Here is a 69,792-nt window from a genome sequence, read left to right as displayed (position 1 = left end):
TGGACCCCATTGGCATCGCCATGCGCAACAGCAACAACGTGTCGGATCCTGAAAGGCCACTGAACTTCGTCTCTAACCTTGTGAAGGAGGCTCCGAACAACAAACCGTTGATGTTCGCCGCCGAAGCATCGGCTCGACACCATTTGTTTGGAATGGCGGAGTGCACCATGGACATCACCAGCGCCGACTGCGCCAAGTGCTTGAACACAATCTTTGAGGGCATCAAGAGCTGTTGCAGTGGCTACCAAGGATGGCGATTCCTAAGTCCCAGCTGCAGCATTCGGTATGAGGCCATCTCCTTTCTCCGAAACCAAAACTCCACATCCTCCGATCTCGTCCTGAGCAAATGCTCTGACGACGAGCTCCCATCAGGCGATGGCAGTTTGCAACAAGACCTCGATCATCTACTTTCTTCTCTACCAAGCCAAGCTCGTGCCAGTGGCTTCTACAACACCAGTGTCGGCGTCGACCCGGACCGGCTTTACGGGCTCGCGCTCTGTAGAGCTGATCTTGCTCCGGGAAGCAAAGCCTGCCTTAATTGTCTCAACGACGCCGCCGCCGATGCGGTCGACGAGTGCCACGACAAGACTCAAGCCATCGTCTGGCACGAGAAGTGCCTCTTGAGGTACTCCAATAGAAACTTCTTTGGTGCAGTCAGCAATGACATGAGGGTTCTATGCAACCGGGTGGAGATATCAGAGGCAAACGATGCAGCTGTGATTCAAATGATGACGAGTCTCTTCGCGAAGGCCCCAGAAAGCCTGAGAATGTTTGCAGCCGGTAAGGTCACACTGGGGAACGACACTGGCTATGGACTGGTGCAGTGCACGAGAGATCTTGGCAGCGAGGGTTGCCAGGATTGTCTGAGAGAAGCGATGGGAACCGCGACGGACGCGTGCAAGCAGAGGAAAGGTTGGCGGTCTTTGTCAGGGAGTTGCACGGTGAGGTATGAGAGCTATGCGTTCTTCAACACCAGCATATTGGCGGCAGATGCTCCGGCTCCGGCGCCGGCTGGGAAAGGGCATGTGAATTCGTTTCCTCCGGTCAAGAGTTGGGGGAGTGCTTGTGGGCCAAATTTTATGACCGTAGCACTGCTTTGTCTATTGGCGATCAATTCTATGGATGGACTTGCGAAGTGGTAGGGAGGTCTATCCAATTTAGTGCAGAGAAAGATAAGATCTCTACTTTTCGTACTGCGTTTTAAATTTGAGATGTAACTATGTTTCCCTTCTTCTTTTTTTTTTTTTGCTGAAAAACTATGTTTCCCTTTGGCCTTGTGTGCATTGTCTATTGTTCTTCCATGAAAACATTGGGTCCTTAAATTACGGAACCATCCTAATCGAATCTGTAAATGGGTCAGAAGCAAGACCGAACTGATAGCCTAATTTGCTAAAAAAGAAAAGAAGTGATGATGGCCCACCTAAAATGGGCTCGGATCTAACTCTTACTCAAGTAACTCAACCTAGTTGTGCAACATCCATCACAATTGCAGGCCGAATACAGGCCCAATCTCATATGCCAAAGTCTAGATACAGAATGAAATTCACTCAAATGCACATGGTCGTATGGAATTATAAACTCGAGATCAAAGCAAAAACCATGATACGTCTCGCAATGTAACTCCTGATTCATGTGGCCGAGCTTTCAATGTAGCACAAACTCCATAGCTTCTGTACTTATGTGCAATCGCTCTCCTTTTTCTTGAAACGGAATGCAAAAAGAGATGTTGGGTTGGGTAATTGCATGGGCATGCCACCGGTTATCTCCAGAATGAACGAGAAAAGTTGATGAATTCAAGAAACTACAAAATGCTACCTAAACTACAAAAAATTAAAGAAAAATTAAAAAGTAAATCAAAATGTTAAGGATGAAATTAAACCGACAGATTTATTTAGACGACGGAAAAAGGTCCCCTAGTTTGTTTTACAATTTCATATTTATACATCTATCACTACCACATTCTTTTCACCGTCTGAAGATATCTAGTTCCCTTTTTTTGCCACGTATCCTAGTTGATTATCGCCACCATCTCATTTTCCTCTTTGTTGATTATTAGCATTAATTTCACATTTTTAACCTCCCTCCCATTCTTGTTGCATTATTCGGTAACCATCCTAAGGGCGTCGGATGCTCATACTCAATTTTTGGTATAATGATATAAGAACTACTTTTAGATCTTCTAGGTGACTTGGTCTATATCTCTTATAACTCGAACTTTGACAACTCCATTCAGCTTGTAGTATTACCTAGAATCTCTCAGGCTGATGCATCTCACTTGAGACTTTTGGCCTCTCCTTACTGGCATAACTCAACCTTATCTAGGTTACTTTAGAAACCAGCCCCTCTTTTTATATCCGAGACTAATCAACCTACTTATAATAATATCAATTATCAACAGACCTTGGTGTGCTCTGTGCCGCCTTACAATATCTTCCTAAGTTCCACTTCTTCAGTCTAGATGTAGCCTAAACAATATCAGGCCCAACTTTGCCCAACTTGGTAATACCTCGATTTGACTCTCATGTGTCTAGGCTAGCTGGATCAAGCAGACCAATGTCACATCTATTTTAAAATTTACTACGTACCAATTGTTACGTTCCAAAATATACAACACCATTATAATACCCTTTACCATCAAGACACTATAGCAAAAATGAGATTTTCCGACACTATGAGAAAGCGTCGGAAATTTTGGTTCAGTGCCAAACTTTGCCGACACTTCTAAAAAGCGTCGGAAAAGATTTAGAATCGACAACGCTTTTTAAACGTCGTCGAAAGACTGGACCTACGACGACGCTTATAGGCTGAAATTTATTCAAATATCAGCCCCCTTTCGATCGTTGCCCTAGCTCTTATAAGCGTCTTCTCTTCTCTTCTCTCCTCCTTTCTTCGGCGTCGATATCAATCCACCGCCTCCTCCGATTGTTGGATCTGAGCCACCAATTCAAGCCAAAGTGTCTCGCCTCCAACCTCGCTTCCGAAGAAGAAGAAGGAAGAGAAAGGAAGTATTTGATGGCAGGTTTGGAAGCCCAGAAGAACTCCCCAAAGAACACCCAAATCCTCAGCAAGACCTCCGTCCTCCGAAATACTTCTCTCTCCTCCATTCCATCTCCAATCCCCCCTCCTCCCAACTCCTTCCCCACAAACCCTTTTCTGGAGTTCTTCTACCTCTGCCGCAGAAGACTCCAAGAAGGGAAGGACATCTATATGTACAGGTGAGCACATCTTCCCACTTAGCCCCCGCGTGGGTATTTTGGAAGTACAAAGTACAAACTCCTCTCTCTCTCTAGAAGTTCTATTTTCTTTATTTTTATTGTAGGGTGATAGGGCATTCTGCAACGTGGAGTGCCGCCGCAGCGGGAGGACAGTAGGAGGAGGGACAATTGCTCCCTCGCCGCCGCGGGGTCGGAGCACCGGCGTCGCGCCACCGGGGGCGGGCGGTGGCCGGGGGCTTCGCGTATTGAGGCGAGCGGACACTTGTTTATTTATTTTTCTTTCTATTTTCAAATCCTATTTTCCTCATGCTGGTGTTTAGATCTCCTCCCCTCTCCTTGTTTATTTATTTTTCTTTCTATTTTGGTAAACTTGACTCCAGGTGAGAGGAGGAAAAGGAGGAGGGAAGATGGTGAGGGGGAAGATGGAGATGAAGCTGATGGAGAACCAAACGAGCAGGCAGGTGACGTTCTTGAAGTGGAGGAATGAGCTTCTAAAGAAGGTGTTCGAGCTCTCGGTCTTTTGCGACGCCGAGATCACCGTCATCGTCTTCTATCTCCGGGGAAGGCTCTACGAGTTCTCCAGCATCAGGTTCGGCATCACCTCCCCCTTCTTTTCTTTCTTTTCGATTTCCCACTTCTCTACTCTTCTTCCGAGTTTGAAATCTCGGCCGCAGCGACCATGTGGATCCAAGTCTGGGGAATTCGAGTTCTGGCCTACACGTGGTCCCCAGGTCTACCCAATGAAGAAAATAATTTTTTTAAAAGAATTGAAGGCATTAGCGACGCTTTTAAGCATCGCTACAAACCGACTTTTTACAAAGCTTTTCCAAAGCGTCAGAAAAAATTTTTTCCACTCAAATATTGCCGAGTAGCGTCGGACGGACCTTTTCGATGCTTATAAGCGTCGGCAAAGGATGTAAAAAATGTTGGAAAAAATTACTTCTCCTGTGGTGAGAGAATGTAGACATATTTTTCTCTTTGTACTGTGACTCCTATAACTTTGTCTTGTCAGTCGGCAGTCGCCCACATTTTTGAACCGGGGGAGCCTCTCTAGCGGCATTTTCTTGACGCCCCACACAGTGCGATGCTGCAGTTAGTTCTTTTGTTGCTGCTGAAGCATCACCCATTTCTTAGGCTTGTCGGCCAAGTCCTGTTTAGGAAAGACCCACTCATACTGCATCAAAAATTTTTAACTGTCACTGCTCCATTTTCGCTCGACAATGATGTCGTAACGAATGCTAAGGTCATGCTTCAGAAAATGATCAAAGTATTTCAGAAATAGTTTGACGGTAATGGACCCTCAACTTTAATTTCTCTGGTGTTTTGTGTCGGTTTCAGGTTTTGGCTAATAATAGTAGAGCAGCAGCAGCAGCATTATTCGTTCCTCCTGACTCATGGATCATCTAAAATTTCATGAACTCTGTGCAACGATCGACAGGGCTGCAAAGAGCAAAACCTAGTCCACACGACAAACATCAAAAAAGACGAGGAGAAGAGCTGGGGTGGTGTCCACAGTTTAGGTCATGCCGTGTAGGGCACGATTCATGATGGATTTCTTTCTAAAGTCGCATGAGATCCTATCAAACCATCAAAACTATCACCACGTTCCTCAGCAAAATTTCAAAGTCTCGTATCACACGCAGCCCCCACGGCAGCGCTTAAAGTTTTTGAGTCTAGACACACAGTCAACAGCGCCTGTTTCTTCTGGACAATTTGGGTATCTTTGTGAACAAATGAACAATTACTTGCATGGCATTTCCGGGCGACACCGAATCATTCGTACTTGACCAACGCCAAAAGCTGTTACCGGCCCCGGAAGTCTAGCCTTTGGATGGACTCTTCCTACTTCGTGAGAGTTTCCTATGAGGTTGCTGCTGTGCTTCCCGATAGAATCATGTGAGAATGGAAATCATTATCTTCTCTACTTTTCTTTATTTAAGTCCCAACGCAACACGTTAGTGTGGAGGAAGAGTTGGATTTCCCTCCCTTCTTTTTGTTGGTAAAGTTGGGTGAATTAAATAATATGACTATAGATATACCCTTCAGAACCAGAAAATAAAAATTGAAAAATTTAGATGGAAGATGTATCCAAGAATATGAAAGAGTAGTTCTAGTATGATTGGCCATATAGTTTTTTATTCAGTCTGCAGCTCTATTAGCTTTTCTACATATATGTGAACCGAAGAACGGCACATCCCGCCAACAATTATATAAAAATGGACAGACTTCGGAAGGTATTTCTATCTGTTTTTTTTTACATATTATTAATAATTTTATTCCCAACAAAAAAGAAACATCCTTAAAAGCATGGTCAGGATCTAGTAGAGCACTCGGGACATAAAAGCATGGTCCAAGCGTGGTATAGGCTGCGGCTGGCCGATATACGACCGTTAGAAACTTGGTTAGAGCTTGGAGTGGCCCAAGACTGCTTGGGCCAAGCCCAACTTCAGTCCCAACATCAGAAAATAATGATTTCAGTGCCATCTGCTTGTGAACAATAATTATCTTTCTTAATGTTGTTTGGTGCACTTTCAAGCACTAAATTGCTATATATGGATGCATAAAATTCCGTATTTTGACAAACAACATTTATCATAGTAAATTAGGCATTTGATTCGGGCCAGAATTTTTTAGCCTTAACATCTTGTAAACTCAGCCTGTCTAAAACGTGGGTTGGCTTAGGATGTGGGGACTTGACCAGACCAATACAAATCTTTCGCATATTTGAATCTGACTGGGCCGGAGATTTCAGGTGACTTCAATTCATAGCTGAGTCGGGCACAAAATTGAATGCGAGCGTTATCTATCTCATTAGTCCATCAATTATTATTATTTTTTAATATCAAATTGGATCAAGAATTAATAATCCAAATCCAAACCTTATTATATCTGAATAAATTGCTTGTGTAGTCATATGATAAACATAATATGCAAGAAAATGACAATCTAACAACATGCAGACAATATAATGAACACTCACAATATTTGATTAACAAGCACAAATAATAATGATTCACAACACGAAAATAAAAGTTAATATTAAATGCAAATTCCTTTCTCATTTCAAGAAGCATTGTGAGGGTTGATTTGGGTTCAAATCAAATATCTTGCGATCCTCGTCCTGCTCATATTCAAAATGTAGCCAAATTTAAATAACTATAATACTAATTGGACTGTATTAGTTCTAGGCCGACCAATCTTAGATTGGAAGCGGGTCAATGTAATCTACTTGCAGCCATACATCTAACGTGTTGACGTGGATTTCCATACACCACATCTATGGATCCATTGAATCCGATCAAATGCTAATTCAACCGGCGAAATGCTGGAGGGCATCTCCCTTTTCAGCTTATTTCATTATTTAAGTTCTTGTGGATAGGAACAAAAATTACAGAACTAATGAGCATCCATGAGCTCATAAGGCCTCGCTAGCCATCAACTTCGATCAGGTCAAGGCAAATATGAGACCAATTAATTAGCTTTTGGCATGACAACCTAGTTCGGGTAAGCCACACCTTTCCTACAATTCAAATCCAGGCAACAGTTCTAGTGGGATCAATATGATACAGAAAATGTCGCTTTTGGGGGGCTCAAAACCAGGGCAGCTCATGGTTTTTTTTTAACAAGTTGACAGAAACCGGGTGCAGCCAAGGGAGCAAGTTGGCAGCCCAAGTGGATACCCATCCGAAAGAAATTATTCACCGGCGGCCAGCGTTCTTCGCAAGTGGACGACACCATGAATGGTACCGAGCATTTTGCCGCCCGGCAACGTAACGTCGACACGTCCGTGTTCGGGCAAGGAGAAGCTGACCCATTCTTGCGGGAGAATCTTGAATTGCTTGAAAGAATACATGCAAACAGCCCGTGTATGGGATTCCAAACCCACGAATTTTGATGCACGGATGAATTAATTGGAATCCGTGAATGGATATGTTGGTGTATTTTTGTGTCCTACTTGCTAGCCTTGGTGGAAATTAATGGACACGGAGACCTCAGATAAGTATGAAGGGACAGAGAAAATATCCATTAGGTATCCATCATTAGTCAGCCAACTTTGCACTCAAACTAATTATATTTGTTGATTCCCGTTGGAAGTGATGCGTGAGACTTTCTTCTTTGGGATAACTGGACTTTCAACATTAGGGGATTTTTAGATGTTCCGTTATCCTATCCATATTACGTGTTGCCGCTTCTCCAGACACAACTTTAATTTATTCATAAGAGAAGGGGTTACACAATTATCTCTTTTGAAGTGGTCAACTTTTGTATGGTCCATCAGTAGCTTTAGCTGCCGGTTTGATTCTTGCTGAAGTAGATTTTCCCATGTCCTCTATCCGGCATTGTTGAGTATGTTTTAAATTTATATGTTGTAGAAGATAAAATTCATATCGATTCTAGAAGGTTGATTTGGATGTCAGTTCAAGTCCACATCTACTTAGGACACCAGTTATATATTGGCCTAACTTGATTATTATATGCATACCAGTTTGAGTCTAAATCGATTTACTCTATTACATATATTCCTTATAAACTCAAGGCAAAAGGGTATTTGAGTGTTCTAGAAATTTAGTGCGTTGAGAGTTAGAGTTTGTAAAATAATCTTGTACTCTGTAATTTTTAATTATTTTATATAGCGAAGCTTTTATATTGTCTCTATATGTGGATATAGGTCAATAGACCGAATTATATAAATATTGTGTGCACTTGTTCTTCTTTTATTCTTTTTTTTCTCTTTTTGTTTCGTTATTCTTTCTGCCTGTCCTAACAATCAAAAAGATTCATACAATTAAGTTTTTATTTAATTGCAGCCATATCAGTGTCAAAGTTGCGCTCATCTAGATTCCAAAATGTTACATAATGACTTCCAACGTTCCCACTGCTATGAATCTTATTTTACAAGGTCATGCTGATATTCTCTTGTAATGTGAACCAGCAAGTGGCGACCCTAATCTCCTAGTTATCCCACTTAATTAGAATGGAGTCAGATGGTTATTTCATTGGTTTTGGTGAATTGTCACGGCATTATTAACATATACAACTATGCAAATTAAACCGCTGTTAAAGACATCCCCTCCCCCCTTCCCCCCCAAATAAAAATAGAGATCTCTAAGAATCATGCTCTCTCGATTATTTAAAATATATCTTCTAGTTGTATCCTTTTGTTCACTTTGAATTTTCGCATGGTGATTTTAGTTGATCTCTCTTGTGGCATTTTACAAGAGGCCAATCATGTTTTCATGAAGTGCTAGCTAGATGCAATAATTATGGTTTTGATTAAGAGAGATGCTATAAGGCTGGATTGTCAGCATGCTCCATGCCAATTCGGTAGGTGCGGTTCATCAGCATTTACATTATAGAATATAATCTTTTGGTGCCATGGTGCATGTCGTTGAAGCACCTTACACGCAAATATACGGTAGTTTTTTCAGACCGAGAAAGGTTTTACACGATGGTAAACTCAGACACTTGAAAGTAATCATTAAGACCTGATCTGCTGCTTCTTGTTCGTCTTTTTCGCTTTCTTTCTTGCTGTTTTTGTATTTTTGGCTGGAATCGTGAACGAATGACGCGATCAAAACACAAATGCACAGAAAAACAACTATTACCATCAGTACTGCAAGTACTGCAGCGTCAGTAATAATGGCTTCGATAGTACCACCTGTAACAAATAGTTCCTCCTTTTATTACCTCCAGTTCTCACTCTCTTAAAATTCTTAGACTTCCTTTTATGGAGCGTCCTGTGCAACATACGGCGTTATCTATTTTGGATCTGTCTACTTTACGAGTCACAGATCATGTCACGTCCAGCGAATCTAATGCTTTACGAGTCGATTTTCTGGCCGAGTGTACCAAAAATGTCGCTTTTCCCAAAGACCTTTATGGTGGGCCGTAGTGTCCGATCCAAAAATGCTGACGTTGGATTCCTTTGATGCGCTGCTGGGTTCAGACGTGCCTATATATATATATATATATATATATATATATATATATATATATATATATATATTATATATATATTGTGTGTGTATATACGTACGTATATACACGTAATAGGGCTTGTTTAGTTCGCGGGAAGCATTTTTCCTCGTATGAATTTGATTCTTGAGAAGCTGATTCTTAGAAAGAGAATATCTGAAAAAGTACTTTTGGCATGTTTGGTTGACCATAAAAAAAATAACAGATTTTCATAGTATTTATGTTTGGTTGATCATTCACTTTCCTAAAAAAATTATTTGTAATTTCTATTATATCCTTAATAAAAATTAGATTTTTCATGCTTTTTTAATGCTGAAGGATCTTTTGGGAAAAAAATAAAAATGAAATGATTTAATTTCCGATTCATGAAAAAGTGACTTTTTCATGTTTCTAATGAAAAAGATTTTTTCATAAAATGTGAGAATCGTATTTTTATGAGAATACAACTTTTTTATCTCTTTTTTTTGAAAACTTCAATTAAATAAAAGGCATCCCATTATTTTCTCGTTGACCATATTTTACGGGCCATGGTAATAGACCAACTCATCACGTCGGTCATTCCTTCGTTGCCCCCGAGCTACGGTCATTCCTTCGTTGCCCCCGAGCTATGACTCGCTGTTTGTACGGACAAAAAGGCAGGGAAAATGAACGACATAGATGATAAAAATATGTGAGATTGAGCAAGATCGTAGTAATGCCCGAGGACCACAAATGTCCTGCAGGCTTAACTTATGTGCAGTAGACGTTAGGGGGAGAGGGGAGAGGAGAAGAAGCACAAGAAACAAAAGTGAGGGAGATTTTTTTTTTTTATAAGTGCATACATGCAACTTTGGTCGGATAGAGTAGCAATGAATTCACCGACCTCCTAGTACGATCGTCCATTAATAAGATGCAGACTTAACTTGTGCAAGGTCTGAAAGGGAAGAGAGAATAGGTACGAGAAGTACAAGAATTAAAAATAACGAAAAAAAGAACCAAATTCCTATCTCAGTTTTCAAAAGAAATAAAATCCACCAATAATGTGCCGGAATTTGAATGTTTTTCCTAAAGTCAGGTTATAATGACAATTTTATCATATGATTTGAAGTTAGTTTATGTTTTAGTTACTGCCATGCAAAATTATTTTCTTTTTTTACCAAAAAAAACCATTCATTTATCAGCTGCACCAATTTATGCTAACTTGTTTCAACTTTTCCATGGAATTTGTAGATGGGATGAATATGTCAGAAAAGGCAATAAAAAAAAAAGGGGCCAAAGCATTGCTACTGGCTTCCTCTTTCATGTTCTCAGTAATTTAATTTGGATTTTTTAACCATTTGATGTAATCAATATCTAAATTTCTTTTTTTTAAAAAAAATGTGGCTAGTTCTTTAAATTTTTAATAGACGGATTCTATACTGATATAAGAACAAAGAAATGACTTTGATTTAATCCTAAACAATCAGAATTTAACGAACATTTAGGGTGGCTGCTGTCTGGCTGACAACATTAGCTTAGAATTGATTGACAAAAAAAAGAGAGGAGAATGGAAAAGGTAAAGAAGCTTTCACTCATCATTGGACTTCGGAGGAAGGGCCGCATCATGTCGGCTCTGTATTTCACCACTTGCTACGGCCAATTACTTTAGCCTATTTTAGAAGTGATCACAGTCTGCCTCGGCCAACTTGTAATTAAATATTAACTGAGTACCGCCTTCCAGTTTGTCATTGTGATCTTGGTTATTGAATTATAATATCTGGAAGACTAACATTGCTTTGAAGCGCAAGTGTTGTTTAAAATGTGAGCTATGAGACGTAACCAATGCCCATAGGCCAATGATGTTGCATGACGTCTCAACCAAAATGGACGAGGAAGCAAACTAAACATGCAGTTCGTTACCTTAAAATTCTACATGAAAATGCTTTCCCAAAATATTCCTACGCGACAAGCAACCACGTTCAAAGATAGATATACGTTATGTTTCTATATATAACTAGGGATTCTCGAGATCTACGTTGAAATATATATTAAAAATCTCTTGCAAGATTACTTGTTGGAGAGCCTTCAAGCCTATCTATAGTGTCCTCATTTTCAAACGCCCATTGCACTCTAGATTGAAAATTAACATGGTCTCAATAGATTTGAAAAACATATAGTCCTGAAGACTTCTGACCGGCCAGCTAGTAAGCAGCTTTGGCCATGCATACTACGTACCTTCAAGGTATGGCTCACGGACCTAGCCCAACTACCTATATTAATTCCTTGTTAGTTTGTTATTAAAATAAAGCGTAGAGGGAAAAATGAACACTACGTTGCAACCTCAAAGCCTGGCCTTCTTCCATTTCGTCCCTGGCTCTCAATTTCCCTTGTGCTTTAATTTAATAACCGTTCCTACCAATTGAGAATAGATAAATATTATTTGTTGAGTATCACTGCCATTCGACGTATTACCATCAAAGATGGATTCCTCGTCGCTGGCTCACCAGGTGACTGAACTCATGTTAAATTATGTTTGATGCCCTAATGTGTGCTTCAAGCCTGCAACATGGCTATAGCTCACTATTTTGCACAGAAAATTTGCCGGAAAGTTGCCCAACTCTAAGTTCATTTAAATACGTGCTTCCAACACATTCTTGCATGGAATACAGCATTAATTACTCAGTTGCGGATCATTGATATGCCCGATGTCTCGCGATCATATAATCTCCCTCTTCAACAAGTATGATGTGACCCAGGATCCTGAATCCCCTGAGATGCACGATCTGAACTGCACAATGCTGTATAGCACCCTATCAGAAGGGGGATGACTATCAATAATAACGCACCGTGTATGATATGTAAGACTATTTTGTTTGATAGTGATGATGACCGACCATCAGGTGCTGCATTGCACTCCGCGGTGCAAACCATGCATAGTGGAAGATCCATGCTCTCGTGATGTTTATATTCTTTAGTATATTCTCTTGAAAAAGTATTTTACCTAGAAACTGCTATATTTTTATTTTATAAAAATATTATAAAAATTAATCAACTAAAAAAATTCAGAAGATTGAAAAGAGCTTGTTTGGATCGAGGTGCATGATATACACTGCCTTAAGAACGTGATTCGCCCTCTACATACAGGTTTGCAGTAATCTCTTTTCAAGATACAACAACCCGGCTCAGCTCGATCCTTCTCTAACGAGCACGATCGACGAGAGACTTGACCCGATCGACTCCTTTAGTTGCCTAGATAAAAAGAAAAATTTTAAAGAGGTTTGGAAGAAGAGAAAAAAAAACCAGAGAAGAATTATCTGTTTCATTTTAGAAAGCAAAGAAATAGTAATGTGGAACGAGTTATCCAAAATACTAGATCCAAAGCCTATTTATAGACTTTGTCCGATGACCGATATGATGTCGCATTTCTAAAGATACGATGTTTCAGAAATATCGCATCTTTTCGGAAACTAGAACCAGCATTTTTTTTCAAAAGAGTCGCAGCTCTTCTAAAATGGATAAGAGTTTTAAAATGTTTAAACATCTAAAATATAGGAGGTAAAGCTAGTGTATATATTTTCTTAAAATTAAATATTTTTTTAAGTTAGAACTCCAACAATTCTCCACAAAAAGATTTAAATTTAGAAAAATTATATAGAAAAAAAATCTGGGCAACTTATATTGTGCAATGGGTGAGGTGTTTCGTGGACTTGAACCTCACTTAGTATTAATAGTATCTATCTGGAAGAACCATAGTGGATTAGACTTTGAATTAGGTCTTGACTCATATTTCTACTTATCACACATACAGTACGGATCAATTGAAACTTTATGCGTTTAGTGCTATTTAAAGGCCTTGCGCTTAGTATCTTAATTTTTTATGAGAATTTTATTAGAGTTAGCCCAAACTTTTAGTCGTAGTCTATACGACAATGCTCACATAGATAAGTCCTCCAAGGATATTCATGACCTAATACCCTACAGATTTTCTATCTTAGACTCATTAAGAGTATAACTCAACCTTTTTAGTATATATTTTGGTCATTGATAAGAGCACTTATTATAGGGATGGAAGAAGATATACTCTAAAAAATATGCTTTGACACAATCACTCAATCAGTTTCGTTTCTACCACATCGAACCTCTTTCATGGAATCTCCAATCACAGAGGATGGTTATCCATTATCGGTGACCAAATAGTGGGCTTAAGCCCCATCCCCCTCGATGAATCTAGGACTCTACTCCTAGACAAACCCTTGGTTAAATGATCTGTCAAGTTTTTTTCAGCTTGACAAATTCTAAGAAAATGACATTACTCCTTTTGAGCTATCTTACAAATTTATGACGAATTCAGATATGCCAGTTTATCTTTTTGTTAGTACTCTTTTTAATTGGTCTGTTCTATTATGGCCTTATTATCATAATGGATTGATATAGTCGGAACTAGCTTAGGTACTAAAAGTAGTGCTGAGCTAAGATTTTTAATCCACTCTGCCTCAGTACAGATAGTATCCAAAGCAATCAACTCGGTTTTCATAGTGCTCCGAGATATAATAGTTTGATTGGATGATCCCTAGAAAAAAGAGATATCCGGTGGTTGATTTAAGATCAAGAGAATCAGTAATCCAATTTGCATCATTGTAACCCTCAACCACCTCAGGGTATCTAGTGTAAAAGAGAGAAAAGATCAAGGGTTTTCTTAAGATATCAGAATACCCTTTCAATGGCTGATGAATGAGATTGATTTGGATTTTGAGTATATCTACTTGGTCTCCCTACAACATAAGCAATATTAGGTCTTGTCTTGTTTGCCACATATAGAAGAGAACTTATGATTTGGAGCATCTGATTTGATCAACTGGTTCACCTAAATTCTTTTTGAGATGAATACTTGGATCATAAGGTGTAGATATAGGGTTTTTTTTTAATCAAAGTAACAAAATTTTTGAATTATTTTCTTGATGGAATGAGCAAGGGAGAGAGCAATCTCTTTAGAGGATCTAATCAGCTTCATCCCTAGAATGATATCAGCTTCACTTATATCTTTCATATCAAAGTGGTTTGAAAGAAATTGTTTGATTTCATATATGATTTTAAGAGAAGTTCCAAAGATCAAAATATTGTGGATGTATAAATAAAGGATCACACAATCATCATTGATGATTTTGAAATACACACACTTGTCATGATCATTGATGGAGAAACCATAGGAAAGAATAGTTCTATCAAATTTTTTATGTCATTGTTTAGGTGCCTGTTTGAGACCATACAAGGACTTAACAAATTTGTAAACGTTGTTCTCTTATTCCTTTACAATAAATTTTTTAGGATATTCCATATATATCTCTTCATATAGATCTCTATTTAGAAATGCAGTCTTTACATCCATTTGATAAATGATCAACTTATGGATGAAAGCAATGGCAAGAAGGGTTCTAAGGATAGAAATTCTAGTTATAGGAGAATAAGTATCAAAATAATCTAAACTCTTTTTCTAGTTATACCCCTTAGCCACTAATCTAGCCTTATACTTTTCTATTGATCCATCGGGGCTAAGCTTCCTACAAAATACCCACTTACAACATAATGGTTTACTACCTGGAGGAAGATCATTTAGGATTCAGGTCTGGTTTTGGATAATTGAGTTGAATTCAAAGTTGATAGATTCCTTCCAAAAAGGAGCATCTAGTGAAGACATCGTCTCTGCAAATGTGGAAGGTTCATCTTCAACTAGAAAAGTAAAAAAATCTTCACAAAGGTTCTTTTTCTTTCTAATCCTTGTGCTCCTTTTAGATTCAGAACGTCATGATTAGACCTCTTCCTCTTTTTTGAATCACAGAAAACTTTTAATTCAATAAGACTAGGGTTAGATGATAAATCATACTGAATATAATTTGTTATTTGGTTTCTAAAATAATTTTTTTTTTAATATAAGTAGCATTTCTAGCCTCGATGAGAATATTATTAGAGATGTCGCTTATTTTGGAATTAATTACAAAAATTCTATTTGTGCTACTATCTAAGGAATAGCCTACAAATATTGCATCTATGGTTTTAGGGCTAATTTTTTTTTTAGGTTCAAGTATGCCTCCACACTTGAAGATAATCTAATTCAGGAGTTCTACCCTTCCAGAGTTCAAAAAGTATTATTCCAATAGATTTTGAATAAAATTTATCAAGTTAGTGATATCTTGTTCACAAAAACCAATGAACTTGTAAAACAAGCCATCCTTGATCTTCACTCCAAGCTGATATGCCCTAGGAACTTTCATCCAGGTCAGAGAAGCAATATTTGCTTTGTCTATTTCGATGATTTTTCCACCACCTTGCTTCCTCCATGCAATCCCTCTTGCATGCACCTTCAACTGCGCTGGATTAGTTCCGCCGCGGCCTCCAAGGAGGATGTTATTGAAGAGATGGCCATCTGTCATCTCTGTCGGATGAAAGGGAGAATTTTTTTTAATTTTTCTCCTTTGATCTCTCGCTCGCACAGGACTTTCCTTTTCTTGGCGTCACTCTAAGCCACTTCTAAGCGCCGAAATAGAAAGATATAGCAGTTTCTAGGCAAAATACTTTTCCAATAGTTCAGATGCCCAAAAAAGATGGAAAGCAGAAAGTTGAAGAGTGGAAGAACTCTCTTTCTATGAAAGAAACTCTCCGAAGATAGAGGAGTATTGGATTGTTTTTTGAATAATTCTAGGAGCCTATTTATACACTCTATCTGGAATACCGAAGGGACGAAATAGTTCTAAAGATATGTAAACACCATATTTTTTTGGAAACCAACGTCCTCTTTCAAAGAGCCACAACTTTTCTGAAAAAGGCGTCTCAAAAAAAATATAATTTAAAGTATTTAAAATAACTAAAGTTTAGGAGATAAAAAAAATTAATTTTTTTTAATTAAAACCCCAACATACTCTTTATCTCTTGGGGCAATCTGCCAACTAACACATTTGATCGCCAGTATATATACCTATCCTCATAGGGCATGCAGGCACGCCTCTACAGCCCATAAACCTCAAGCTACGACCACTCTTATAGTGCCAAACGCGCATGCGCGCGCGTGGGGGGGGGAGAGGGGGAGAGGGGGGGAGAGAGAGAGAGAGAGAGAGAGAGAGAGAGCACGCACGCAAGCACACAAAAAAAAGTTCCATCGAACCGGAATGCGTTTTGAATTATTTTGGTTTTGAATCAATCCATTCATTCAAGCCCATCAAGATCTCTGTCATTATTTGACCAAAATATCAGTCAGTTTTAGGTTATGTATTCTCGATTTCCGTCCCATTTCAGCCACTGAGATCTCTATATATGCTTGCAGGTTTCTTTAATTGGCAAGTATGTTTACTGTATTAAGAATCTTAGATTTGGAAGCAAGAACTCGTTTTTAACTCGGTTGCCATGAATTACCATATATAAAAGTTTCTTGGTGACTGTTAATCGTTGTCAAACTCGTACTGAATCACCGAAGGGACAAAATGAGCAAAATATTTGCTTTTAGAACGTACCGTTGCTTCCACTTAGCATCAACCTTTTGGAAACCTTTACACAATGTACACTTTCCCTACATGAAAAAACAAAAGCATTGAGAAAACGAGATAAAGCTAGTACCACAGGGCTCCTACGCGCTGCTTTTTAACGAACTGCTCCGGTGGAAACAACTCCCTCTCTCCCCCGCTCTTGCCGTCCCCTCCACTACCATTACCACCTCCACAACCAACCGGAGTTCTGAAAATGTTCACCCCAAATAGCCTCACCACCTGCAGATGCCCCGCCCGCGGGACAGTCGCATCCGCGGCGACCCCTCGCGGTTTCCAATCGATATAAAGCTGCCTCTCCGGCCCCCTCGACCGCCAGAAACCAACCACATCTCCAGCTTTCAAGCTCTTCTCCTTCACAAACCGGCTCCACCCTTTGGTTAGCACGTAGCTCTGGCTACTGTTCCAGTAGGAATACCGAAATCGCCATATCTTCCCGCTCACATCCTCAAAATTGAGCAGCATCCCGGTGGTGGCGCTGCCGAACTTCAGCGGGAAGTGCTTTTCGGCATGCTGCTTCGGTATGACCAGCCGGTTCAGCTTCCCGACATCGCTCGGCGTCACAGGCTTGCTGAATAATAAATCGCGAGCTAACCCTAATGAGCTCGGCGGGTTTCTCTTACCGACGGTGCCCCGGCTGGCCTTTCCGGCGCGCTTGCTCTGCCGGAGCTCGTCGCAGTAGGTGTGCTTGCGCATCATGTCCACAATCTCCGCCTTGGAGTGGGAGGCGAGGAAGGCAAGCTCCGCCGCGCCGTCGTCGTCGTTCTCCGAGAGGGGAGTGAAGTTGGTGACGGCTTCGCGGCCGCGGAAGCGCTGGGCGGCGGCGTCGTAGGCGCGGGCGGCGTCGGCCTCCTCGGCGAACGTGCCGAGCCACACGCGCTGGTGCTTCTCGTAGATCTGGGCGCCCCAGCGGCCGTTGGGCTGGGGGACCACGCCCTTGTATCTAGAGGAGGGCAGCTTTCGGGACTCGGTCTCGAAGCCCATATCCGGTGTCGGGTCAAGCACGACGCTGCCCATGCGGCGCAACTGCTCCGGCACCGGCGCCGGCCGCTTTTTGTACTCGCTTGACAGTTCTTCAACGGAGCTGCCGTACATGGATGAAGGTATTTGTTGAGATGGAGGAGAGATAGTGTTGGAATATATAGAAAGAAAGTGATGATATGATGAGGAGGAGGAGAAGATAATATCCGAGCTTACTCTGTAACTCGTAGACTTGGAGAAGCGTGGTGTATAGGAATGGGTTTACTACTTTTTATAGGGCTCATGGCGTCAACTGGAGGGGTACTGGTGGAAACTGAGGGGAAGCTTTACGCAAAGAGGAGGAGGCCGATCCGATCGTCGGGTTGGAAGTGTGAGAGGGCGTTGGGTTGGATATGGGTGAGGGGAATTGGAATGGGACCCCAGAGAGGCAAGCTGGAGAACGAGGGGGGATTCACATGAGGCCCGGACCAGGCTTTGTAAGTGCATCCCCCCTGACCTTGTGGGGCTGCTGATGGAAGGCGAATAAGATAGGGCCTTCTCTGTTGCTGTTGCTGCCCTTAAAGTAAGTGCTTTAATAATTAGGTACGTCCATAGTCTCTAGAGGAATACCATTTAGGGCAAATATATTGTTGCTGTAATATTAATAAGTATATGCAGTTTTTCTATGCTGGATTTTAATGATTTAGCCGTCGTGTTGCGGACAAGTTCCTGTTCCCATTTGTAGCGACGCTCATTCTCGGGTTTCCGTCGGCAAAGAAAAGTCTTAAAAAATAGATTGCTGGTTTTACATTACATTATTATATATTTTTTTTAACTCTCTAAAATGTTCTCTAGAAACTTTCTTAAAAAGAAAAGAAAAGAAAAGAAAAAAATTTTTTCATGAAATTATAAAGATTTATATGCAAGAATAAGAAAATAAGCGACGGAAAAAAAAAGGATCAATAAGCCAACTACATCAATGTTGGCACAGTATAACATTCGTGTGCTAAGAACATTGATCATCACGATTTATTGATATTAATTAATTACACTGATTATTTAAATTTAAATAAAAAAGTTAAGAAAATTTTAGATCACAATACGAGCACAAAATTGTATAGAAGAGATTTAATTGTCACATCGATGATATCTCTCGGATGAGGTTTGTTTGGTAAATTTAGATGTGCAGATCCAACCAACCTAGACCTTGTAAAACTAAAATCTATGGGCCTGGCATGGGTTCCAAACTAGGACAGAGGTCCAAATCATGTTTGGATCTTACTAATTGAATTCAACCTGATCAAACTTGACTGGAACTAATTTAACTTGTAGAAATTTAGTTCTAAATCTATATCGAGATTTAAAACCTGAAACCTAATATAGACCTAAACCACAAGGAGATTCGACCAGATAAGTTTAATCCAAGTCAAACTCTTGAACCTAAAGTTAATTAGGGTCGAGTCCAATGTGGAACAAGCCGGATATGGCCCTGACCTGACCTGCTTGCGACCTTAATAGGATGAAAAGATAAATCAAATATTTTCTGAAAAAAAGGAAAAAGAAAAGATGACTCAAAAAAGCTCATGTAGTACTAGGGTTAAAAGACGTGCCTATTTTCCACTCTTGGAGTGCGACAATGCCAACGGTGGGCGTTACCATCTGTACCAGCCGACGAGAACGGAAGATTAGCATAGGCCTCTAAACTTTCTTAATTAGGCCGAGATGAAAGTTGACTATGCAAGATTCAAGCCAATGTTCTCTTAATTGGGTAGAGCTGCACGTGGCTTTGGGCTACCTCGATCATACTGAAGGTGATTCAGCTACCGTGATCAGTTGGGTCCAAAAGGACTCGAGTGGAGAAGAAGGGTACACTCCTTACTTCGAGATATTTAAGATATGGTGAGTAATAGAGTCGCCTTTCAAGCTAAACATATGTATCGCGAGGCCAACGGGGCAACGGACTGGGTGGCATATGCCACTCAGGAGATACCCTGTGGGCAGGGGAGGGTGAATTGCCTAGGACACTTTGTGACTTAGTTTATGCTGATTCCACTGGGTATATTCATTCGCGTGCTATATGAAATACCCATTTTTAGCCAAAAAAAAAAAGAGTTGACTATCATCCATTCTGGAGAGACAAATACATCTTGGAGCAATCTTGCACCTAGATCAATGTCAAAGGATCACATCTTGCAATAAGTGGAAATTTGTGCTTTTGTCCGTTGGAGCTGACCTGCTTCTGCACATGCTTGACAAAGATGCAAATTTAAATGTAATAACAACCTAAACCTAATCATCCCTAATTTTGTAAAATCAATCGATTTAAAATATAATCAAATTATTTACCTTCCCCTCCTACCAATAAAACCTCTCTCTAATAGCTCCTGCAAATCATTCTTAAAAGGATATGTAATCCACATTGAGAGAGAGACCACATCAAAAAAATTTCTTGAAACGGGTGGACCATGCATACTGTCTATGAATGAATGAATGTATAATATTCTGAATTTAGTGTGCCTTTTGTGCAAATTCAAGCATGATCTCTTTTTTTTTTTTTTGATGAGAATTAAGACAGAGGAACAAAGCACAAGCCTCTCTCTCTCTCTCTCTCTCTCTCCCCCCGCGTCTCTCTCCTTGTTCCCAGCCTATACGGTGACTGTGTCACTAATATTTAACACCCGGTAACTCTTCCCAACTCAACCACATAGCATTCTTAACACAAACAAAATCTTATAAAATAGGATTTATGAAGATTTTTAGGCAGATGAAGTCCTGCGTATTAGAGCTTTCAATCCCTCCAATCCCCTTTCGTTAATTCGTGTCCCTCCTTTACTCTCCCTCTCCTTTCTCCTTCTCCTTCGCTCCCCTCCCCACCGCAACTCTTTTACCCTCCGCCTCTTCTGCTCCCCTAGGTACTTAGGGTAGCTCACCGACCATATATTTCTGACAGTGTTCTGCTCTAAGAACCTTAGCGTGCAAGTTTCATCTCTTTTTTTTTTCTTTTCGAAAAGGAAGAGGAGGAGGTAGCAGGATGCTACCCTCCTTTATCTCGCCTTTTAAGAGCTCAGCTTTGTCTATCAGCAGGCGGCTCAGCGATGAACCATACAAAGCTGACCTCAAGCTTTATTAAAACAGAGTTACCTGACCTCAGCCTTGCGGAGCCCATTTTTAATGTTCTGTACGTTAAGTTGTCCTTCCAGGCCCAAAAAAGACAATCACAACTGTCTGAAGTGACGGAGAAGTCTCCACAAAAAAGGGTCAAGTATAGAGCGAATTTAATCATATCCACTATATTAGTTCCATTAACAGTGGAAGCGATCAGACAGTGGTGGAGTCAAATCTAGCATATAAATAGTCAAATCTCAACAAGGGGGAAGCATCAAAGATTGGGAATCTGGTGCGCTCCACCTGATGAGAGGGTTTTATGTAACCAGATATAATTTCCACTCAAACTAACGGAAACACAATATACACTGACAATGCCCACACTTGGTCCGTCCAGCCATTATTAGCCCTCTTCTCCGAACTCCTTGGTGAATCTCTCGTGCACTTCAAGGTCCGCTTTGCTGACAGTAGGTCTCTGCCTGGCCAATACTTTATCGAAGTCTGTCTTCGTAATAGGCGGTGGAAGAATCTGTTCAATTACTCGGAAAATCATGAAACAAAACTATCAGGCATGAGAGCCAGGGGCATTCGCCTGAAAACATACTGTTGGTTGAGGATTTTTGTGTGCACCTGAGCAGCAAGACCTTTTGCAGCAAGATCCTGCATCGTGGTCTGAACAGCTCCAGGTTGTTTCGGTCCGCATGGCATCCACATACCACCGGGGGTCTTGATGAAAAACATGGCATCTTGAGTTTTGCGAACAGGTTCAAAGAGTACATCCTTGACCTGTTTGGTGAAAAGCAGTTTATAATACTCAGCATTGTCTATGGACACAGACCAACTCGCTGCAGGAAAGTCTTCGAGGCCATCGGGAACTGTTCATACTTACACAAACAGAAATATCTGAACCAGTAAAACTTTCCGTTCGGCGAGCCAAGCTCTCAAAATCACTTTCGGTCAAGTTGTGCGGGGTATCTCCCAAATGTACCTGCATAAATTGAAAAATGAAAAAAAGGACGATGTGAAGTTACTAAGAACATTCTGCAATGCAAAATTCATCTAAGCACGAAATACCATATTCAAGTGCAAACAGTCATTTCAACATTAAAAAGGATCAGATAAGCCACAGGAATTGGACTAGCCTTGTATCCACATTACCTTGAACATATGTTGCCTAGCTTTCAGGTCAGGAAGAGGAATGTAAATCCGCTTGTCAAAACGCCGCCTGATGGCCTGTACACAACAATAAGTAATAATATAGAACGGACTGATAATCCTGAAGAAATTCAGGAAGAGCTTAAAAGAATATTAACCAATCTCACAAAACCTGATCCAGAGCATATGGTGTATTCGTGGCAGCAAGAACAAGAACCTTCTGGTCATTGTTTCCTACACCCTGGAAGACAATGTCATATCGAATCAGTGAGTAGCTGAAAAGCAATGACTAGCCTAATGACGACCATATTTCGTATTGCATATTTTGGGTACATAATCCATATTACTTTTCAACAAAGGCCCATATACAACGTTGTGAAGCTGCCGAGGGTGAGCAAAGGAAAATATTGATATGACATATGTACATTTAAAAGGACAAGAAAAAGACATAACATGTGAATATTTTGATCCAGAACGAATCCGTCTATCATGTTTGTCATGTTAAACAATCTCAAAGTCAAAATATAACTAAAAACATCAACACTGTGACAACCTCTTCATGGCTCCATAACCCATCGGCCCAAAAGGAGCTGAAACTGTATTCAATTACAGTTTTCCAGGTTGGTACTATAAAACCGCAAGGAACTGCTTTAGCCAAATTATACACCAAAGAACCGATCTCATGGTATGCAGTACCGATCCATACCGGTGCATACCCAGCATACTGTACCGTACAGATATCAAACTGGTATGCAGCATGAAGTACAAACCAAGTATGGGTATGCCGATCCAACCTCCGTACCAGGCATACCGATATTGTACCAAGATGTTACCACTACAGGATCAGGTACCAAGATACACAAACCTTGACTGATCTAATCAAACAATCAAAAGGAGGTTGCTTCTGATATATAATAGAAAAGTCTCTGCAACCAGCCTCACATGGCCAGCCTTAGAGCCTTGCTGTTTCAATTCCTAAGAACCACTGCTTGAAGAGTTTTCCGAAAAATAAAAACATGGTTTCACCGTATTTTTTTCTTGTAACATCTATTCTTGCTTTTCTAGACACCTCTCTCTCACCCATTAAAAAATTTATTTCTCCTACAAGCCCCAACCTCGCTTTCCAAAAGAAAAATTAAAAAAACTCCATTCCTGCACACGGGCACTGGACTCTAGTTTTGATAATGCAAGAAATGTTAATCACCATAGAAATTAATTAACATCCACATCCAAATAGCACCCAATGCCCAAAAGAGAGAATAACTTTCTCCCAAGAAGTAATGGGGACCCAAAACAGAAGTGGTAGTGTAAAAGTAAATACAATTTTTAATGTCTAATGTGATTGAAACGTCAACCAAAAATTCCAAGGTGACAATCTCCTCAAAGGATGGTTTCTGATTGATGAACCTTCTAATCAGTGGACACAAGGTGACAGGATCTTCGTCCAAGAGTTAGCTTGAAATTTCCCATCATACAATCATCTTATCTGACATCTAAACATGACCCTAATTCCTAAATCTTGATCACTTGATTTATTAATCTTGATTAGAGATGCAAATCACGTGCATTTATATTGGGGGTCAAGGTCAAGCAGATTTTCATGCCAATCACCCTGCAATGTCAAAAGGTAACACCTTGCATGCAAATTTGCACCCTCCCGGACAACTGCTTGTTAAAATTAGTGTTATTTTTTCCATGGAGGTGAAAGCAAGGAGAAATCACCAAGTACCACAAGGAGCATCTCTCAGAAATTTTCAGCTACATTAGTGGGACAGAATAAATTTGCTCTTTCAACTTGCTAAATTTTCAGCTAATAATTGTACTGATGTCGTTAGTTGGGCTTATTTACAAAAATAAATAAAAAAATAAAAGGGGCGACATAATTTGATGACAATAATTTAAACTCAACCAATTTCTTTCCTCACGGTCTGCCCAACAGTGTTGCTGATAAGCTTGCTAGACCAATTTCTGAAGAAACCTTCTCTATATCAGCTACTTGACATCATTTTCCTTGTTTATACACTTGATTTTTCTTAAATAAAAGCACTTTCTTATCAACTAATTAAATCTCAGTTATGAATTATTTAAAAATCAACTAGAGAGGAATACCTGCCAAAATATACACAACCATATTCTAGAAAACAAATGGCAAAGATGCTAAATTAAAAGCTCTGTATTATCCAAGAAATGAACAACAGTCACAAGGAAAATGGTCTTCAGCTGAAACTGAACTGCACTGATATCTAAAGCCATCCTTGAACCTATGCTCACAGATAGTGAGTTCTAAAGGTCCAGTGCAACTAATAATAATTTATGATCTAAAAAGTACTAGTGTTTATTATGATGAGCATAAATTATGACTATACATCTGATAGATGTTGGAAGTATAAGAAGAATTAGGCACATCTCACAGATGCAGGAAGTATAAGAAGAGTTGCGCAGTGGACACAATACAAATAAAATCATGAAACAGCCAGATACAAACAGATCATCTACAGTTTGAATGATGGAGTTACTATTGAAGGTTTTTCCCCAGGATGTTTGAGTCACTTAGGGAAGAAAACAAATCCGTAGTTTTGTTTATAATCAGATAGATATAGTCAAAAGAAAACAATGATGATATATTCTAGATGCAAAGGCTATGATGCAACGTGGTTATGAATTTTACCAATAAATATATCAGCTTACATTCTTTCTCAAAATTACAAATTTAAAGAACATGAGCTGACATGGTATGTCACTATGTCTAGTTTGCATTTCTAATCTTGGATATGGCAGTAGGCATGTTTGACCCATCGACAATAAATTTCACCATGTCTTGCAAATCAAATTCTTAAGCTTCAGGTTTCCACATTCAAGAATCATTTACTTGGAAACAAAAAAATGGTTCAATCCAGGATTAGAAAATCCAGAAAACCAGGAAAAGTTGAATAAACATAATTAGTTTAGATCCTGCATTCCACTCTACATGAAAACCCAACCACTACTTAGCCTATGTTTCCATAGGGCACTTATTAATAGCAGTGCATGCTTGCATCTAAATAGAGCTGATCATGGGCCAGGCCTTGGGCCTAAACTAGATTTATTTTTAGTCAGGCTTTGGGCCAGGCCTATTTAAAATTTGACATTTTCTATGCCCAAGCCCAGCCCATGATTAGCATGCTCCATGCAACACATAAGATGAAAAAGGTAAAGATTATACTTGAGTGGAATACCTATGCAGCCTCAAGTACTTATTCCTTTTGCACACGATAGCCTGATGTCATGCTAACAACATATAAATTAAATTATACAACCAAACTTGACAACAACAGTAACATTAAAAAAAATATTAATTTAATCAATATTAGTAATGGCAGCTTGAAGTGGATATAATATTATTGAGGACATGTCATTGTGCTTAAATTACCTGCATCTGCACCAGAAGTTCAGTCTTAATCCTTCGAGAAGCTTCACTTTCATTGCCTTCTCCACGCTGTCCACATAACGAATCAATTTCATCTATAAAGATAATGGAAGGAGCATTTTCACGAGCCATTTGGAAAAGGTTTGAGACTAGCTTTTCACTTTCACCCATCCACTTCGAAACTAGATCTGATGAAGATATACTGCAGCACATTATTCAGCATTTGTCAATCAACCTCCACAGCAAAGACATTTTGAGCATTCACAATGGAGCATCTAACCACAAATAGATTAAGTACAGATATTTAAATATTTGTTAAGCTACAGAAATGCCTATAAATATTTGATTCACAGGATAAATGTCGATCCAGAATAGGCCCAAACCTGCAATTAAAATTACTGTGTATATGTGCTTATCATGTAGTTGTTATGAATTAAATTTTGCATCATTAGATATTTGAGTGGATGTGCATGTGTCTCCTAATTCCATACATAAGGAGCACATGCTGGCTCAGCCTGATGGATCTACACTCAACCTGCGCAATGATGGAATAGCTCTCCTCCAGGTCAAGTACCAATTCATTTAAAATCTTAGACATATGTTTAAGCTTCCATAAGCACCACAAGAACCAAGCCTCCTGAGTCATCAATTTCAACTTGCTAGGTCATCAACTAGAGCTCTGAAATCATCATTACATTCACCATGAATTAACAACACAATAAACTCTAACAAGGGAAACATCAGTTTAGATGTGCCCAAGAACCCATAATAACACCTGATGATAACACGATAAGCATGTGCTCGGTCAGCCATGGGCCGAATGGTATGTTAGGAACTTTGATGCTTTACAAGTCGTGTGCTACCTTATTGCAAAATCTTCCAAATGTTTATTTTATTGAGCATGCAAATCTGCCTCATCGTTGTTCTCCTGCAGACTGAGGCTCGGTCTTTGCTTTGATCTGCTCGGTACATAACTGCTCTAGTACAATATGAAGCTGCAACTCTACTAAAGATCCAACATAGACCCATTTTGAGTGCAATAGGACTTGGTTCAACTTATTCAAAGTTGAACCAATCCAACCTGCTGGCATCTTGCATGTGCTTGTCAGTGCAAGAAGCATCGACCCTTTCAGCCAGGTTGCCGAGCATAGGTTGTATCTAGCATTCATAAGCACAATGGATCACACAAGACTGATCGAGGACTCATGTTCATTGCACATCAAAGCACAGAAGAACTGGCAAACAAGTTCTCAAAAATTGAATGCCAAGTTCCCATCGCACACGTCTCTCAAAAATAGTGCTAGTGAAATAAAGCCTCGCATATCTAGCACAAGAGTCTTGGACATCCATAGGCCTTCGAACCTGATACAGGTCTGACTGCTTACAAGCCTGATGGATGAGAACACCTATGTTGGGGGCCTCTTGTGGGTTGAATGCTGGACGAGCACAATATGCAAGCCCAAATAAAGTTGCACACAACATCTGACAAACACAGTGTAGCTTTATTGAGTGTCTCAAGCCTTCTTCACAGATAATTCAAACATAACAAATATTATCCCTTTTGCTCTAACACAGTTGTACTTCAGATAATAGCTCATAATGAAGAGCTAGTTCCATAAAGCTTAAGGAACTTAGGTGGACACATGTATTTCTCCTGGAAACACAGCCTTGATTGCATGTATAGTAAGCCACATCTGGAGATTCCGAACAAGCCAACTTAAAACATAGTAATTATTAATGAGACAGTTACCTCAACATAAATCATCAGCTTAGGGTTATAGCTAAATCTAAAGGACTGGCACAAGCAAAACTAAGACAAGGCCAGCCAGGAAGACATCAAGGAGGACTTCCAAAAAGATGATCACAAAACAAAACTACATGAATGACAAATTACTTCAACAGTTTAAATTTGAGAATGAGCCAAAATTTCACAAAAGGGCCTTTCCCTAATAATATGACAACGAAGCAAGTATGCCAACAGCAATGGTTATGTCACGATCTCTAACATCAACCAAAATGGCAAAAGATGAACTCATCAGTGACTATAGGGAGCTCTTGATCAGAACAGCCATGCATTACTAGACTTGCCTAACGTGAATCCACCACCAATGCCATAATATATGAAATATAAAGTTAAAGAGATGGGAAAGGGGTGGGTACTTGAGTAAGCTACTCCACCATAATTTGTTCTCTTACCAAAAGCTGATTAGTTATGACAATGGGCCATATTTCTAAAGGAAGCCATTGACAGAAAAAAGAAAAGAACAGAAGTGTTCTAGTTACAACCAGGATAATGCTCACACAAATTCCATGTTTTCAACATAAGCAAGAGCTTGGTACCTAGAGATCACATGAACATCTATATATTGCAAGCAAATTGAATCAAGGTGACAATTTTTAAAAAAATCATATATTGAAAAGCATGTTCCTTGTATGAAAAGTAAAAGCATGATGTGTAATTATACATTGTTCTGTTAGTAATAATTATGATTTTGTCTCTAAATGATGTACGGCATGGCAAACTAGAGCACCCCATCTACAATGTGCCGAAGAATATGGTTTTGGTAAAAGCAAAGTGTTGAGAATGATATGTCTGAAAATTATAGTAATTACATGATTTCCATGCACTGAATATTGATGAATTCAATGGTAAGAGAAAAGCAGTATTTGTATTGACTTCTGACTTTCTAATGTCTTAGGGCCTATTTGACATCGCTCTCATTTCTTGTTTTCTATTTTTAAATATAAAATTACAGAAACCAAGACAAAAAATGTTTGGTACTATTGTCTTTATATTCTATTTTGAAAATCATTTTCATTATTTCTACAAAAAGTAAAAGCAAGAAATCATTACTTTCAGAATTTTCAAAAACAAGAAACTCGTGTTTTTATTACAACCACCACGTCCACCACTACCGCCACCGCCTCCACCACTATCATTGCCACCTCTTTCATATCCCTGGCGCCTTCACAACTACCACCATTCCACTATCACCATCGTTGCTACCTTGATCACACCACCATCGCCATCATCGTAGTTTTTGCCACATTGTTGGTCCCCTTTCCGCCGCCGCCACCACCACCAATGTCACCACTGCCACCATCATCACCACCTCTGCTATACCACCGCCAGACCTGCTCGCCACCTCCACTACCTCCACTGCAACTAACATCATCTCCATCACCATTGCAATGTTTATTTTTTAAAAAATAATCCACCATACCAAAAATATTTACATTTTTTAAAAATTAAAAAAAATAGAAAGAAAATTTCTATTTTTGTTTCTGAAATAGAAAAATAAAAGTGATACCAAATGTCGCCTCAGTTATAAATAATTTAACAAATATAAATAATACTTAATTAAATAGAAAAAATCAAGGAACCTTTATAACTCTAACATGAATAGCCAGCTAGAAAACTCTCTCAAAATTGAAGTTCTAAGTATATATGCAAGAAGCACATGATTGTGTGTTCTCCTTCCACCATGCTCCCCCTAATTCAGCAATCCAGCAACATTTTTTAATTCAAGAGAATGCATTTAACTGTCATCTATAACATTATGACAGTCAGGCAAGGTTACTTACGAGTTTACAAGGGAAACACTATAGGCAACTAGGCATATCTAAATTGGGTTACTTGTACTACAATGTGTGCCACCCTCTAGTAGCTGTCTCCAAACAAAACAAGCATGTATACGCTAATCTCATGGATTTTATTCCAATGTTGAAATTTCGATAGGATCTTCAGCCCAAATCACAAGACCTTTCTTAAATATTAGATGAAGCCATAATAGGATTTATTCATTATTGGCAATGGAGATCTTAAGCAGAAATTTCCACAGGATTTTCCAGCCAGAACACACAGCACCATCTTTTGGCATAAAAAAATCTCAACCACCATAATTTTCTTTTTTTTACATTTGCCACAAATTTGAGTGATTGAAGGAAAGAGCATGCATTTTCAATTAACTATGAATTTGCTATCCCAGATATCCAGCTAATTAATAGCAAGAATGGAGGATATATGCTCACCTTTAGGGGGAGGCATGACTATAACAGGATCATGGTCATTGCAGTGATAAAGGCAACAACCAACAACTCATATCCATCATCAACTACTTAATTATCCAAAATTTCAACAAGCATAAATGAATAATGTGGGAGTGGATATATTAGCTTGTTCATAGTAGATTTCATAACCTTTACTAAATCTTGAAATTGGTTTCACATCTCCTGAAGAGTCTTAGTTTAGATCTATAGTGGGAAAAGTTGATGGTTGTAGGTTGACATCCTCATATCTACTTTATTGTTTTATATTTTTTGGTAGCTATACATACACCAAAACAAAATCTTACAAGTTCTAGAAACTTGCCATTACATTCAAAGGAATCATTTTTTCAGCATGAAACATGTATTTCCAGCCCAAGTTGATAACCATTTCAACAAAATGTACAATAATATTGATACTGCATACTTGTTTATATGTAGCATCAACCAAGATGAAACTTACTGCATAAAATGAAACTTACTGCATGCAGCTATAATAAATTAGAAACTGTTCAAGAAAACTTCCAACAGACAACCGGGTGGCCTGAAAAAAAAGAATGATGCCCATAAAACACCAATCATCAATTAGAGCAGTTTCAGCTGTGACTCTATGAAAGGCAGCACACATTCTCCTTCCACCAAGTAGAAGAGAGAAGGGACAATTGACTACAACTTCTCATACAAAATATCAAGGCATATCTAAAGAGCTAAACCCTGGTAATGCCCTCTCATACTTTAATTAATCATCACACTGAAACAATTGTAAATTATTGTACAAACTTCCACAATAAAATTTTATTACGAATGACATCTGGATACGAAATTTTATTGATAAATGAATGCCATCTAAGAAGGAAACTTTAATAACAATTAGAAAGACAAAAATTATATATTTATCTACGGATGTAGATATCCACGGGATCATAACATGAATCTTTCTGCATGCATCTAGCAATATTATAATTTATAAGTATCTTATTTTCAATAGATAATTTTGAAAAGTAAAGCTAGCAAGACCAAAAAAAAAAGCTTTTGAGCAACATAAAGAAGAGGGCCCACAAGAAATTGGAGACTGGTGACTATGATGTGAAAAACCTTGTCGTGAAGTTTATTTCCTTCAGAGGTTTCTATAGAATCTAGAATTTTAGAATGCAGAAAAGAGTAACTAGTGATAGAAAACAAAGAATGCATACAAATTATATCTTTTCTTCATAAGACACTGGACTGATAAAAGACAAGAAGATATATATTTTGATCTATAACAGAAATATAAGGCAAAAGCATTTACAAGAATCAAAAAGATAATGTGAAATCCATGACTATCTGTGGGGAAAAAGTACCAGCAGAAGTCCTAAGAGCATATAAACATCAATTAGGAGAAGTAATGATCAATTCAGAAAAGTAATCAATCAAAAAGCCAACCCAAGTAAATTGAATTAAACTTGCAAATAAAGGTTAAGGTCTAGATGGCATGTAACACTTAAAGGCCAATCCAGAAACAGATAAAATCAAGTGTTTAAAGAAATAAATACAACAACCATAATACATGTTCTTTTTTTAGAACACTCAAAACAATAAGTGTTAGGCAAGATAAACAACCTGAAGAAAGTTGAATCTGCCTCTGTTGCTACAGCCTTGGCCAAGTATGATTTTCCAGTTCCTGGTGGACCATACAAAAGAAATGCCCTCCATGGCCTTCGCTTTCCTAAAGAATTTGTTATAGAAAAGGCATGCTAGATGTTTAGCCAAAAGATGCATTTAATGTATCAAACTCTTTGACAGGTAATTTCTCAAATGCATGCTGAAATAAGAAAAAAATAAAAAGCAACTATAAAGGATGTAGAGAAGTGAGATACTAAATTCATACAAAGTTGAACAACAAAGTCATGTGCTTTAAGCTGAGGAAGTAGATATTCAAATTAAGAGTCTGACATATTGATTTAGAATAAATCCAGATGTCAAGGCTCTAGGTTGGAAAACGTTGTTCCTAATAATCCCAATTTGCTGATGCAGACCCCTGATGAATCTCTCTCCAAACATGATTGAGCATTCATTTGTTAACCTTCATATGTGCATACTGCGATTGACATATGGATCTTCCCATAACAGCCCACTCTGTTGATACTGCGATTTAAATATGTATCTTCCCATAACAGCCCACTCTGTTGATAGTTCAAAATTATGAATTGTTATTGATATAATTAGTATCTAGTCTCTGTCATGAAAAGAAGACACGTAGGAAGAAAAAATTACATGTTGTGGCTTTGCAAAAAATGAATTTTATATGAAAGTGTTTTTTCCCCTTAACATTAGCTAAATTTCTAATTCCAATCTCCAAAAGTAGACAAGCATAAAAGCCTTGTTAAAACTCATGAGACAAAATCTTCTAAAGGATTTTTGTTCAGGTTTCCTCTCAAATAAAGATAGGAGACTAAATCACGGAATAGGAATTTCGAGAAAGTTGGATTTCTCAAATAGAAGACTCTAGACTGATTTATCTTAACATGCTAACTGGACCACACCATTCTAGCTCATACGCAGGGATTTAAATATTGTTAATGAAGCATGTGCCAATCAGGGGTTAGCACAGTACCATGGAGAAAACCATCACATGCTCCCCCCCTGCTATGCCATCACATGCCTGGGCTCCAAACAAGTGCCAGGTTTCATTTCAAAAGACATGGGCCTATATTAGTCCACGCCAACTAACTCTGCTTGGTAATACACATCATAGTCCCGTATTAGGCCTGCTGGTACATGCATACGCTTTGGCGTTTGGCCAAATGCTTACTAGCAATTAAATCCTGCTAGTCCACATATATCATGCTGTATTGAGCAAACATTTAAAATTCATTGGCACAAGAAGATACACCAATAAGGCTGTCCAATGAACAAGCTGTTCATGAGCAGCTTATGTTTGGCTCAAAATTCAACTCAATACTAGCTTGCTCAATTAACAAACAAGCCACACAAGAGCCAGATTTTGAGCTTGAGAACTAAATGGGCTGAACATGAGCTAGACCTAGCTCATTTTATTCAGCTTAATAAAGCTCAAAATATAAACAAATCAAATATTTTCTAGTTATTCTTCCATATTTACTACACTATAATCACCATATCAAAATCTAAAGTCTGAGATCAGCTGGATGGTTCTTAAGATGCCATCATCCACACATGCTCTCCTCTTTCTCTCAAATAGTCCACAGCAGCTGTTGTACCCTTCTCTCCTACCTTATGTGATTCCAACCTCCATGTTGCTCTCTATTCCCTCCCTTGCCTCCAGCCTCTAACCCCATAACTCAACCTCCTCCACAAAATCACCTCACCATGAAAGCCCACATATTCCTTGATGCTGGATGTTATTTCCGCCTCCATTCCCTTTTATCTTTGCGATCTCAGCCTTCAAAGGGGCGATATCCCCTGTGAAGAAGCTGCTTTGACCTCCTCTTAGTGCCACCATTTTTTGATGGAACAACAAGATATCCTTCCAATCCATTGCGACCTCTACAGCCTCTACAGGGAGCACCCTAACAAACTGCATTGTTTCAGGATTAAACAAGCCATGATTAGTTGACACCTTGCCAAATCAAATCGAGCTCAAGCCAAAGTTTGGTCTGCTTGTTTTCACCATTATAAGTCATTGTAACAAGATCCACACTGGCATTCTAAGTTACTGCATTTCCAACTAACTTATAGAAATCTGGTGCTGAGAGTCATTATAGATGTCTTTGATAGTTGTAGTTTAGCACGTGCACTGCATGCATCCAACAAATTTATCATACCAGCAAACTTAACACAAATGATCTCCAAATTCAACATATTAACAACATAATTAAATTCTTGTACACCCACTCAAAGTAGTGGGAAGCCTGTGTACTGGTATAACTGTGAGAAGCTTACACGCAATTGCTTATCTTAATTCTTACCTTTTTGATCTAATATAACAATGCCAAATTTTGCCATTATCAAGTATATGGATCATGCCATCTAATCCCCACGGTGAATGTGTGTGTGTGAGAGAGAGAGAATCAATAGTGTAAGGGCATGTGCACGAATTTGAGGAGGCTGAGAAGACATTACTCGAAACATACATAAATCGCTTTATCTCAACTAGCTTTCAGGCTCATCGTCACGCAAACACCAGGCCAATAATTTACTAGAGAATTATGATGCTACCAGAAAACTGGTGCTCGGAGAAAAATATACCTGTAAAAAACTGAGGGAATTTGACGGGCAAGATAACGGCCTCCTGCAAGGCCTGCTTGGCGCTCTCGAGGCCGGCGACGTCGTTCCACTTCACGTTGGGCTTCTCCGTGATGATCGCCGAACTAAGCCCCGCCCTAAGCTTCGCCTGCTCAGGATCCTCTCCATCCCCGCCGCTGTTCCCGTCCTTGGACTTGGTTTTGGGCCTGGTGGCCGTGGCGGCGTCCCCGTTGGCGGTCGGTCCGGGGCCGCCCTCGTCGAGCACGGCCCGGATCTCCTCGGCGCGGCGGAGGTATTCGGTGAACTTCTGGGTGATGGCCTCCTTGATCTTGGGGTTCTTCTCGTATTTGAGGTGGGTTCGGAAGTACTCGAGGGCGTTCATGTAGAGAGGGAACGCCTTCACGTAGTTCCCGGCATTGTCCTCCTGGACCGCCTGCTTCACGTACTCGATCGCCTGCTCCTTGAAATTGCTATACATCTCCTCTCCCTCTCCTCCTCCCAATCCAAACGCATGCGCTCAATTCCCCAATCAATCGGGCGAAAACCAAAAAAAAGATCGAAAAATACCCTAGCAATCGAGCAATCTTTGTTCTCAGATCGCGAGAAGGAATCAGAACACAAAGAGATGGGGAGGATCGAGATCGGAGCGAAATCGATGAAGGAATTAGGGTTTTCTTAGATCGGGAATTGGGGTTTCGAAGGGTTCGACGAAGGGGGAAATAGAAGGGAAGAAGGGGAAAGAGAGGAGAAGGGAAGGGAGGTGGGGTGAGGGGGATATTTTAAGGTTTGATGGTCGTCCGATGGGAAATTTCTCCTCAATCGAATCAAGATTTGGCCGCCGCGATGGTCCACGGGAGAGGGGGGCGACGGTAGATGGGAAAAGAATCGGAAAGAGGGCGACCGATCTGACGGCTCGGATGGCCGATTTTTGCTAAACGGGGGGCGATTTCTAGAAGTGGGGTGCTTTGGGAGAAACGCGGTCAAGCTAGCTAGGTTACGAAAGAGATCGTAGATGTATGTACATCCTTGGTGATGCATGCCTGGTTAGCTTTGAGCAGTACTTACACCTCAAAAATCTTAAAGCAGTATTTGATTGATGCTGCGACCCCTCTAATTTTGATCTTTTAGATTGTTTGATATGCTCACATGGAAGTAAATTAACATTAATAAATTTTTTTATTAAAAAATTTATTTTCATAATGTGGGGGGGTGCATGCACAAGAAGGTAGGAACTACATTATAGTGCATGAAGAATTTTGGGGCAGGCATCTAATAAACCAATATTAAAAAAAAAGAATAGAGATCTAAGGCCGCTGGAGCATACATTGTCACTATTTTGCCACCATAGTGAAAATTTGAGTGCAGTAGTTTGCAGCAAATATGAGATTTTGTTTGATGGTAAATTGTTGGAAGATTGTTTTAGAGTTGAGAATTTATATTTCAATAGCTTACAAAGGTGACTTAGATATACATCCAATTTTTTAATGATACTTCAAACTAATAGAAAGAAAGACTTCTAATTGTTTATTTTATCCTAAGATGAGATTTTATTCTGATTTGTTCATTTTTTCCATGCATAAGTTTACATAATAAATTCTAGTTATTATGTGATCATGCTTTTTGGGCCTTAATGTTATGCCTATTTAAAGTTAATTGTCGCTTTACTTGTTATTCCTACATTACTATTAGCATCTCCATCTCTAATTTGCATTTATAAATTATTTCTATCACCCTACATACACTTAGAGAGTACAAACCTTGTTTTAATTACACAAATTCTACAATAGTTTATGCACATTCGGTTGGTTGAGGTAGATTCCATTGCATAATTTTCTGCTTCTTAGATAAACCATTCCATATTTGAGATGACCAATTGTTTAGTGTTCTAATTTCCTCTAACATTCAATATGAATCAGACAGGCTTATAAGGCCATCACCACTTGACACTTCAAAAAATTTAATATCCTTGGAAATGGTAATTAATTTTTTTCCTAAAACAATAAATTGTGAGATATCGAAACATTAAATATTTAATAATCAAAATGGTACTATATAATCTTTATAATTTCTTCAACATTCAGTATAAATCATTATGCAATATGGACACCAGGACAGCCGAGATCTGATGCCGCAAAAAATTGTTGTGCGGGTAGACTTGGAACCTGGACCAGTCAAAATTCTTATGCGGACACGGCCCCATATGAAAAATATGAGCACGCCCGGGGGACCTGGATCCGCCTGCGTAAAATTTTTTACGTCGAAGCGCTTAAAAAAAATATGCGGACCTTGACCTCGCCCGCATAATATTCTATGCGGAAGAAATCCGCATAATAAGAACATAGGGACGTCCGCATATGCGTTTCTATGGTGGGGAAGGGGCCGCGTCCATAGTCCCAGCGCCGGCGGCGCCTCCGTCCCTTCGTCCGCAACCCCGTCCCCGTCCTAAACTCTGGCAGGTCCTGCCGACGATCTCATTGCCTGGGAGCTTGTCGTACGCTTCCACCAGCGCCGGATCCTCGTCTCGGCCGGCCCCGCTGTCCTCAAATCTCTGTGGCTCTCCTGCGACCCGAACCAGCTACGCGCCCTCATGCCAACGCCTCCGACCCCGATGCCGCAGGTTGACTCCTTCCTCCCGCTGTTCCGGCGACCAAACACCATCAAACGGCTAGGGTCGGGTCTTTTTGACGGGCCAAGCGCCGCCGGCGATCGGCGTCGGCTTCGGTGGCGGCGCCCTGGGAGGTGGGGCAGAAGACGAACCTGATCGAACTAACGGAGCGTCCGTAAGCTTCCCTTCCACCTATTCTCAACTGTGCATCAAGATGCGAGAAACAGCTGACGTGGTGGATTTTGACAGACGCTCTATATGACGCGTTGGATGGATCCTTCTTTATTATGGTAGAGGTAGGTACCTAGGCCCAGCCGATACTTCCCAGAGGCGGTGGCCGGATCTTGCCTCCCTTTCCCGGCACCCGCCATCCGCCGGAGATCCTGATGTCGATCGAGCTGAAGCTTTCTCGGCCAAGCCGCGTCTATCGTCCAGGCGTAAGCCCTATCCTCCTTCACCTTCTTCGTTAAGCCCCCTCTCTTTCTTATCTTTTCATCACTTTATCTCTTCATCTCCTACAAATTACTCCCAGGAATCCGTTGAGGGCAAGATCATAACTACTCTCACCACCCCCCTCTCCTACCATAAAATCCTCGTCACCGTCACCGGAGCTGTCAATCTACAGGTATAGGTAGCTCCCCCTTCTCCTTTGCTGCTCGATTTTTATGTTTGTAGTAAATGAGAGCGAACTTGTTCTTGGTTTCATGCAAAGGTTCGAGGCGGAGTGGCGGGAGTGATCGAGTCCTTGTACAGTGCAGTCAAGCCTCTCTGCATCATGTCAGTCCGTTCGTTCATTTTATCATGTTTTTTTGCTGCTTGGGCACGTATCATTTAATGGATCATGTGTCTTAACCTTTTCATTGCTACTTCAGTGCTAGTAGAATATATTTAAAATTTGTTTCACCAGAATAATCTGTTCTGTTGGTATTGTCTTTTTGATTAGGGAGAGTACAGGTTGAGATCATTATCATCATCATCATCAGTATATTATATTTTTAATGACAATAATCTCGTTTCACTTTATTCATGACTTATTTCCTGTTATTATTTTCAAATCTCAATATTCTCCAAGTTCATCTAACAGATTTGATCTTCTGAACAGAAAAAAGAGCATAGAGGTTGCATCATCTGCCGGGAAGTTAGCTCCAGGTAGAACAGAGGTAAGCGATTAGGTTATGATTATTTTTTATTTTGTCCACAGCAACATCTGAATGAGAACTAATGAAGCAAATTGATAGTTTACTTCTACTAAATTTCTTTATTATGAGTTCTTCAGTAGCTACAGAATGTTTTTTTTCCCTTGTATTCTGTGAGCTTTTAGTGTTTTTTTAAGCTAATAACTATCTTGTGTTATCATTAGATACCTTTTTCCTTCAGTTTAAGTTCACAAGAGAATGGAAATCATGGAGCGTTTTATGAGACATTTCATGGTGGAAACATCAGCATCCAGGTATCTCTTTGCTCTTTCATGTTCTGATTCTTTAACCTATATGTCTGTTTGTATGTTGAGGAAAGGCAAAATCTACAGTTCTACAAGCATATGTCAACAAATATCAACTCATTGGGCGAACCAAACTTGTCCTTTGTTGTGTGGGTCATACGAGTACTTGGGCCTACACAGAAATCAGGGGGCTGGTGTGGTCTATGCAGATCCTACTCATTGGTGTGAGGGAGAAAGTCTAGCCACAATCATATTGGTGCGATTCGAGATCCAAATCCTACTGATGCAAATTATATAATGGCCTAACTAAATTTAGAATGAAGATAGTTAATCATGTACAGGGATATTCAAGAAACTCATGCATCAGATTAACACGAAAACACAACTTTACAATGACGCAAGTGGTGTTGATTTGACATATTGTTAGGTTAAACCAGGAAAGTTGTGATACTTATGCATTTTTTTGTATCACTGTTGATGGTTGGGATTCTTGATGCGTATAGCCCACCATGAGCTCTTAAAGTATCATCCATAAGATAACATAATTCATTTGACTTCATTTATGGTTGGAGTTCCAAACCTATGTAATTTACTGCATGTGTTTTAAGACATACAGTTCATGATCAAATATTTTGATTTATGTGACCTATTATGTATTTTGGTGCCTTAGCGCTTTCAGTGCATTCATTCGGTATCCACTCAACTTATGGGCAATAAAATGCAAAAAAGTCTGATTATGGTTTATTAAAATATCTGTAGATCATGCTTAACTGTGTGGATTCCTAACACCATGTATTCTACGCTCGCAGGATAACCTATACATGTATTGTATAACATTTCCATAACATCTCGTCATTCTTTCTGCAATGTCATTACACTCTTCTGTGATTTACGTCTAATTTTTCCTGTAATAGTATCTGATTACTGCAGATATAATGAGAGGTTACCTGCATAAATCTTTGTCTGCTACTTTGGAGTTTATAGTTGAAAGTGATAAAGGTGAGGATGCAAGCCTCTTTTTCAATTTTATTCCTTATAGTTTAATTCTGTAGCTTCATAAACAAGTTTTTTTATCCATTATTTTTCAGCCAGTCTTGCAGGGCCACCAGTTTCACCTGAATCGGTTAGGTTTTATATTACTCAGGACACCCAGAAACATCAATTACTGCCTGAACTGCTTACAGGTTAATATTAGTTTCTTTTGTTATTGCCACTCATGTTTCAATGTTTTCAAATTGTTAATTATGAATCAATTTTATAATTTAGTGCCAATTACTTTAGTGATGTTCAAATAGTATATTTAAGTAGTTGCTAGTTTGACACCACATTAAAGATTTCCCAAGATGAAATCTTTTTCTTAAATTAAAAAAGAGCATTGAAACCAATGTTCATCATACTGTCCCTACCACCTGATTCGGGTTATATTGATCCGTACCGAGTTGGAACCGGCATGAAAACAATATTCAGGATAGAGGTGAACCGGCCCTTGTACCATCCAAAATTGGGCTGCACTCCATATTGTACCGACCCATACCATCCGGTTTTGGGTGGTAAAAAAATAAAAAAAGGGGTCGCAATTGTCTCGGTATGTGTGTGTATGATATCATATTGATTGTGCCGTAGCGGACTGGTAATGAACTGGTATGGTACCTGGCATTGAGATTACGGATCTTGATTAAAACCATATGTTGTACAGACATGAACATTTGTTTCTTCATTTTACCAGCAAAGTTTAACTCCCACTAAAATAGTGCTATCTGTGCATATAGCGAAACAAACCCTAGCTACTTTCTCCAATTGTATTAATAGGTTTTGTCTTGTTTGGTTTTCTAATAGAAGCTAGAGATTTTGAGTGGATCAAACATGTAAATATTAGAAACTAAACTTCCTAATATAAATATCATAGACATACTTGCCTAAGAGAATTCACTAGGGATTTTTTTTTTTTTTTTGTAAAGTCCACCTTTAACATTAGTTCCTCCACAATCCAAAAATAAACTAAGGAGAACTGAAAAATTAGTAATCGTATAAGTACCAAAAGTAGGAACCAGATATCATTGCTGCAATCCAGATGGTATCATTAGAGATTATTTTTGTGAGTCTTGTCTTCAAAAGAAGATCAGTGTATAAAAGTTTATGCTCTCATGTGTGAAAGTTATGGAGCTTTGCAAAAGAAAATCAATGTGAAAGTTTCAAGTTAGAAAGTTGTCAGTTTGCTTTCGTTCTATCAACTTCCTCCATGAGATTGTAGTTCAATTAAATTAGGGGCTATAGATGATAGAGAAATAAAAGTTAAAACCTATCACCTGGAGGAAGTTGTTTCTTCTTGAAGTGTTCTGACTCCAGGTGTCTCAGCAGTTAATAATTTTAAGTCTGCTAGATCTGAGCCTAGGGATGTTTTGTGCTAGTGTGTGAGTAGTGGCCATGTTGAGAATTCTAAGGTGTGAGTGGTGGGAATCATAGCAGGCCTTCCCTATTGAAGGAACGCATCAGGAATTGCACTGGTACCTCCTTCTACTTTATAGGGATTTAGTACTTCTACAATTTGTCTTTTTCTTTACTGGAGAGGTGTGGTAAGCAATAGTTTCATCCTTCTGCTACTTTTGGATTATGTATATGGATGCGAACTTATGGTGGCAGCTACTGAAAATTTGAGCGATGCACAGAAGATTTCGCTAAATGTTCTCATTGGATGAATGATTAGGATGTGGGTGAAGTTTGATTTGCTTTGCAGCCATGGAGGCTTCCATCTAAATCCTAAACCTAAGGTTTTTATTTAATTTGACTTACTGGAGCAGAAGGTTGTGTACAAGTCCTACAAGTGGCCCATTGATTCATTCATGGAGGTTACTGTAGTCTTGAAGAAATGGAAAAGGGAGATGGACTGAGAAGAGCTCTTAGGTTTCCTAATATGGTTTAAATCTCTGGTGTCAAACATCATCAATAGTCTTGCCAGCATTTTTACAGGTAGGCCACTTTGTATGGATTAACTAACTGCACTTTGCTCAAGGCTCTCTAGGGCTTCCTTTTTTCAAATGACTGCAAATAAAACCATTCAAAATGTTAAACTTATCTACCTTTGAGGTTTTGATGTATTGTATTAAGATGTCCTTTTATTTCTTCGCTCTTTTCAATTTCATCAATCCATAATTCCATATAAAGGACTTGTTTCTTTCTGCCCTGTGCAGCCAGCTGCAAGGTGATGTATGTACCGACTTAAGCTTCTGATGGGCCTTATTTTGGGCTCGAAAGAGGCTGAAGTAGAAGAAAATGATCCTGCTGTGCTGTAACAGCGGAGGATTCTACTTTGAGAAAATCTGGTTATATGAAAGCAGGTTATATGGGGACAATTTCCTTTCATTCAATTAGTTTTTCCAATCAGGGTTACATCTTCCATGCAGCAAAAGCATTTCTGTTGTGGGGCAATCTGCAATACATGGAGGGCTATGATATTTGTGGTGGGAGTGTGATGCAAACCAAGCTCACTGGTGTATCGAGAAATGAGTATACTCCAATACAAATCTATGTCCCGACAGCAGAAATAAAGTTTCCACTTCTAAACAGACCTAATCTGTCCATTCATTTTGCTAATCATCAAGGACTAGAGATAGGATATGGATGAATATGTATAAGGGTTTTTTCAGTATATTCCTTTTCAGTTACACATTATAGTGAGATCTATCTATGGTTGTAATTGTAACTGACCTCCTCCTAGTTAAGGGGATCAGGGAGCAGCTTTTTGGATCAGACAAGAAAAATAAAGAAAGTCAGTTTGGAAAATACTTTCCTCATCCTTATATGCTTTGTCCTTTCCCTCTTTCTTATCTCTGCTTACATCACTGCTATTGACTGTTCTGGATAGCAGATTAGTCATCAAAACCTGCTATTCCAGCCATGTCCAATATCCTTGTATTTTCTCCTAGCTCAAACAAAATGATAAATATAGACCCCTTCTTGATTTTCATAGTCCCAAAATTTTACTTCTGCAGACTGTATATCTGATCACAAATCTTTTTTAACCCCAGAAATCAGTCATCTGAACCCTTAAAGCCTTCTGCTTCTAATAAAACCCTGCCCCATCAAACTGTTAGTATCAGTGCCCCATGAATCTTAAAACACCTATCTAACCTTATTTCATTTCAAACATCTCTTCTTTTTTGTGTTCTCAATGTACTCACCAACAGATTTTTGGACAGCAAATAGACTGCTTCTGTACCATTAATTCCATTACTAATCCTGGGGAATTACGTCCTACCATCAGAGATTACATTTTCTGTGCCACTGTTGTGCCAAAATCTATCATCATGTAAATAAGCATCCAGTTAGGTCATATTACATTAATGTTAACCACCATTTGATAATGACACCATGAGATTTGATGATGCATACTTTATTTTGTTTGGATATATAGTATAAGCAAGTTATGGAAGTTGATCTATTTAAAGATAGAATGACTGTTATCACTATAGGCGAGGATTCCTGCTTCCAAAAGCAACTTTATTATCTCCTTTGAGTTCCTAGAACTTTAAGATGTTTCTTGCATAAATGTTGTATTCATAAGGTAAATTCGTTTGGCAGGTCGTTTTCGAATTACAGGAAAAATCTTAACTGAATGTTCTTTAATGGATCCTATTCGTGGTGAGCTTGTTGTTGAAGCATCTGCTGTTCCTATACGCTCTATTGATGTACAGTTGCTTCGTATTGAATCTATTCTTGCTGGAGAGAGGATAATAGCTGACACATCAGTGATTCAGACCACACAAGTGAAATACATTCCATTTTTCATAGTAGTTTTTTTGCGTTCATTGCATTGCATGCAATAAAAGTTGTTTTTCTATATCAGATAGCAGATGGAGATGTTTGCAAATCCCTGACTTTGCCAATATATGTCATACTTCCCCGCCTTTTGGTGTGTCCCACTGTTCGAGCTGGGTAAGTGGTTGAATTACTTTATTTACTGCCTCGCTTCCTCATACTTCAATCTTTGTAGGCATATACATTTATACTTTTTTCATGATGAAAGGAATCCATATATGATTCTAAAACCAAAATGGCCATGTGTCAAGTTAAATTATACTTCTAATGGCAACAGTTTTTTATTATTTTCTTCAACTGTAAAATTCAGTTAGTGTCTCTTGTGATTTAATATGTCCAATCTACTTCTGGAATTCATTGTCTATGCTTTTCAAATGATCAAACCTAATGCCAGCTCATATTTTTGGACTATTTCCCCTGATTCCTTATATAACCTGTGTAAGACTAAGTATGCTTGAGGACCTCTTATCTTAATGTTGGATAAGATTTTCCTTCCATTTCTAGATAAGCTTCTCATTTCCTTTATTCTATGGTGTTATATTATTAGAGGCCAGGTTTTTCTATCCTTGGCTCTTATTTTTAGCACATTCTAGTCTACCTCCAAAGACCCTACAATCTCTGAGGGCATCCACTCAGATCAACACCCCTTGATGTTGTAAGCTGTATAATGTAAGCCCTTTTTGTATTGCCTATAAGCTGAGCCACCAAAATCCTATTCTTAGTTGTGTGTTCCCAACAAGTCACCTTTTCTTGTTTCACCATTATTCATCATTAGTAAATTATTTTGCCTCGCCTTATTGGAATCTTTGGCCAAGCAATGCCATGTTAGATAGACCAACCACCACCTCTTGGTTTTCTAAGTTGTATACACATTAATGAATCGTATTCCTATTCCACAATGGATTTTTATAAAATAGTGTTGCTGATAAAAGATACTTATTCCATAATGGTGTAGGAGCACAAAGGGATGGGTGTGTGAGTGGAACTGTGATTTCAAAGTGCACAGCACTATAGGTAGGTCAAAGGTGGGTACTCAAGCCTTTGTGGAGTCGGAGAATCTTTGCACTTAACAAGAATGCTTGGCTTGTCAAACATTTTGATGCTTAATTTTGAGTTGTACTGAGGATGCTGTGTATTCTAGCAATAAAATGATGCTCAGTGAAAGAAACATAGTTACTGATGATGATGATGATGGAAACTCCATAACTCTTGGAGCAAGTAGCATGAGCTAGATAGTCGTCTGACAGAGTGGATGAAATTAAGGAAAAAATAATTTGTGTGGTTAATTTGGGTGTGAAAAAAAAGATAAATTGTTATGTTGATATGGGGAGTAGCTGAAAGAAAGAAAAGCTCAAAATTATGTTGTGTGGGGAATGGTTGATAGTATATGAGACTCCATCTGATGGACTAGCCGTTGTAAATTTTGAGAATGGTTTGTTACTAATTTTTTCTGTGGACATAGTCATGGTGGCAATAATTCCAAGTGCTGCCTTCAACACTTACAGGAAAATGCTTCCCATGACTACAACTTCCAATAGTTTGCAAAAGACTGGATAGATGGAGTCTTTGGGTGATCAATATGCCTGGAATGAAAAAAAAAAATCTCAGATAGCAAATGTAGCATTGTTGATACTGTAGATTTTTTGTGTGCCTAAAAAGAACCATCTCCAGGTGCGAAGTAATGGTCTTTTCATGTCGTGCCTTATTTGGGCCTGAGGTTTGAATATTTATGAACTTGAATGCTTTTGTTGTCCATATTGGCAACATGATGTCTACAGAATGGATTTAGCTTTTGTTGCAAGCATTGACGATTGCGCATATGTTAATGACATAATTGTCGGAAGTGAAAGTCACATTTTTGACTTGTCAAGTGGAAAATATGAAAAATTCAACACTTGTCCTTAGTAGGAAACTCTGCAGAGGGGAAAGCTTATACACAGGGCCAAAAAAATGAGGTTGTTGATTCTTTAGCACAATTGTGAGAAGATTTTCTTCTCTGTCATAGACCTTTATCCGTCAATTGAGAACCCAAGAATATTAAATTAACAACTAATGTGCACTCTAATTGTAATTTATACAATTGTTCTTGCTAGGGTCAAACTATTGATATGCTGTACCGACCCAAATCGGGCAGTACAGAGCATACTGTATCATACCGGTTTGGTACTGGTATCCGGTACGGATGGCATACCGACACTCAGTATGCCAAAAAAAATTTATACCGTACCATATCGACACTGTGCTAGTGTGGCACTGGTACGGGTTTCGGGATCGAGACGGCGAACCTTGGGTCAAACACATGGATATGGAGCATCACTTCAAATTTAAAGATGTTTTCACTGGAATTATAATATTTTCAGTATATGACGCATGGATAAAGAAATAGGTTCCTTCACCAAATCATTCTAAAGGACCTTTTCAGTAATAAGCTTGATCTTGAATATTGAATATAACTTAAAAGGAGTGCTAATATGCAAAAAAATATATACCCATTTTTGTGAATTTCATTATTTTTTTATTATATTGTAGCCTCCATATTTCTAGGATGTGATTGGGTAATTTTGCATGATAATTCTTCAGGCTTTCAATCATGTAAACCAATTTTGGAACTGTGTGAGCATAGTACCTTTGTTTTTCTGCTACTAATCCTGTTAAGAAATTATATCATCCATCTTCCTATATTGGAAGTCCTTTCAACATCCCATGTTTGCATGGAAAAACTAGTGTGGCCCTTCTTTACAGTATATTGGAGCTCTATTACCTCTTCCCCGGCAAAGTTCATGCCGCCCATGGTATAAAAGTTCAAATCACAGTAACCTCAATCCAAAAGGTGCATTTCATTCAAACTGTTTCATACAACCAAAATACACAAAAAAAAAAAGAGATTTGAGGTAAACCATGACGTAGGGAAAGTTAATAAAACAATGCAGAAAAATTATGAGGCATCCTTCAAACATCATAATATAGTATGAGTATCTATTAATTTCATTACAATATTTTAAATTTCCGTTTCATCGTATGCATGAAGTAATAATATTTTGAAGAGTAATAAGGCTCTATTGTTTTTACTGATTATCTCAAGATCCCTAAGAAGAGCTGTTAAATCCTAATAAGAAACATTATATCATCTCTATGAGATGATAAACATTTGATGACGAAATTTGAAAAAGAATGATGTTAATAAATACATAAAATCAAACTATCTATCTGCAATCTTCATTACTTCTTTTTTTTTCAATATTTCTTTCCGTTTGTCCTTTTCTGTGAGGAACCATAAAAAGAATCAAGATGCATAAACTATATCAAGAATTTTTCAAACTGAGATTTAGTCATTAGATTGGAAATTAAAGCATTAACAATATAAGGCCATGAATGTTAACTCGCAACTGTGAATCAGGATTCAATATGGTTTGGTGCATAGTCAAATAGAAATTCAAGTAGTTGTGGCCAAAAGGTATCCAAAACATTTGTTTCAGACATAATAGGGTGTTTTTCATCCAAACAAGCTGAACTGGGCCTAGATAGGCATCTTTTTGCCCCTTAGTGGGATCTGATATGTGAAAATCTGGCATGTAATGGACAATAAATTTTATTTCAAATGAAATTTGGAACAGCAAAGCTTCTGCTGTTTTTGCTTCCCTTTGCTACTGCACACCAGCTCCACTTTGTGTAAATTGGAAGTTAGTGAACCCTAACCAATTACCCAAATCTTGTCTTATTTCAGTGCCTTTATCTTGATGTTTCTTCTTTTTTTTTCTTTTTTCTTGCCCTTGTATCTCTGTTTTAAGGTACAAGTCTTCCTCATCTCATCAATCGTTGTTCTTCTACTTTGGTTGTGAGTCTCAAGGCAAGATTTTCTGCCACTATTTGAAAAACAAATTACTGTATTGTGAGGTACAGAGTCATACATTACTTTGCATAGCTGCTAAGAATAAATTGTAAAGAGGTTTCAGAAAAGACCATTCCCTGTTCACAGATAACGTAGCGACAAATGATTGTTTATCTGTATGTCATGAATCCATCTTGTAGTTTTTCTTGATGGTGTTGCAGTTAATTAATATGCCTATTCAGCAATCTTTTAGAATCACAGTTTTGTGAATTTGTTTGCAGGCCATTTTTGATTGAGTTTCAGATTTCTATAGTCATCAGTTTCCAGTCAACATTATCCAGATTATATCCCAAATCTGATCTTAGAACTCCAAGGCCATGGGTGAGTGCATACCTATTATCGCAGACAATAATCTCTGTTATGTGATATCGTGTTTATCTCTTTTTTTTTCCAGTCGGCAATGGTGACGCTACCTCTGCGTGTATTCCGAACATAGGTTGGTGATGGCTAGCTCCGTTCAGATGCTGAAGGGGCACCACTCTTTTCAACTTTATGTTTCATTCTTTAATTAATTTGAAAAATTGTAGTCCTTATATTTACATATCCAGAAAAAATGATGAGGAACATCACCACACACATGAGAAATGGTGTGTTTAGCTTGCTTCAACTGGACCGTCTCATAGTCCAAAAACCCTTGAAGAGAGAATCGTACTATTAAATATTCTCGCTGTGGTGTTTATTATGTATTACCAATTTTTCCTAACACTGTAATGCTGCGTTAATGTGTCGAGTGAATCACTAGTTTTTATGCAAAAACTAGTACATGATATAATTTGCAGTATCTTCAAATTAATTTAATAAATCATTATAAAATTATCCCTACTCAAACAAGGAACTGCAGCCCGGCAAAACAAAGCACCATCCCCAGGCAACCTGATGATTATTACACTTGTAATGCCCTTAATCATAATAAGCTAATATAATGCGGGGAAAATTTATTGTCGCATATATGATGTATATAAATATTTCATAAGTAATTCAATGCATGGATCAGCTTCTGTTGGTTCAGGTTGTATGAGGGCGCAAACTGCAAACCAGTGGCTTAAGAACAACATATACAACCATGAATAAGATCTTCAAGAATTATGTTCAGAATTTTTTTCTAGAAAGTCTAGTTACCAAATGTTGTGCTGCTCAATCTCAGAAAACCATTTTTTTTTCATCAGCTTCCCTTGACAATGAGAAACCATACTAACCTAAATTTGCAGCAACTTAATAATAGTCTCCTAACTCTGCTAGCCAAAGTGCATAATGAATAATTATTCCACTCACGTTTATTGTCCCACCAAACTATCTCCCTGATACCAACCTCAACCCCACAAAACACGAGCACGCAACACAAATATTATGAAGTCACATGGCGCAGCTTATCTTATGAGTAACTTCAGCCAGTGAGCTCCTCTAGGAAGTTCAATGAATCAAAAGCAAATAAAAAGAACTGGAAAAAAGAAGAACATAGAGAAGTCCTTCCAACCTTCTCACAAAGCTTCTGTTATGAACTTATGATCATATCCTTGTATAAGAGTAAAATATCCTCGGGAAGTGGAGGTTTTAAATTATCCATTAAAAGCGATGCAGGAAAAGCCTCCTGTAAGAGAACGATCCGGTGCGCCAAACGCCTCACCTAACTATATATCATTTTGCAAGGCTGCCATGTCTGGTCCCTACAAACCAAGGATATTGCTACATTCTTTCCATGTTTGCAACGAGGAAGAGAGTGATTTTTCCTTTTTCTCATTTGCAGGGGAGGATGCACTCTTCAGCTTTACAAGCTACACTATGAGACAGTTGAAGACATGGAAATTTCTAGTGGTATACCAGGCATAGCCTCCAAAACCTGTGCATCAGGCAGCTCTCTTGACAACAGTTCCTGCATGATTATCATTGACATTATAATTTCTGAATCTGAAATTGCAGTTTACAGCTCAGTCACAACCATCATGCTTCATCTTGGTAGTACATTTTATAGTCTAAATTTTATATACTAATGTGAAACTATGAAAGTCAAGGAAATTGCAGTTAGTCACTTTTCATGAGGTAACAAATAAGCAACATCAGATGGATGATTACTTCCAAGGCAGAGATGAAGGGAAAATGTAATGTTGGACATAATGTACAAGAGTTGCAAGGACACCCTTTTTTTGGAAAAAAAATGGGAAAGTAAGGTCTTTATAAGGCATCATGTAGGACTTGACAGATAGGCATCATGATATATGCTGGGGTTATAAGGCATAAATCAATTAAACAAGTTGATAAAAGGTAACTATTTGGAGCTTTATTTTGGGATAAAAATTATCATTGTTATGATAAAGCACAAATCAAAATGCATAGTAATCAGGAGGAAGGTAAGATTTATAAAGCATCGGATGCTTGATTTTGTGAGTTGTGGCTGGCTCAGAGAGTAATGGTAGATGAACATCAAAATAAGTCAAAAGTTTCAGGAAACATGAACCATGTTTCAGGCGCCTGAAGTTTTATTGCTTCTTACATATCTTGATGCTTTGATAACTTTTGACCATATAGTAAGGTGTCTGCATATACCTGATTCTTTTTGTGTGTGTGTGTGTGTGTTTGGGGGGGGGGGATTTATCCATGCCAGGTTCATTCGCTTCAAGCCCACCACCTAGAGCTAAGCCATGTCCCATCTGGAGGATAGTGTTCCTGTATTTTGTTTGACCCTTTTCCACCCAATGTTAAGGATGATTACATCTCAGTATTCTTCTCTAGTGTTAATAAACATATTAATAAAACATTTAAAAGAATAAAACAATGCTTTAGGATGAAAAAATAATTTGAGACCCTGCATGTTATGCATTTTTCATTCACAAGCAATCATTTAAATAAATGTATACAGGGTAAATGTGTGTGGGTTTGGGTCTTTAATGTTAATTAGCATGTAGTAATTTTTTTTTAAAAAAAGAAATCAATGCATTAAGCTAGAACAATAATTTAAGAACCTCTATGATGCATTTTTTATTCACAAGCTACCGTTGAGATAAATGTATATATATGAGTTTGTGTGCGAGCATGCGCGCATGATTGTGTCATTCTATAATGCATGCATAACCACTATATCTATCTATTATTTATGCATGGCTGAATGTGTGATTGATTCTATTATATATGCAGCAAAATACAACTTTCTATTCCATGTCATGTAGACATCTTAGCAAAATCTCCTCATAATGAACTTGTTATGATGAAATACAGGTCAGCTGTAAGTATGAAGTATGCTATATCTTGTCAGAGAGTGGAACTCGGAGTACTGTTACACAAACCGTGCAGAAGTTATCCAGATATTCAATCTAGCAGTAGCAAGAACATTATATGGAAAATGTTCAGTTACTTTCTTAAACTTCCAAGGCTTGTATTTTTATTAACAAAGTAAAAAAACTGACCTTGAATGATTCTATTGTACCCCTACTATGAAGAATACTCGAGAGAATTCCTTTGCTGTCTATATCTCCATTTTTCATTGGAACAATGTACCTGGAATGATAATTACTACAATGTTAAGTTATCCATCAGTAAGATAAATTTTTCACAACCATAAGAACGGTAGTTGTCTACTTGGGTTGTAGCAACTTTGCTAGCCGAACTGCATCTTCTTGTCCAGATACCAAAGTGAAGAAAGGAAGCAGTTGTTTTACAACTGGTGTGATGATTATATCTGCCTTGTATTTTTGTAGAAAGGCATGGTTGTATACGCAGTGCGGTTCATAGTATAAAGATAAATGACTTTGTCCGCATTTGACCATATACCTGCTCATACATTAAAGAATCAAATTTTTGCAGTATTGAAAAAAAAGTTGTGTACTGTGGAAGAACTCCTAGAGGGTGATAAAAAACAAACATACTAAACACCATAATAGTACTGAGCATGTGAACTTGAGAAGAGAAGTAAGATATTTTTTGAAATCTAAGAAATTCCCAGTTTACCCATTTTCTGGACGCTGCCAAGGAGGCCCTAATACAGGACCAGCAGTAGCACAGATATTCACTCTGGCACCATGTCTGCCCTCCACATCAGAGCTCTGGCCAGGTTCTAAATATATAACCTGCAAAGAATCTAAGCTGTTCTAGTGTTGCCATTAGAGATCTCTAAAATTCAACAAAGTGACTTAGAATACCAGAGACAATATTAAATTGCAAGAATAAAGCAAATTGTCAACATCTAAATAGCAAATTGAAAATAATTGAAGCAAGCCAGGGAGTAAGATCGACGGAGTAATAGAAATCAGGAATCAGTGCCTGTTGAAGAAATTTCTATTTCATATCCAAAAGCTTTTTGTTCCAACTTCCAAGTTCACTATAAAAAGCATATTCCTTCATTGGCATACAAAACCTATAATAGCTTGTTGGCCTTTCCTGATATTAGGTGTCATCTCAGTGTGCAAAACATGATAAAAGACAGCATTCTAAGATTTTTTATTCTATGAATTTGCTAATTCCACCAAACCTACATTGTAAGAGTTGTTATTGTAACTCGATGTTTGCTTGTAAATCAGGCCATATCCCAAACAAACAATTTTTCATAAACATATCCAATAAGGGAAATTTTTAGATGCATGTTGTTTCAACAATCGAGAGCATTCAATTTTAATCCACAATCACCATATTTTAAAGTAGGACTGTCTCAGTATTTTGTAGGACCGGAGTTTAATTTCCTTTTTACAACGAGCAATAGTTCCATGCATAGACAAGAAGCAATCTGTTTAGGGGAGGGAAGATCATGGTGACTAAAGGAATTCACTACTTGTTGAAGATGGAAAAGGAAATTGAGTACACAGTCTATCTATATGTTAGAAAAAGATAGATCCCTCTTCCCTGCCTTGACCAATGAACTTTTAGAGAGCTGTTTAATCTTCAACATCATAAATTGTATGATTTTCTTTGCTATTGGTCATGAAAGCCAATTCTTATGAACTCTGTCATTGCAAAGCTTCACCCCTTCATCGAAACAAGCATCCACCATATGCAATAATTTGATCATTGACTTACAGAACTGAAGTTTTGTGTTTTATTCAACATATCCTGTTTTTACTCACATTAAACAGGAGGGAAGAAAGAAACAAAGAAAATACTGATGTTTTTGCTAAGGATGCCAATAGACGGAGGACCAGAAAGATGCTTAGGAAGGAACAACTAAAGGTCAAAAAGAAGCCTTAAGGTTCTCTTGCTCTTTATGCAAAATGTACAAAATCCAAACCTACTCCTTGAAAATTTTCAACTCGACATTAACTAAGAAATAAGAATAAATTCTTGACCTTTTGTTTCTCTTCAAGATCCCAGAAGAGACTTTAACAATAATACAATAGGATACAGTAAGACCGGTAACTTAATGTTCTGATATAAATTGCGTCAGGTCTCAAATGTAACTCTTTATGTATCATCGTATTAACATTTCGCTGTACATTATGCATTCAACCTCCGATCGACATGATTCTGGATGTTCTAGAAAGTGCAATGGCTTTCAATTAAAAAAATATTTTTTTGCTATTTCTTCATAACCTCAAAGTTTTCTGCTCCCTTACACGCCAAATCTTTCTGGTTTGCGCCTGCATTAAAGAGCTTAAGCAGTATCGGTCTTGACAGATGATAGCAACACCTTTTTGAAAAATCAAATTTGGGAATTGAAAACTTGTAAGGGATCTTACTTGGTGGAATTATGCATCTTGGAAGCAAAATATTTTTTTTAAAAAAATATATATAATTAAGAGAAAACCTCTAATTTATTACTAAAATCTTGCAAATCATCATGGAAATGGCTAAAGATCACTAAGTCAAGCAAATTATACCACAGCCCTACCAATCCCCTCTCAACCAATCAAGTTGAAAACATACTTGAAAGAGCTCCAAACAGTATTTTGCTTTTTAAAAAAAAAACCGACGGTAGGAAAGAGTCCAAAAACTCGAGTGAGAGATTTACAATGTTAAAGAGTGATCTCAGGATGCCCAGGTGGTGGAATTATCGACTTTGGAAGCAAAGGCTAAAAAAGATTCTAAAGAGGAAGATTGAAATTCATTACCAAAACAGTCATGGTAATGGCTATGAACAACTCATCCAGCATAATATATCATATCTTCATCAACTCATCAAGCATATCATGAATTAGAAATCACACTTAAATGAGCTCCAGATATTTTTTCTTAATAAAAAAGGGACAGGGCAAACGCTCGGGACGAGAGACTTGCATTGTTGAAGAGTGGTCTCAAGATGCCCTCCGCATTTGGAGTGGCAATCACTGGCAGATCGGGGAGCTTCTTGGACAGCGGAGTCAGAGTCCTTACATGGCAGTGGTCATCAAGGCTCTGCGTAATTACCAAGCAGTCGATCTCTGGAAGATCCTCCAGCTGCCTCGGATGATGATAAATTCGCAACACACATGATGAGCACTCGCATGTAATCACCATTCAAAATAATTTCAGATCACGGCAGGAAAATTACCTGAAACTTCTTCAGCACCTTCTTCGCCCCGTCGAAGAGCCATGGCAGCCCGAAATCCAAGTTACCCACCAGAAGGGGGTCCACCAAGATGCTAACCCCACCCACATCCCATAGCCAGCTATTCACCTACAGAGAACTGGGGATCCCAATTGACACAAGTCTTCGACAATTGAAACCATAAAGAAAGAAAGAAAGAAAGAATAAGGGAAGCGGAGAACCTCGAGATAGGTGAGCCTGATGGGGCTCGTTGTCTCAGAGACCAAAGCAGAAGTGGCCCGAGGGGAGGGGCTGAGTCTTCGGGTGGAGGAGGGCTTTCTCTTAGGGCTGGAGCTGGCCGAAGGGCGGAGAGAGAGGGTAGGGAAGGGATTGGAGGGTGGAGGGAGGAGAGAGAAGCGGGAGTCGGTGGCGTAGAAGGAGGGGAAGGAGCGGAGGCTGATGGCGGGGAGCGACATGGGAGTGGTCGGCTCGTTCAGCTCCTACCGTCATCTTTCGGAGTTTCCTTTCGGTTAACCTTCCCGCGACTGGGTAGGGTCGGCACGCGCTTCCCATTTCCTGGCCACCCATAGCAGCTGCCGCCTGCCAAAAGTTGGTCGGGTCCGGATCCGGATCCAGGCCAGGTTCGGCTCGACTTATAGCTCCGGATCAAAGAGGCTGAGTTTTTTTTATCCAACTTGACCCTTGTTTTTTGAAACTAAATCGGCTCGACTTATAGCTCCGGAACAATTAGGATTGATACAGCTTCATGAAAGTCTTGCAGGATCCAATTGGAGTTTGGATCAGTCTTCAGGTCCCATGTCTGATGATGCACCAGATTTTTGTCCTGTGAATGTGGCCTACTCGCGCCCTACATAAGTCCCTTGCAACTTGTACATTCTTAAAGGCATGTTTAGTGGGTTTCCCCATTCATTATCTTTGCGATATTAAAAAACAGGACCAATTCGAGGTAAAAATCCAAGTAGACGGGAGAGGACACTACCAATACCCCAAGAAATCGTAGGAATGTGAACGGGCTACGCTCGGGGCAGGGACTTTGATAATGTGTTCCATCGAGCCGAGTCACACAGGCCCAAGAACGTTGTTTAATGTGTAGTTTTTGCGGTATTGCGGTATTCAGTATACGATGATACTTGGTGCGTGTTTTATTTTCTTAGCCCCAGCCTCTCTTCAATGACAAACAAGAATATCACAGAAAGGAGAAAAATTAGAGAAGAGTTTAATGCAAGTTAAGGAGAAAAAAAAGAGGGGGGCAACATATACCCAGAAAGGATATCCCACATAAGGTTGTTCGATACGTTCTAACGAGGTTAAGGCTAAGGCCATCCAAAGCATTACAAGTTCTCCTAATAGCAGATGGAAACTTATATTCCCCTCGCACCTGGAACGCTGACCCATTGCAGCTGCAGCTCAACCTCACCGCATTCTACATTTCGGAGTCTGAGGACAAGATCTTGGACGACCCTTCCATCAGACCAGTAGATGGGACTCTCTTCAGCGATGCAATTTTGCCTATTCGGTACCACCTTAGTTATAATGGTGCCCTCTGGAACACCTACTGGATTCATCTTTACAGCCTCCAGAAATGGTTGTATGTCAAACTCTGCATTGCCCATGGGATCATCAAAGCTGAATGTGTCCTTATCATACACTTCCTGGAATCACATCAGAAGAAGATGAGGGATGATAACCTTTAATGATTTGTATCATGAATGCGACGTTCACATGCATTATAACAGTGATAATAGAAAAACAACATAACAACAAGCACATACATATTAGCAAACATACAGGAGTATCACCATATAGCATTACGTATGCTCCTGATTTGAGTTACTGTTCTGAGAATTTAAACTAGGATAGAGGGCTATAACATCCCACTTCGGCCTATTTTAGAGTTAAGAGATCCAGCCAGCAAGTTTCAATTTTCGCCTCCCTAAAGACATTTAAGAAATGGTATGTCTTCTGCCTTATTCAATTAATGCTAGCAAAACCTGAGGACAATCAAATTGAAAAGGTTTATGGCTGAGTCCAACTCCAAACCGCAGCTACCAGATAAACTGGATGGCAACAATTACTCTTATTTTGATAAATTAAGGAAAATAAGGATCGGAAATTAATTAAGTTTTTTCTGGATATTAAATTAGCTATTTTATTTAAACAGCACGTAATTCTATGTTTAAGAAAATGGTGCCAATAATAGTTTTCTACCTTGAAGGAATGTGGATAAATCTCTGCAAAGAGAATACTAAAGAAGCAGAGAAGGTTTATTCATATGATTCAAGGATCAGGACTTGGGAATGAGTTTAAAGTAGGAAATGTCAGGTACTGGTTCGGTGAATATTGGGAGGGACTTGTATGAATCCTTGTAGTTGTTGAAACTTCTAGGATCCAATGAAACCACAAATAGGAAAAAACCCCTTAAATGAGAATACCTCAAGTCTAAAAAGGCTTGATGAAAAAAAAAGAAGCACTTAATTACTTGCAAGAAGTTGTAGACTATAGTGAAGTATCAAAGCTTTTAACAGACACTGATCTGAATGGCAAATACAATATGTAAACCCAATGGAATATGCCAATCTTTAATCATTTCGCTTCTTCCAGATATTTATGCATATTAAACTACATATGTCGATATAATTCTTCACTTAAGTTTTAAATTAAGATATCCCAACTTCGATGCAGCATTCTAAGTGACTACCAAAAATTTGTACCTCTGTTGCACAAGGTCTAGTTTATAACCTACTGAAATGCTCAAAAATAACATTTGAGCTAGGAATATATTACTCCATGACCTAATTAGTAAAGGCTACACTCTTGAGTTAGCAAGCAAAATTAGAAGTCAAATCAGCTTCACTATTATGAATAAACAGATCAACAAGTCAGCGACTAGAAATGGATGCCATTTCCATAATATACAATTGATGATATCACTAGCCACAGGCTAAGGATATATTAGATATTGTTAGATCGATGACTGCTGGATTGGCATGCGACCGCCTAAACTTAGATATGAGGACCACTATCTACACAATCGAGACACATTTCGGATATGAGGACGTACTTCCTCAAAAACCAAGTACATGATGACTCATTCCACATGTCTAAAATATGAAGATTTTTTTTTTTCAAAAAATAACTTCTGATATCACAATTGCATGACAATGAAGTGGTCCAACACTTTTGTGCCTGCATTATTGACAAACTATCCTCCTCAGAATAAAAAGTGATTAGCAGTACTAGATAGGAAAAGTACATACAAGCCTGACCGGAAGAGTAGGATCTTCAACAGAAAGAGTTAACTCTTCCTTCCACACTGGATTGGTGCATTTTTTTATTACTCGAGTCTTCAGTTTCTGCAGGAAAAAAATGGTTCAGAAGAAAAGGGAAAAATAAAACAACAAGTAGAAACACAGCTAAGAGTAAAAAGTCAGAACTGACTAGACATGGCAAAAATTACATTTGTATAACTGTGAATAGGAATATACAAATTGTTACAGCCTTGATAAAATAAGAAAATATGTGGAAATAAATCTCAATGAAGTCTGATATCTTACAGCATTTTATATCGCTGATGAATGCTTAATAAAATACATATCTGCATGAGTGCATGTAAGAATAAAGCCTACCACTTTTTAAAAGTAAAAGAGTGATCTTTATCGAATACATCATTTTTAAAAATAATAAGAATCACCTTGCATGATATGCATAGCATTGATTATTTTAGGCATTCTTCTACAAGTTTGTGTCTCTGTATCAGAACAATGTGTACTACCTTCTAAAAGCAAAAAACTTGATGTTAATCTGAAACATAACTACCCCAGATCTCTTAAAATAACTAAGAATTGCCTCGCATGTAGCATTGATTACTTGAGGCATTTTTCTTGCAGGCAACTTACAACAGCAGACACTGGAATGCAACAAGAGTTATCAGATATAAATCAAATATTCCATTATTTAAATTTCTAACACAGTTGCCTGACAAGGCAAGAGAGCCATCTCCTAGCAGATTTCACCCTAAACAAAACATGAGTCCCAAACAACTGAAGCTAAACCTTTAGCAAAAAAAAAACAACTGAAGCTAAATTGGAAAAAAACAATATAAGTAATGTATGCCAGATTTTATGGTAAAAACATCTAAACCGAGAGAGAGGGGGGGAAAGGGTGGGTTGCAGGAGTAATATGCAGATTTTGACCAGAAAATATGATTACATATCGATAGTTTCTATAGAAAGGCATAAAATCCTGGAATATCATGGAAAAATTCCAACCACTAACCAATAGATGCTGTTAGCCATAGAAACATGAGAACAGGAGAAAATTTAATTTTCACTATATTCCTGTAGACGGACTAACATAATCTTCTGCATGAAACAAAAATTTATGCCTTAATGTTAAAGTAGATAAGAGTATCTTCAAGTGGGAAAGTATCCATCCGGTTCTATCAAAGAGAATCATCAATTATATGCAAAATTCTTCTCCACCAATCAACTGAACAACGATCATAATTTCAGGCCTGCAGAGTGTTTATAATTTCAGGCATACAGAGTGCCAAGATCTCATTTATAGGATCAGCTATATCAGTCTTTGGTCTAAAGGACCATTTAGAAAAGGTATGATCATCTGAGTCTTATATAGCTGATGATTTACTTGTCCTTCTTATATCATTTTGACCTTGGGTTTCATTAATCATGTAGATGTAGTGTGTTTATGATTCATATTTACCATCAGAATTTTGCATAAGATCATACAGATCTTGTATGAGAACCCACATAGCTAGGATCTTGGGCTTCTACTCTAGAATCTCTCTTACATCTCAAGAAAGAGTGAGAAAGATATAAATAGATGAAATCAGGTGCGTTTAGTTTTTAAACTTTAAAGAATTTTGTTATATCATACTATAAGATGTCTAGTTATCAAGCAAGATTGACAGGGTAAAGCATACCAGAAATAGTGAGTCTCTCATGTTGAATATGAGCACTTTAGTTGCAACATATAGACAACAGTTCTACAGCAAACTATCCATAGGAGGAGTTGACATGAAGTTCTACAGTTCACATTGTCTCTTTCCTTTTCATATATAACAAGAATTTGTAAGGAAGCTTCATGGTCTTGATTATCTTGTTTAGTTTCCATATTTTGCTCCAATTTCATATGCTTTTCACTTGTTATCAACTAACTTTTCTTTTTCACTTCCTCCGAATTGGTCAAAACTTAATGTCCTCCTAAAAAATCTCTTTCATCCTTAACACAATTGTCGACATTTTTGTCTTGATCCTTTTTTGTATTTTTTTTTTTGCATCAATATATTAATAACTTTAGGAGTTTTGGCATATATACCTCACAACTATAACTTATAGCATATTTGTTCTTCGAACATTACTGTTTGCATCTATACCCCTCAAATCATCCTATTTTTGCAATGATATCCCTTCCGTTAGATTCATAGTTGATGGTATTGAATAAATAATTGATACAAGTGTAAGGTTACTTTATTATTCTTTTTGCATTAATTTAAAATGGTAATAGTGTCATTTTACCCTTAAAATGGTTACTTATTAGCACCATTAATCAAAAATGTAACGAGAGGAGCATCATTGTAAAAAAAAAAAAAAATGATGATTGAGGGGTATATATTTAAATAGCGATGAGATGCAATACGCCATATTTATAGGGTATATATACAAAATCTCATAACTTTACGCAATAGTTCGCTTAAAAAAAAATTTAAAGAATTTGACGCACATTAGCATCTTCAATAAAAGAAAATTTTACATGATCGGTCTTACATATGTTCTTTTACTTACTTCTCACCCCTGTAAAATTTTCCATCCATGTTCTTCCATTTCACTTTCTTCTTCTAGACTTCAAATACAAAAAGAAACTCCTGATACCGTTCAAACCTCTTCCTATCACCATCAATCAGGTAACAAGTTTTAAAAAACTCAAAAACATTTGACTTGGAAAGAAGGTACAATTATTTTTCTCCCTTCGTAGTTACTATTCATAGTTTTTTTCTATGAACAAGCACCACCTGCATTCCTTAAGATCTCAGTCACTGTCTTCCAGAATTATCTTCTACAGACAAGTGCTTCCTCGTGACTAAAGATGTTCTTAAATTCCTTGATTGTTTGAACTGTTCACGTGCAATTTCTCCAGTTAACAAAGAAACAAGAATCATTAAAATATATCCCCAGTGTAGTTCTCAGCAGGAAAAGAATGAATATTCTTTGGAGAAGCAGAACTTTTTCACCAGATGTTCTGCCAACAGTCATGAATAAGATTTACCGATTAGTGGGAGACTGTGCTATGTTTTACAGCTCGCCTTTGAATCAAATAACAGTTATCAATTGCAAAAGAGATAGCATCTTGAATTGGAAACATTTGGCGTCCCTTTGACTAACTAGCATCTACTAATCACAAAGTTGAACATTCATATAAAGCCTGCTAAATGTATTGATTTTGGCTATATTGATTTTCAACAAACCTCATCCGCTAATGTGGACCTGATGTTCGAACATGAAAAAAACTTTATGATATCTTAACAGAGTTCAATACGGCTATTAAAACATCCTTTTCTGTTGCAATGCTACCTGTTTTAATAGCAATTATGCAAATCTAAATGGTTTACATTATGCATTGGAGGATTTTACTGACTTCTTAGTTGCAGAGATGATTTAAGGGAATAGGCCCCATGTCCTTAACCTGTGGATTTTATGACTTAAAGAGGGAATTTTGATATGCACTCAAGATCTTAATTCTTACTTCATGGTTAGGTTCTAACAGTCAAAAAAGCTAACAAGGACATGCAATTACCCTTTCCTCCTCCTTCAGGATCCTCATATGCATGTGATCTACCATGTATTTAGTGTTTGCTTCTTTTTCCCATTTGAACAGGAGAGATGAATTTCAAATCACTTACAGCTTTTGTTCTAGTTTTCTCTGGACCATCAAAGGGGTGTAGGAGTTGTATTTTGATCCCATAGTTTCAGGAATCTTGCAAATCCCCAACCACCTTTGCTTATATGCGTCCTTTACTTCCTATCTGGAGACCTTGATAAAACACTTTTCCAAGAATTATGAAACATATTCCATTATAGAAAGATATTGTTTGAAACGATAGTCACATTTTCCCATTTTCCTGCACCATGCTCTCTTTTTTTTTTATAACAAAACCACAAGTATATAGATCATGAGATCACCGTGCAATACTGCATGCAATAAAACAATAAGCAGCTCTAAAACTATTTTTGCAACTTTTCTACCTGTTTTCTCACATAAACAGGTACAGACCATGCACTGTAAGACATTAGATGGACCCCAGGAGCTGGAAATCAAGTGAAATCCCAAATTTACGTTTCTCTCACCAGATTATTCATCCCAGTGATCTTAACGAATCGGGAGGAGTTAATGGCCCCTCTTGATTTCGTTAAAAGGGAATTTTGGCTAAATATATAACCATGACCATTAAAATGATCTCATCTATTTCGTTAGACTTCTTGATTTGTCACTTCTAGGTCTTCTCTTACAAGAAAAGAGATCACAAAATCACCAGACAAAAAACAGACAAATTTACTAGAAACACGCTGAAGATCTTAAGGGAAAATAAAAAGAAAAAAACAGGGAATTGATTGAGGGAGCAACCTGTTTGGCCATCAAGAGGACGACATAGGGATCGCTGCTCCAGGCGTCCCGGATGGCAAGGTTCACCCCTCTCAGCACCCGCACTCTTAGAAGCCCAAGCAAGCGCTCCACCATTGCTTCCTCTCTCTCTCTCTCTCTCTCTCTCTCGTTCGTTGAGAGATTCCACCGTCTCCGTGGTTAATTTAATTTGTTTATATAGGAGGGCGAAGAAGAGTGGGAAGACGAGGCCGGGACTGGAGACGTCTCCAATACTGCCGGCGTAGGTCAGGAGGCCGTAGGACTTAAGGGGTTGTATCTTTCACGTGGATTAAGGATTCTCCTTTCTTCGAGCCAATCCACCGTTGGATCGCGCAATAGTCGCGTAGAAATTACTTTGAGATCTGTTCATGGAACGATCCAACGGTCTATATCGTCAAAAAAGATCAGTCGTTCCTTCGTGCGAAAGATACAACCCGAACCAGTCGCAAGTAGGCAGATTGAGGTAGACCCCATCAAAGAGCCTAAAGACGCCGAACCAAACTTGGTGCCGGGGGAAAGTTGGGCCCATTTGTCGCCGGGCGAGGTGCGTTCTTCTGGACTCAGCTGGAAAATAACGCGGATTGGCGCCGCGGGAGCGGCGAAGCTCGTAGGGTTAATTGGCAAACAGCTGTGTTGGAGCGTGGACAAATGCAGAAGGCAATGCGATGGTTGTGGGCAGAAGAATTAATCAGTGTGTCCATTTGTGCTGTTTGGCATGTGAAGGTTTACAAAAAAAGCTTTACCACAACATATATTTGGCATGGAGCATTTTCCGTATCAAGACATAACATTTTTTTTTGGTAAACTTAAATCATATTATTTTGTATAGAGGATATGTATTCGGTCTCACTTTTTATGTATTTTTCGCTGACTAAGTTCCCTCTCAAATGTACTTATTCATTGCATTTATGTTAGTATGTTTGAATTGTTAGTAATGTTGATGATGTCTAGCCTAAGCAATCCTACGTATGCACAAAATTCTAAAATCTAAGATAAATCTCACCTTTGGCCATTGAGAATTCATGCCCGTAAAATATCTAGTCTAAACAAATGATTTATTCGCCATTCAGTAAATGACCTCTCGTGCCTTTCCTTATGATAGCTATGCATTTGCGAGAAAGTTTGACTTCCATCCACATATTCTTTTTTTTTGGTACAACGGCGCCTCACATAAAACATGCATAAATACAACCAACAAAATCAGAAAAAAGAACTAATGAAAAGAAAAAGAAAGAAATGTGTGAGTGTATGCATCCGTTTTTTGCCATCCACTCGAGAGCTTTTTTTTGGTCTGCAAAATTCCTTCTCCAAATTCACTTTTCATGCCTCTTTCGTTGGACACAAAAGATGGATACGCGTCCAATGGAAAGCTTAAACCGACCAAGCCTTTTCTCACCCCATTGGGTCCAAGGATAGACTGTGATTTTGTCCACCTTTATGGATTGCGATGGGTTCCAGTTATGATGGTCCAAGGAAGAGTGGTTTGTTTGGACCAAACAAAAAGAAGAGATGCAGTGGTTGAGGGTGGACCCAGTCGGACCGGTGAGACCCACATAAGGAATGGAGTCAGTCGTCTATAGTGGCTTAGCCTTCCATGTATATCAACCAATATTCTTTATCATGTAACAGGGAATACCATGATCAATTCCTGAAGCTTCTTCACATAAAAAAGAAACCATCTACAGTGACACAAAAATCTCAAACTAATACATTACATAATGGATAACTATCTTGGTGGATTTCTAGCCGTCACAGTAAATATTGTAAGTTCTTGGCACCAGACATCCAACATGAGAGTTACATGATTGCCATGACACTGCTAAATATTTTGTACATGAGATATCATGTTGTCGCAAGACTTGTCAATATCTTGTCGTGGTCATTCATTTGATGTCTGTCGTAGGCCTGGAAAAATAGTTCTTCGGATGGTGGATGGTACCAATGGCGGGGAGTAAAGACCCCCTATATATAGTGTACGAAAAAAAACAATTTATACAGAGATTGAAAGATTAAGAAAAGCAAAAAAAATAAAAAAGGAGTTATGGGAAAGAGAGATCCACGTTGGAGTTCTCATATGAAAATAGGAAATGGATTCTTACTTGGAGCAGGAAAAAAGAATAGCGAAAAAAAGGAAAAGTAGGTTACTAGGCTCACGGGGATCGTGGAACAAGGAGCTGGAGGAGAATAGCCGAACGAGGCGGAGTTAAGCTGCATGGGCCCGAGGGAGGAAATGCGGATTCCTGATGCCTACTGTTCCTTCAGTTATTAAATCTAGAGGATCCAACTCCATGCTGCTATATATTTTCTTGCTACTGCATGCTCATTGCACCTGACATTATGGCATTGAGGACATATCGAGTTTTTTTTTTTTTTTTAATCGAAGTTTTCTTTATGCAGAGCCCTTTTGTTAGAAATTTGTGACCTTATGGCCTCACAGAAGACATGAAGATGCTGTGTTAGACCATGCAAGAGGTGTGAGAGAAACAACTGCAAGGTTGAGCACTGGGAATCCATGATCAACCCACAAACCGAGCCTTACCATGCAACTTGAACGAGGCTCAGCAACACTATATTCATACGCTATTGCTCTCCTGAACTGTGCGTTAATTGCAGCCCAGTAGCTACAGTCCTTGTGTCATTGTGTGGCTGCTTCATACTAGTGTTAGAAATTTTACTACAGCCACCTCACTGGAAACTGGAACGAACAATGCTCACAGGAAGCCGAACACTGCGTTGGGCAGTTGTTCATTTCAGCCATTTTTAGAAAATATTTGCAAGCTTAACAGCATATTTTCATTTGCTAAGGGTGAGAAGATCAAATAACACATTGCATTTTTTTTTTGCAATCAGGAGTTTCACGGTAGGTCCCTTTAAATCACATTCGAATTAACCAGAACAGATCCCTAGTCTCCAGTTTGTTTATTTTGTAGATGGACAAGCTCCCCTTCTGTGCTGTAAGCGTCGTGCCGGAGACTGTCTTATAATGGACAAATATTTCAATAGGTGTATGTTTACAGGACCCAATTGTTAATAAACTGTTAAAATAAAAGCTAGCTTCGTCCTAGTTTAGAGTTTTTTTCGGAGGTATGAATTAGCTGTGATAATTCATCTAGAGAAACCAAAGGATATCATCTAGAGACCAGTTATAAGGATAGCCAGATGCAGATTTCCGATACCTGGTAATGATTCATATTCCAGGCAGGATTTGATCTTGATTCATCACAGATGATGGCGTTGCATTTCTCTACATAAGACCTTCCGGTATCAGGGTGTCAGCTCGAGTTTTAAAAGGCTTCTGCTACATATTGCCATTGGTACACTGGCGGTCAACAGTATTTAGTAATAGTTAACTTGGACTGGGAAGTCAGGCATCAGGACTGTTTTTTCTGGTAATTGAAAAAGAAAACAGAGTCTGGAACCAGATTTAAATTACAGAAACCTAACTCAAGTACAGCAACAAGATTAGTTCAAGTGCTGCAATAAGATTAAGTAGGTGTCATCCGAGAAACCACATGACAATGCAAAAAATATCCTGAGCACTTCCATCATCAAGAATATATTCTAATCGGTGGTTATAACCATATGGAGACCCATACTAGTATAACAATAACTAAGCAAGAATCTTGGGATAGATTGCATCTGTCCTCGAATTTGGTCAGCAGATCGTACATCAAAATTATGTTGCCTATTCTTCCTGCGGAAATTGCGGGTTCTGGCCTACCATGACTTTTCAGTGTTATTTACCTAAACATCTTCAATATGCCTGTATGCAACTCTCTCCCTCCTACTTTCCTATAAAGAATACACCACATACAAAAGAAAGGAAGATTCAGAAGCCATTCCCAACAACAAAACATAACCTCATACTGAATATATCCATAATCAGGCAAATGCCTTCCCTGATGCTTGATCTGCCATTGGTACTCCATTGCTCCAAGTTCCACGCCTTTACATAAGCCAATGTTTGAATTCAAAAGATCGAAGAAAGACAATAACTTTTGCAACAAGACGTTAAACCAAACTTAAGGGTGTATCTAAATGTTTTGACATTAATAGCAGGATATGTAATATGCATAAGATATAGTTTTATTTTCATTTCATCATGTCAAAACCATATGTGCTTGAGGACAAATCTAGCATCATTATGGAAACCATCAAGCAAGCAAATAGAAAATACCCTAGTGGAACAAAACATATTTGGAGTCTAGACCCATACTGAATATATCCATAATCAGGCAAATGCCTTCCCTGATGCTTGATCTGCCATTGGTACTCCATTGCTCCAAGTTCCACGCCTTTACATAAGCCAATGTTTGAATTCAAAAGATCGAAGAAAGACAATAACTTTTGCAACAAGACGTTAAACCAAACTTAAGGGTGTATCTAAATGTTTTGACATTAATAGCAGGATATGTAATATGCATAAGATATAGTTTTATTTTCATTTCATCATGTCAAAACCATATGTGCTTGAGGACAAATCTAGCATCATTATGGAAACCATCAAGCAAGCAAATAGAAAATACCCTAGTGGAACAAAACATATTTGGAGTCTAGACCCATAGTGTGCATGACACAATAAAGAGAACCAAGCAGTTTGCCTAGTCTGGATGATAAAAAAAATAAACTTACGATCTATTTTTCATTTTTAGCAAAAAAGATTTAGAAAATAAAGTGGATGACTTATCACATTCTTAGAGATCACCCATGATAATGTGATGCTAGGAATCACATAATAGAAATAAAAAGTCATGTAGAAATTTGTAAGGAGAAACCCATAGCCCCCATGCCTTTCCAAGATAAAAGCCACCTTAGGTTATCTAATGATGTATAATTTTTGTTCTCCAAAAACTCTACTTGCTTACCTTTCAACAGTTAAGTTTAAGTTCAAGCTATTTTTCTTTTCCCCCAAATCCCCTTTAATTTTATATTTTTCCAGTAGGGTTTAATGTGAACATATCCGAATAAGAAAACAACCAACATGATTACAAACATCACAGATATCATCGTCATGTTGATGCATGTAAGCATTATCAACATTGCTTTTCTTTTGGTACAGCATAATATCCAAGTTTCAACTACCAACAGCAGTTGCATCATGTTCTTACCATGACTTGGAAAATCATTTTAGTTAGTTGGAAAAGCCCTTAGGCGATCATTTTCGTGTGATAAACAGATGACCAACATCATCACAAAAGTATATTATATTATATTATTATCAGTTCCAAAGTTCTTTATTCCACAAACTGCCCATTTTACAAGACAAGCAAGTATGCAACTATCACTTTGGCATGTCTGATTTGCTACCATACATTTGACAGAATATCCTCTCTTTATTATGAAAAAGTTTCCAAATTGTATTTGAATTCATCATGTTATCAACTTCCCCAGCAGGAAATATTGACTACATAGTCTACTTCATAGCTCCTGTTGCTCATTGACCACTGTTGAAACATTACAAGCCTTTTTCATCTATATCAGCTTCACTTTCCACTCACAATTATAGTTAAGCTCTACTTAGCCTTCCGAATACCTCAGGATGGCAATTCAACCCAACAACATACCCCTATCAACTCCATTCCCAGCAGACCACTTTCCATAGCATAAGAATCATAATAACTACTAGACTATGGATGCCAGTTTTTAGGAATACTCCATCTTAAATGAAACATAAGAATATTAAAACCATTCATACCCTGATTCAAACAATTGCATCATTCTCTCAAGTTTGGTGCAATCAATGGGCAAAAGATTAAATCATCTTAGATGTTCGGCCCTGCATTATTGCATACTGGGGCTAATCCAAAGGAATTTATTCTTTATTATACTCACTTTTAACTATCAAATGTAACATTCTCATCTTTTGTAACCTCGCCTTATCCTAAATCCCATACTGTGCTAATGTTCTCTCTTTAGCATGCAACATTCTAATCTAAATGGTTGAGTACCTTTGTCCAATCTCAAAAAATTTTCTTTTGAATCTTAATGGTATTTCCTGATAAGGAGAACTCTTAAAAGGTCCATGCTCACTTCAAGCACCTTATTGTCATCATACATTAGCCCATATCCCTCCACCTCTTATATAATAGTTTCAAGGTAGTGAAAGCAACCCATCTATGAAATTTATCTTATTTCATTTAAACTATACACATATTTCCAGTATTTCTATTTGATCAACTTATCAGTTGCTGAGATTCATTTGGAGGGGAAAAAGAATTTTTTTAACAATAATGATCAGATTTAGTCATCTCAATTTGATCAAATGAGGCAATTTCCTGCAGCGATGTCCAACACTTACAAAAGATGGTTTCATGAAAGATCCTGCGCCACAAAAAGAAATAGTGCGCCATGCATCAACCATCAAAGATTTATGATGATGAATATTAATGCCTGTTTTTTGTGAACTGTTGTTTTCTAAGACTAGGTTTTATTTTTAGACAAGAAAAGTTCTGGTTTGCCTAAAACAAATAACCTCAAAACATCTGATTTTCTACTTCTTGGAAGTTTTTGCTTCAAAGCTAATAATATTTGAAGCATCAAAAATGACCTTGCTAAACAACTGACATGCCTGACTTACAACCAATCTCGTTTTGGAACTTTTAAATTCTAGACCTTTTTCATTGAAATGCTCTGTTTAAGTCAAAAATTTAGAACACAAGGAAGACATAATTTACTGCAACAGTTCTAACCACCTCAGGGAATAAAAGGAATGTCGGTTTTAGAAATTCAACAGGTTAAGGCATGAAATGCATTGCAGCCCTTGAGCATAAGGTGGCATTCATATGTGAACCTGCAACAGTTGCATGATGACGAGTACGAGAATTAAGAAAAATAGTCAACAAAAGCATGGTACAGAAAAGAATGAGCAATAGCTAGCTTATGGAAGTTGGTGCTACGGTCTCAAAAGACTTCCCAAATCAACAACTGTTAAAATTAACCATATAAATCAAGAAGATCAAGGCTTGTTTCACAAAGCTATAATGGATGGAAAAAAGAGGATTCATCCAATAACAATTACTCTTGTCTTTGCTTTTTTTTAAAAAAAAATACTGATAGATTTTTTTTAAAAAAAATACAGATAGATTTTTTTAAAAAAAATACAGATAGTTTTTTTTAAAAAAAATACAGATAGTTTTTTTTTTAAAAAAAAATACAGATAGATTTTTTTTAAAAAAAACACTGCTAGATTTTTTTTAAAAAAAAATTACTGATAGATTTTTTTTAAAAAAAATACTGATAGATTTTTTTTTAAAAAAAATACTGATAGATTTTTTTTAAAAAAAATACTGATAGCAGCATGATAATGGTAGAAAGCCTGCCAAAATTAAAGAGAACTTGTTCATAATGGACCAATCCTGGTAGAACATTTCCATCAATGTTCATATTATGCCTAAAAGGAAAACGAGAGAGCAGCTTACGAAATGTTTCTTAAGAACAACTGATCAATCAGCACACTTAGATAACTACTGGATACTTAAGTAGAATCCAACAGATGAACAAAAAGATTATCATGAACAAAAGAATGTAGACTTCAATACATGTGGCTGCAGTACATAGAACAAATATCAATGGCTTGTCAAAAACATATATCCATCATCAATGTAGCATCAAAACAAACAAATTTTTAGACCTCCACTGCCACGTTCGGCGGAACATCATATAACCACATATAAAACAGTGCCCAAAAATTTCATCTCTGAAAGAGCAAACAATGAGATATCAAAGCATAGATGACAAAAGAATAAGCCTGAAACAACTGTCAACTTTATTAATTTCTAAGTACTTAAACGGTCTTTTTCATCTTCAAAGAAAAGAAAGAATTAAAGACTCAAGTTTTCCAAATCACAATGGAAATTATTATCATCTCAAACAAAAAGATCCCAACCGAGACTCAAGCCAAATAAATAGAAGAGCATGACAGACCCAAGAAAATTTAGCACGTAGATAGAAAGAATCCCCCTGCCCTTTTGCTCTCATGCTTCTATCCAGCAGAGCATGAATTCAAACTAACCTCCAATAGGAGAAAGAGAGGCAGGGAGGAAAACAGAAGCAATAATAAATCTTCGTCTTTCAGTGAGAAGAAATCCTGAAACTGAGGGACTTGTTAAGCCAGGTTCTCCAGCTCCCGCTCCCTTTCCTGCCAAGCACCTGGGAAGCACGCTCATCCACCACCCCCTCCTTCTTGCACAACACGAAGTTCCTCGTGCCGCGAGAATCGATCGACTCCCAAGGGCTCAAAGCTGCCGATCCACCATCCAAAACAACATCAGTTGAATATTCAACAACATAGAGAACGACGGGAGTAATAAGAAAGGAGGACGACGATAACATACCATCAGATCCAGAATAGAGAAGGAAGTTATTGAAATCGGAGCCGAGGACGGGAAGGCGGCCCTCCCGGGCGTAGGACTTGAGGGCGGTGGATATGACGGTGCCGACCATCTCCCCTTCGTTCACCAGAAAGCGGATGGGACCGGCGCTGCCCAAAACATTGACGGTGATGAGGCATCGGTTGCTGGCACCAGCCCGATTGCCACCACCGCGTCCTCGGGGAAGCTGCCGGTTTTTCTTGAGCTTGATCTGCAAGGACGGAGCGACGAGGGCCATCGTCGGCAGCGGCGGCGATCAAAAAATAGATGGATTTTCTTTTTTTAAAAAAAAACCCTTTTTGATTGGTTGGAATTAATTATTGAGAGGAAAGACGGATCGTGGCGGTCAGTCGGTGGTGGGAGATGGGTGGAAGGAGGGATCGAGGCCGAGGCAGCGGTAGTGCCAGCCCTGCATGCAGGAACCGAAGAACAAAGAGGAATCCGAGGAGGTAGGGTGGACTCGTGCCGCGGTCGCCCTCTTCTTCGACGACGACGACGAGAAGAAGGGGGGGGGCGTCAGGTAATCTCTCACCATTCACGAGTTCCGAAGGCCAGCGCGAAACAAGAAAGGGGGATATAGAGAGAGCGAGAGGGAGGAGGAAAGGGAGAGGAAAGAAACCGGAGCGGAGATGGAATTTAGTTGGCTTGATTGAGGGATATATAAAGGGCGAGTTGGTGGTAGGGTTTGTGACGTAAAAGATGTCGGCGGTCCGGTTCGGCTGCTGATGGCCTTGTTGGTACGTTAAAAACGGAGGCGGCCGTTGCCGTAGACCAAGCTGTTTGAGGGTTTGTTGCGCTTTGATTGCGTTTATTCTCACAACTCTCTTATTCCCACACGTGACAACCCAATATGTATTCATATTTTATCTCTTTTTCTACTGGTAATCAGATTTTGTTTCATAAATTCTCCAAAACATCTTCGAATTTTCTCTTTATTGCGAGTTAGTCCGCAATAAAGTGCACAAAAGTCCACGTAAGGGGTCACTGCACTGTAGCCAGCTAATTTCTTTGA

General features: G+C 38.4%; 7 protein-coding genes and 1 long non-coding RNA gene across 20 annotated transcripts in view; 3 read left to right on the top strand and 5 right to left on the bottom strand.

The window, feature by feature from the left end:
• LOC103701916 (putative cysteine-rich receptor-like protein kinase 23) overlaps nucleotides 1–1,598 on the top strand; it is a 2,314-nt gene extending 716 nt beyond the window's left edge. The window contains exon 1 of the mRNA XM_008784134.5: nucleotides 1–1,598. This exon is cut by the window's left edge and continues 716 nt beyond it. Within this exon, the coding sequence (XP_008782356.3) occupies nucleotides 1–1,142 (1,142 nt within the window). The 3' untranslated portion in view covers nucleotides 1,143–1,598.
• Nucleotides 1,599–2,788: 1,190 nt separating this feature from the next.
• LOC108511107 (uncharacterized) lies at nucleotides 2,789–6,112 on the top strand. Its single transcript, XR_015972227.1, has 4 exons — nucleotides 2,789–3,215; nucleotides 3,320–3,465; nucleotides 3,596–3,804; nucleotides 4,554–6,112. It is a non-coding gene; the product is annotated as an uncharacterized LOC108511107 (long non-coding RNA).
• A 10,493-nt stretch (nucleotides 6,113–16,605) lies between these two features.
• Nucleotides 16,606–18,070, bottom strand: LOC103701915 (AP2/ERF and B3 domain-containing transcription repressor RAV2-like). The gene is made up of 2 exons (XM_088709066.1): nucleotides 17,879–18,070; nucleotides 16,606–17,765 (listed from the first exon to the last, which is right to left on the bottom strand). Exons 1-2 carry the CDS (start codon nucleotides 17,944–17,946, stop codon nucleotides 16,748–16,750), a joined length of 1,086 nt encoding a protein of 361 aa, XP_088565192.1. The 5' UTR covers nucleotides 17,947–18,070; the 3' UTR covers nucleotides 16,606–16,747.
• Nucleotides 18,071–20,906: 2,836 nt separating this feature from the next.
• LOC103701862 (protein SUPPRESSOR OF K(+) TRANSPORT GROWTH DEFECT 1-like) lies at nucleotides 20,907–34,591 on the bottom strand. Its single transcript, XM_008784074.5, has 8 exons — nucleotides 33,561–34,591; nucleotides 30,954–31,059; nucleotides 25,311–25,509; nucleotides 22,074–22,142; nucleotides 21,905–21,979; nucleotides 21,636–21,734; nucleotides 21,377–21,532; nucleotides 20,907–21,275 (listed from the first exon to the last, which is right to left on the bottom strand). Exons 1-8 carry the CDS (start codon nucleotides 34,033–34,035, stop codon nucleotides 21,150–21,152), a joined length of 1,305 nt encoding a protein of 434 aa, XP_008782296.1. The 5' UTR covers nucleotides 34,036–34,591; the 3' UTR covers nucleotides 20,907–21,149.
• Nucleotides 34,592–35,938: 1,347 nt separating this feature from the next.
• LOC103701861 (Vacuolar protein sorting-associated protein 26) lies at nucleotides 35,939–49,767 on the top strand. Of its 12 annotated transcripts, none has more exons than XR_015972225.1 (13): nucleotides 35,941–36,599; nucleotides 36,695–36,787; nucleotides 36,875–36,939; nucleotides 37,265–37,322; nucleotides 37,523–37,612; nucleotides 38,518–38,602; nucleotides 38,692–38,787; nucleotides 42,182–42,366; nucleotides 42,447–42,535; nucleotides 46,529–46,628; nucleotides 46,702–46,743; nucleotides 48,052–48,260; nucleotides 49,518–49,767. XR_015972225.1 is itself a non-coding variant. In XM_088709072.1 (12 exons), the coding sequence occupies exons 1-11, from the start codon at nucleotides 36,549–36,551 to the stop codon at nucleotides 48,088–48,090; spliced, it is 951 nt and encodes a 316-aa protein (XP_088565198.1). In that variant the 5' UTR covers nucleotides 35,941–36,548; the 3' UTR covers nucleotides 48,091–48,119; nucleotides 49,518–49,730. The 12 variants fall into 12 exon arrangements, 10 of the variants coding, with proteins under 10 accessions (XP_008782291.2, XP_088565198.1, XP_088565197.1 ...); XR_015972226.1 differs by having other exon boundaries at nucleotides 48,052–48,119; nucleotides 49,518–49,532; XM_088709072.1 differs by lacking the exon at nucleotides 46,702–46,743 and having other exon boundaries at nucleotides 48,052–48,119; nucleotides 49,518–49,730.
• Nucleotides 47,651–53,970, bottom strand: LOC103701860 (Metallo-hydrolase/oxidoreductase superfamily protein). Of its 2 annotated transcripts, none has more exons than XM_008784066.6 (7): nucleotides 52,974–53,970; nucleotides 52,756–52,881; nucleotides 52,503–52,661; nucleotides 50,247–50,365; nucleotides 49,878–50,069; nucleotides 49,706–49,796; nucleotides 47,651–48,177 (listed from the first exon to the last, which is right to left on the bottom strand). In XM_008784066.6, exons 1-7 carry the CDS (start codon nucleotides 53,205–53,207, stop codon nucleotides 48,085–48,087), a joined length of 1,014 nt encoding a protein of 337 aa, XP_008782288.3. In that variant the 5' UTR covers nucleotides 53,208–53,970; the 3' UTR covers nucleotides 47,651–48,084. The 2 variants fall into 2 exon arrangements, with proteins under 2 accessions (XP_008782288.3, XP_088565191.1); XM_088709065.2 differs by lacking the exon at nucleotides 47,651–48,177 and adding an exon at nucleotides 48,671–48,985 and having other exon boundaries at nucleotides 52,974–53,307.
• LOC103701914 (GTPase activating protein 1) lies at nucleotides 53,939–60,654 on the bottom strand. The gene is made up of 3 exons (XM_039130118.2): nucleotides 60,394–60,654; nucleotides 56,010–56,105; nucleotides 53,939–54,404 (listed from the first exon to the last, which is right to left on the bottom strand). Exons 1-3 carry the CDS (start codon nucleotides 60,505–60,507, stop codon nucleotides 54,114–54,116), a joined length of 501 nt encoding a protein of 166 aa, XP_038986046.1. The 5' UTR covers nucleotides 60,508–60,654; the 3' UTR covers nucleotides 53,939–54,113.
• Nucleotides 60,655–68,153: 7,499 nt separating this feature from the next.
• On the bottom strand, nucleotides 68,154–69,411 carry LOC103701859 (uncharacterized). The gene is made up of 2 exons (XM_008784065.6): nucleotides 68,745–69,411; nucleotides 68,154–68,651 (listed from the first exon to the last, which is right to left on the bottom strand). The coding sequence occupies exons 1-2, from the start codon at nucleotides 69,016–69,018 to the stop codon at nucleotides 68,482–68,484; spliced, it is 444 nt and encodes a 147-aa protein (XP_008782287.3). The 5' UTR covers nucleotides 69,019–69,411; the 3' UTR covers nucleotides 68,154–68,481.
• Nucleotides 69,412–69,792: the final 381 nt, after the last annotated feature.

Source organism: Phoenix dactylifera, chromosome 12 (assembly GCF_051530095.1).
Source record: "Phoenix dactylifera cultivar Ajwa chromosome 12, Ajwa_hap1_PhDact_Kaust_v1.1, whole genome shotgun sequence".
Taxonomy (NCBI): Eukaryota; Viridiplantae; Streptophyta; class Magnoliopsida; order Arecales; family Arecaceae; genus Phoenix; species Phoenix dactylifera.
Note: the sequence above shows the minus strand (reverse complement) of the source record. Positions and strands in the feature narration are given on the sequence as shown.

What these genes read in the sequence shown, in the direction of transcription:
- LOC103701915 (XM_088709066.1), bottom strand. Translation starts at nt 17,946, where the DNA reads ATGAGCCCTATAAAAAGTAGTAAACCCATTCCTATACACCACGCTTCT. An exon ending in CCAAGTCTACGAGTTACAGA is followed by an intron (nt 17,766 to 17,878) that starts GTAAGCTCGGAT and finishes CATGTACGGCAG; the next exon opens with CTCCGTTGAAGAACTGTCAA.
- LOC103701862 (XM_008784074.5), bottom strand. Translation starts at nt 34,035, where the DNA reads ATGTATAGCAATTTCAAGGAGCAGGCGATCGAGTACGTGAAGCAGGCG. An exon ending in CACCATATGCTCTGGATCAG is followed by an intron (nt 21,980 to 22,073) that starts GTTTTGTGAGAT and finishes TGTTGTGTACAG; the next exon opens with GCCATCAGGCGGCGTTTTGA. An exon ending in CAAAAGGTCTTGCTGCTCAG is followed by an intron (nt 21,276 to 21,376) that starts GTGCACACAAAA and finishes GTAATTGAACAG; the next exon opens with ATTCTTCCACCGCCTATTAC.
- LOC103701861 (XM_008784069.5), top strand. Translation starts at nt 36,549, where the DNA reads ATGTCGATCGAGCTGAAGCTTTCTCGGCCAAGCCGCGTCTATCGTCCA. An exon ending in TAGCTCCAGGTAGAACAGAG is followed by an intron (nt 37,323 to 37,522) that starts GTAAGCGATTAG and finishes TGTTATCATTAG; the next exon opens with ATACCTTTTTCCTTCAGTTT. An exon ending in TATAGTTGAAAGTGATAAAG is followed by an intron (nt 38,603 to 38,691) that starts GTGAGGATGCAA and finishes ATTATTTTTCAG; the next exon opens with CCAGTCTTGCAGGGCCACCA.
- LOC103701860 (XM_088709065.2), bottom strand. Translation starts at nt 53,207, where the DNA reads ATGTCGCTCCCCGCCATCAGCCTCCGCTCCTTCCCCTCCTTCTACGCC. An exon ending in AGGTGCTGAAGAAGTTTCAG is followed by an intron (nt 52,662 to 52,755) that starts GTAATTTTCCTG and finishes CATCCGAGGCAG; the next exon opens with CTGGAGGATCTTCCAGAGAT. An exon ending in GCAAAGTTGCTACAACCCAA is followed by an intron (nt 49,797 to 49,877) that starts GTAGACAACTAC and finishes TTATCATTCCAG; the next exon opens with GTACATTGTTCCAATGAAAA.
- LOC103701914 (XM_039130118.2), bottom strand. Translation starts at nt 60,507, where the DNA reads ATGGTGGAGCGCTTGCTTGGGCTTCTAAGAGTGCGGGTGCTGAGAGGG. An exon ending in TCCTCTTGATGGCCAAACAG is followed by an intron (nt 56,106 to 60,393) that starts GTTGCTCCCTCA and finishes TTTTTCCTGCAG; the next exon opens with AAACTGAAGACTCGAGTAAT. An exon ending in CTACTCTTCCGGTCAGGCTT is followed by an intron (nt 54,405 to 56,009) that starts GTATGTACTTTT and finishes ATGTGATTCCAG; the next exon opens with GAAGTGTATGATAAGGACAC.
- LOC103701859 (XM_008784065.6), bottom strand. Translation starts at nt 69,018, where the DNA reads ATGGCCCTCGTCGCTCCGTCCTTGCAGATCAAGCTCAAGAAAAACCGG. An exon ending in TCTCTATTCTGGATCTGATG is followed by an intron (nt 68,652 to 68,744) that starts GTATGTTATCGT and finishes GTGGATCGGCAG; the next exon opens with CTTTGAGCCCTTGGGAGTCG.